General features: G+C 36.5%; 1 protein-coding gene, 2 long non-coding RNA genes and 1 pseudogene across 3 annotated transcripts; 1 reads left to right on the forward strand and 3 right to left on the reverse strand.

Annotated features, from left to right (window-relative positions):
• Positions 1-3,138: 3,138 nt before the first annotated feature.
• On the reverse strand, positions 3,139-5,275 carry LOC128217539 (uncharacterized; annotated as a pseudogene).
• Positions 5,276-33,137: 27,862 nt separating this feature from the next.
• On the forward strand, positions 33,138-33,908 carry LOC128217540 (uncharacterized). Its single transcript, XM_052924737.1, has one exon. It carries the CDS (start codon positions 33,138-33,140, stop codon positions 33,906-33,908), a length of 771 nt encoding a protein of 256 aa, XP_052780697.1.
• A 1,908-nt stretch (positions 33,909-35,816) lies between these two features.
• LOC128216695 (uncharacterized) lies at positions 35,817-40,954 on the reverse strand. The gene is made up of 3 exons (XR_008258113.1): positions 40,884-40,954; positions 40,179-40,335; positions 35,817-39,429 (listed from the first exon to the last, which is right to left on the reverse strand). It is a non-coding gene; the product is annotated as an uncharacterized LOC128216695 (long non-coding RNA).
• A 2,910-nt stretch (positions 40,955-43,864) lies between these two features.
• Positions 43,865-45,845, reverse strand: LOC128216735 (uncharacterized). Its single transcript, XR_008258119.1, has 3 exons — positions 45,745-45,845; positions 45,158-45,229; positions 43,865-44,496 (listed from the first exon to the last, which is right to left on the reverse strand). It is a non-coding gene; the product is annotated as an uncharacterized LOC128216735 (long non-coding RNA).
• Between the last annotated feature and the right edge of the window lie 16,587 nt (positions 45,846-62,432).

Here is a 62,432-nt window from a genome sequence, read left to right on the forward strand (position 1 = left end):
ACAGTTTCACCTGTATACATAAATTAAATAACATTTTACCATATATATAAACTTACCTGATCACAATTATCAACTATACATCAATTAAAAATTCAAAGTTATTGATACTGGTGTTTATTTCATTCTGAACGATAGTTCCTTTTCTGTAAGATAATACTTGTTTCATTGTAAATGAACTGTATCTGGTGATGTTTAATTTATCCAAAGTATTTGTTTTTGTCATCGCTGATTTAGATAGGGTCATCGACTTCAGGAATGTTAAAATGATTAAGCCTAGAGAACAACACTATCTGTATAAACACAATTGAGTTCCATCTTGTTTGTCATCCAATATATCGCTTCAGTCTAGTTCCATGTCGATCATTCGTACAAACGCCATCATCATCGCCTCGGAAACATCAACAACGTTTTCACATTTGCTCAGTGCACAAACATTATCACTTATATTGACATCAGAAACAGCAACAACGTTTTGTTCATTTAGAAATATGTCGATATTGTGGATTTCATCTAAGTTTGGAAACAATGATAAATAAAAGTTACAAATACCGTTCTAAAATTTTGCATGGTCAACACTTTGTCTAAGTCATCTAAATCAGCCTGGATGTCAAATGAGGAATCGTCTTCACTGATGTCATCATAGTATGTACTCGTATGTCTCGGACAATTGCCACATGGACCTTTCATAGCCCTTTCCATATCTTCTTTGCTTGAAATATGATGCTTTGTAATCAAATGATGAGACAAATAATTTTGTCTAATGCGCTTCTACTGAGTTTCTTTGGAGAACGCTTGTTAATGAACTGTTAGGCCAGAGTTTTTTATTTTTCGTTTTATGGGAAATTTTTCAAAAATAAGCGCCAGGAGGAGGGAATAAAATTATGAAAAAGATGTCCAAAAATGAGCGTCGAGAAAAATAAATAAAAATAAGATGGATTTTCCGTATTTATTTTTCTTTTTTTCGGGAAAAATTATAGAATGTATGTTTTGAAGTTGTGCACACTTGTTTTGTACTCCATACTGCCTGTTATATAATAGATCTGTATGATAAAGTCAAAACAAGATGTCATTTTCACAAGTAGCCACAATAATGCACCAGTCAATTGTAACCACGCCCCCTCGTCCCAGGTCCGGAGAATAGCGGGGATTTTGACTTTCAGTCCAGCCAATCCTTGGTAAAATCCCCGCCCTGCGGAGAGAAAGTACTGGTCAAATCCCTGCCAAATTCCCCGGCACCTCGAGGTAAGGCCCTTTCCCCACTATTTGCGGCGCAAAAACAAAAGCAACGCAGTCATTAGGCACGCGGGGCCACCTGGAAGGTAAAAACATGGCCCATTTCTCTCATTATCCCCTATATACCCAAGGACCTCGGGAGCCATGGTTACAATTGACTGGTGCATAATCTAGTGCATAATGCCGTTTAAGGAACTATTTTTAACATTTGGATATTCATTTTACTCCCTAAACGCCACAAGTCAACTAATTCACACCAATGAAAATATATTCTTTACTGTAAATCCACAGTATTTAACACTGCACGGTTATATAGAAATAACACATAAAATATTATATATGCATGATTTTAATATGAGCATCTATACTTTTTAGTCTAAAATAATAGACGTGTTATACGGGATTCTTCCAATCCCTAACGTCTAAACGGGAATGTGCAAAAAACGGGGGTGTTTTAAAAATATTGAAATTGTTTTAAGTGAAGTATTTTATTGTTGAAATTGATCATAAAGAGTAATATTCATATTTTACCATGTAAGTGAAATGTTATTTTGCACTAAACAAGCATTCAATGCATAAAAACAAGCTGTATACCTTTCCAATAAAACGAAAGTTGACTGACACAAACAACAATTATGCGAAGGGGAACAACTCGATACAATCGTAACTTGGCCTCCTTCGACAAAGCTTCGATATAGACCTCGTTATACAATCGTAACAACTCCGCCATGGCCGAAATGTTCCGAGCGATTTAAAACTGTGCCCTGAAGCCTTGCAGGTGCCCTTCATGTATATATCGTTATGTTTTGACAGAATGAAATGAAGAAAAGCCGTTAAACTCATAATTAGAAGTTGGATATTTATTTTTTGTGTACGGAACTAATATAAAATAACATTATCTGGTAATATTTCTTGTTTTTATAACACGGAATCCTGATCGGAACAACTACCCACTTTTGATACTAAACAATTTGTACGTGAAGGATTTGCCATATCAAAAATCTAAAAAAAATCCGTCAACGTACAATTATTTGGACTACTATACTTTTGTAGTGCTTTTAATAGTCACTGAAACTCGCACTAGCAAAATATAAGGCATCTGGCATATTGTTTGTGTCTAAAATGTTGACTAATATCATTTTGGGTTCATATATTGAGATAAACAACACATATGAAGAAATTTAATGTCTTTGAGATACAAGAAAAGAAACAAGGTATGTAACTCAACTTACCAGATTTCACAGTTGAGTCCATTTTTTATAGTTTCTTAATCAACATATAAACAATCCATTTTAAAATGGGTGACATGAAAAGAGGAGCCAATGCCCATTAAAATGGTATGCGATATGTTGGTATAACTTTATTGTCTTTAGACAAACAAGCCAAATCCAATGTCACATTCTCGTCTTTTTCTGTTGTCACTGTCAGAAACTGTACAGCAAATTCCAATTATCAGTGTATCCCCGTGTAAACCGGTCTACACACAGAAATATTTATGAAATATTATGCTTTGGTATAAAGAAAATACAATTCCGTTCCGAAATATCACAAAATGACAAACGCACTGATTTTATGAACAACAGTGTAGCCTGTGTGTTTCATCTATCGGTGTACTAAGACTTCCTTTGCTTATTGTAAAAACGAAGTTGATATAAATGTATAATTTTTAATACATATATGTTGAGAATTTAATTACCTTTAAAATTATGTGGCCATAAAAGTATTTCTATAGTATATGTCCGACACCTGACCTATTTGTTGACATAGGGGTCGGCCATTTTGTTTTGTGACGTATGTACAGTCAACCGGTGTATATGACATTTTGACCCATGTCACATGATCAGGTACTGAACCGAACTTCTTGCTAAACTCTGACACAAACAAATAAATAACAACTACTTTATAAGGTTTGGGTGTATATTTGAGTGAGTTTTTTTTTAATTGCAACTTAATAAAGCATGCAGTAAAATATATTAAAATATAACAACAGTATAACAAGATAACAACTGCAAACACCAAAACTGTTGGTTAAATATGGAACAAATAAACATTTCTATCACAATAACAATGGTAATCATATGTTTATGGGGAGCAATGAGGGCACAGGAACTCACTATCCCTTCTCAAACACCTTACTGGCGTGCAGTACTTTAAATGTGTCCAATGGCTACATTTGTCACATTGGCCCCAGTTAACAATGTCCAGCTGATAGGCACTGGTGGCAGGGCTGAACCTTTTACAAATGCAGCAAAGGTCCTCTGCAGGCACCTCCTCTGAATCTTCAGAATCAGATGATGATTGTGGACACTGACAGTTTAGACCAGACGTACTAGGGACAGGTTCAAAGATAATCCTCTTTGCTGTTTTTTGGTGCTTGGGCCTCAGACAGCAGTGCCTGTTTTGTGGGAGACAAAAGGTTTCCTTGAATTGTAGGAGATTTTCTTTTTTTTGTTGAAGCTTGACTAATGGATGTTATCTTTCTTTTATCCAAGAAACTTTCTGATTTGGGAGGTGTGTTTTCTTAGTAAATTTCTGATGGTGCTGTTGCTGTTACGGGTATCTGAGACCGATTCATGGGATAAATTCCAGCCCTTTTGAATGAAGATATTAAATTCTGTGGTGAAACACCCTTGTTGTACGCCTTCCCCGATATGGCTGCAACATTGTACCGGTTCAGCTGCATCCCAGGATTCTTCCTCATGAATATTTGGCATTCCGAATAGTAAAAGCTTTTCAGAGGGCCAAAACAGCCAACATCCAGGGGTTGTGTTACATGTGACGTGTGGGGAGGCAGTACAAAAAATACAACATTATGCTGCTTTCCCCAATTTGCAAGGGTTAAATTGACATGTGATTTATGACCATCAAATAAAACAAGCACTGGACGATCTCTGGTGTTGACATGGTGAAGGAAGTGATTCTCAAGGTACTTGAGGAAGACTGAAGAGTTTGACCATCCAGAATCGGACATTGTGCCAGCAGATCCTGGGGTGGCCCCATCCATCAGGTTTTCGTTCCATCTTTTGCCTGGGAAGACATAGTATGAGGGGACATGCACACCTGCAGCACTTCCACATCCTATTAAGGTAACTATCTGGCCTCTGTTGGAAGTAACTGTATTTGCCTTTTCTCCCTGCATGCAGAGGATCTTCCTTGGGGTATGCTCAGTCTGCAACCCAGTTTCATCAATATTCCAAATAGATTCAGGGCTTTCATGAAGGTTGTGGGCTTTCAACACCTTGTCCAGCACTTTGAAATAGTTATTAAGAACTTCTTCCGATGTGCACTTTGCTCGAATTACTGTCAATTTTTGTGGCTTTGTCATTCTCACTTCTGGGTTTCTTTTTCTGAAACCATTAAACCAGGAAGGAGCAAGTGGTGAGTCCATCTCCATCTTTTTTTTTTAAACTGATGGCATAATCTGTTGCCAGACTCATGAATTCTTGCCGTGAATAGCCGTACACAATCCTAGTCATATATGCTACATGTTCCACAAGCTGGCTTTCTTCATTCTTAGAAAACAAGGGCCCAGGACCAACATATGGCAAGTCCCCAGTAGGCTGCAGTCCAAGTGTCCTGTCTCTTAGTGTAGATTCTGGAACCCCATACACCCTACTGGCCTTGTACACTGACATTCCCTTTTCTTAGTGTAACATCATACTGTCGCCTCTTTACTTTGTAAATAGTTGGAAACTGAAATGAACAATTCATGTCAAATTTAAAACAAACTTACCTATGAATAAAAAAATATTAAAAAACATCAGAAGTTTAGTTTAGTAGATAACAATACCAAACATGGAGGTAACGTGACCGCGAATATGCACGTTGTTAAGAAGCACCTGTCAGTGACGTCATCAGCATATATAAATAGATGGAATCGGAAAATCCGATCTGGGTTTTGCGAGATTCTAGCAATAGCAATGGCTTACACTTAGAAAGTTGAATTAGAATATAGAAAAAAATGTAATCACGTCTATATTTTAATTTTTGGGGAATACTTACGCGTAGAAACGACATGATCTTTCCGCCATCTTGGAAATTGTGCGCGATAATTTTTGTTGTTGTGAAATTAGCATTAGGTTAAATAACACTAAATTTTATTTTCTATCAGAAATCGAAAAAACGGGCGGCGGAAAAAATAAAAATAAAGTTAGGAATTTGAATCTTTTTTTTATTTGGGTTTTGCAATATTTAGGTACGGCGCTCCCGTAAAACGAAATCTAAAAAACTCTGGCCTTACTTTCCCACGGATGTGTGACATTGTGTCGATCCGCTCAGAACGTATTATTGTAATGGCCTTGGATAGCTGTGAATTTGAGTCTCGACCTCGACAAATAATTCGTCTACAAACTCCGCTACAATATCGTGCGTTTTGATAGTTTAAAATATTTAACAAATTCACTATTTGATCGATGCATTTCACGATATATACTGTTAGCGTTATCTTTAACATTTCTGTTAAAGAGTGGTCTGATTGTCTTGCAAAAGAACTTAATTGGTTTAAAAGTTTCTCTCAAAAAAGTTCAGTAATAACGAACTGTTATAGAAAGCCCAGAAACTTGGCACAAGGTCTGTGGTATCAATGTCAAAAACATACAAACAAAGCATTCAGCCAAAAGCTGTAAAAAATAAATTATATAACAATTTCCATAACATTTTATTGCCAAATCGTCACCAGTGATGAAAAAATAGTTGATTTTTCCTTTTCAGACCGTAAGTGTAGGGGCTGTTTCGGCTTTCGATTTGAGCAAGACATCTATATTTTCTTGTGTCTACTTCACACAATACATATTCATGTATAACATGGTCAGAATTAAGACCCCCCCCCCTCCCCCAATATCTTCTTGAACTCATACAGCACACAACATTTAGACGACTACTTTGATCATTTTGATCATGACATTTTAAACTGCTATTAATAAATTTTGCAGGTTGTCTTTAGCAACAATTATTCATTTCAATTATTAGAAGTCTATTTGTTTTATGGCAAAAGCATTTTCACAACCAAGCAAAAGAAAATACAAGAGTGTTACAATTCCTGATGTCTTTTGTAAAATAAATAATATAGTAATCTGACTACAATCATGTTCAGCAGAACAGAGATAATGTCACAAAATATTTACTGCGAACGGAGCGAGTCCTCGTTTTGTTATGTTCACTGCCACCGACCGTTTACCCAGTTTTGGCTCCTGAGTGTAGTAAAATGTTTCTTGCTAACCACCTTTATTTATGCTAGTGTGTTTATATCACATTCGGCTACCAAAGTTTCTACAAATTCTTGAAACCTCTATTGACATCCGTTGCTCTGCAATCCTTGGGTCATTTTGTGATAAAGAACCGTGTGATTTTGAAATGACAGAAATGTATCAGCAACATAACAGCAAATGCTCAGTGTTATTTAAAAAGTTATATCAACGTCCAGAATTATCATGCTAATGACACAAAAAGCGTACATGCGAACGGAGCAGTAATGTTCACTGCCACCTACCCCTTTAACCAGTTACGACTTCTAGATGTAGTACTTTTTGGCAATCATCCGGTGTTTAAGCTATGGTGTTTAGATCACATTCTAGCTATCATAGTGTCTACAATGTCTAAAAGCTTCAATTGACATCTGTTTTTCTGCAATCATACAGCGTTTATTAGAATTCTTCACCGAAACATCTAAAAATTAGAAATAAGAAGACCGTAAATCAAATAGACTTACATGCGAACGGAGCGAGTCCTCGTTTAGTAATATTGACTGCCACCGACCCCTTTAGCCAGTTGCGGCTTCTTGGTGTAGAGGAAAGTTTTATATAATCCTCCATTGTTTAAGATATGGTTTTACCTCAAAGATTTAAGATTACATTCTGGCTACCACAGTGTCAACAATGTCTTAAATTTTCTATTTACATCCGTTTTTCGGCAATTTTTCAGCGTTTGTTAGAATTCGTCACCGAAACATCTGAAACTTAAAGAAATAATGCACCAGTCAATTGTAACTACGGCCCCCCAGGTCCGGGGGTATACCGGGGATAGCCGGGGAAATAGGCCGTGTTTTTACCTTTCAGGTGGCCCCGCCGTGCCGGACGAATGCGGAGGTTTTGTCTTCGCGCAAAATATAGCGGGGAATTCGCCTTACCTGGGGTGCGGGGGCATTTGGCGGGGATTTGACCATCAGTTCGTCCCCGCAGGGCGGAGATTTTACCCCGGGTTGGCTGGACCGAAAGTCAACGTCCCCGCTATTCCCCGGACCTGGGGGGGGGGGCGTGGTTACAATTGACTGGTGCATAAGAAGAGCCTAAATTAAAATGCGAACGGAGCGAGTCTTCGTTTTGTAATGTTGACTGTCCCGACCCTTATAATTAGCCAGTTACGGCTTCTTGGTGTAGAGAAATGTTTCTTAAAATCCTCCATTGTTAAAGCTATTGTGTTAAGATCACAATCTGGCGAAAACAGTGTCCACACTTTTTTAAATCTTCTATTGGCATCCGTTTATTTGTATTTGACACCAAAACATCAGAAAATTAAAGAAATAAAAAAACTAAATTTGAATAACTTACATGCGAACGGAGAAAGTCCTCGTTTTGTTATTTCATTGCCAACGACCCCTTTAGCCAGTTACGGCTTCTGGATGAAGTGAACTTGTTTTTATAATCCTTCATTGTTTAAGCTATGGTGTCTAGATCACATTCTGGCGACCACAGTGTCTACAATTCCTATAATATTCTATTGGCATTCGTTTTTCGGCAATCCTTCAGCGTTAATAAGTATTCGTCACCCAAACATCTGAATATTAGATAAGAAGACTCTAAGTAAATTAAATTACATGCGGTCGGAGCGAGTCCTCGTTTAGTGATGTTAAGAGCCACCAACCCCTTTAACCAGTTACGGCGTCTCGGTGAAATTAATTGGGGTTTTTGTGAAATCCTCCATTGTTTAAGTTATGGTGTTTAGATCACATTCTGACTACCACAGTGTCTACAATTCCTATTATCTTTTATTGACGTCCGTTTTTCAGCAATCCTTCAGCGGTTAAAAGTATTCGTCACCGAAACATCTGAAAATTAAAGAAATAAAAAGACGCTAAATTAAATTAAATAACATTCGATCGATGCGAGTCCTCGTTTAGTTATATTGACTGCCATCGACCCCTTTAGCCAGTTACGGCTTCTTGGTGTAATATAATGTTTCTAAAAATCCTCCATTGTTAAGAACATATTCTGCCTACCACAGTGCCCATACTTTCGTTAATCTTCTCCTTTTTTCGACAACCCTTCAGCGTATTTTAGTATACGTCACCGAAACATCCTAAATTAAAATAACATACATGCGAACGGAGCAAGTCCTCGTTTTGTTATTTTCACTGCCATCGCCCCTTTAGCCAGTTACGGCTTCTGGATGTAGTGAAATGTTTTTGTAATCCTCCATTGTTTAAGCCGTGTTTATAAAATCGCATTTTGGCTACCACAGTGTCTAAAATTCCTATCATCTTCTATTTACATCCGTTTTTTTGCAATCCTTCGGCGTTTGTTAGAATTCGTCACCGAAACATCTGAAAATTAAAGAAATAAGAAGATCCTAAATAAAATTAGCCTACATGCGAACAGAGCAAGTCCTCGTTTTGTAATATTGACTGCCACCGACCCCTTTAGCCATTTACGGCTTCTTGGTGTAGAGAAACGTTTCTTAAAACACTCCATTGCTAAGGCTATGGTGTTAAGATCACATTCTGGCGATAACAGTGTCCACATTTTCTTAAATCTTTTATTGACATCCGTTTTGACATCGGCAATCCCTCAACGGTTAAAAGTATTCGTCACCGAAACATCTGAAAATTAAAGACATAAGAAGACGCTAAATTCAATTAAATAACATGCGATCGGTGCGAGTCCTCGTTTAGTTATATTGACTGCCATCGACCCCTTTAGCCAGTTACGGCTTCTTGATGTAATATAATGTTTCTTAAAATCCTCCATTGTTAAACCTATATGGTGTTACGAACATATTCTGCTACCATAATGCCCATACTTTCGTTAATCTTCTCCGTTTTTCGACAATCCTTCAGCGTATTTTAGTATACGTCACCGAAACATCTAAACATTAAACAAATAAAAACATAAATTAAAATAACATACATGCGAACGGAGTAAGTCCTCGTTTTGATATTTTCACTGCCATGACCCCTTTAGCCAGTTACGGCTTCTGGATGTAGTGAAATGTTTTTGTAATCCTCCATTGTTTAAGCCGTGTTTATAAGATCGCATTTTGGCAATCACAGTGTCTTCAGTTCCTATAATCTTCTATTGACATCCTTTTTTGGCAATCTTTCAGCGTTTGTTAGAATTCGTCACCGAAACATCAGAAAATTAAAAAGAAAAAGATCCTAATTAAATTAACTAACATGCGAACAGAGCAAGTCCTCGTCTTGTTATATTGACTGCCACCGACCCCTTTAGCCATTTACGGCTTCTTGTTGTAGAAACTTGTTTCTTAAAACACTCCATTGTTAAAGCTAAATTCTGGCTACCACAGTATCCACACTTTCTTAAATCTTCAAATGACATCCGTTTTTCGGCAATCCCTCAGCAGTTAAAAATATTCGTCACTGAAAATTAAAGATATAAGAAGATCCTAAATAAAATTATCTTAAATGTGAACGGAGCGAGTCCTCGTTTTGTAATATTGACTGCCACCGACCCCTTAAGCAAGTTACGGCTTCTTGGTGTAGAAAACTAAACTGTTTTTTATTATCCTCCAGTGTTAAAGCTATGATGTTAAGATCACATTCTGGCTACCACAGTGTCCACAATTTCTTAAAAACTTCTATTGGCCTTCGGTTTTCGACAATTCTTCAGCGTATTTTAATATTCGTCACCATAACATCTGAAAATTAAAGAAATAAATGAGTAAATTAAAATAGCATACACGCGAAAGGTGCAAGTCCTCGTTTTGTTATTTTCACTGACATCGCCCCTTTAGCCAGTTACAGCTTCTGGATGTAGTGAAATGTTTTTTGTAATCCTCCATTGTTTAAGTTATGGTTATTAGATCACATTCTGGTTACTACAGTGTCTACAATTTCTTAAATTTTCCATTGGCATCCGTTTTTCGGCAATCCTTTAGCGTTTGTTAGAATTCGTCACCGAAACATCTGAAAATTAAAGAAAGATCCTAAATTAAATTAGCCTACATGCGAACAGAGCAAGTCCTCGTTTTGCTATGTTGACTGCCATCGCCCATTAGCCATTTACGGCTTCTTGGTGTTGAGAAATGTTTCTTAAAATATTCCATTGTTTAAGCTATGGTGTTCGGATCACATTCTGGCAATAACAGTGTCCACACTTTCTTAAATACTTTATTGATATCCGTTTTTTCGGCAATACTTCAGAGGTTAAAAGTATTCGTCACCGAAGATACAAGATACAAGATAAAAGAATATTTAAAGTCGGGTATGTGTTAACAAGAAACATTAGCTCAATGAGCTATTTTCCGATATAAATAACCGACATACATAACATATCAAATAAAAATAACAATGAGTGACCTGGAAATAAAAGTATATATGTTAAAATCATCACATATTAGAGCATGCATACAAATAGGAAAATTGGATTAGAGCATCGAGAACAGTGATAACATCATCAAGTTTTCCCGGCTGCACGGCCAGTCCACACGCGCACGGTTCCACTAGTTGATATACCACTGTAAAATGGTTTGTTTTTTCAAAAGTATAACTTAAAGGGTAATCATATACATTAAAGTAGCAAAATTGTAAGTAGCAAAATATACAAGGGAATAACAGCTTTGTACATGGATGTGCAGTTTGTAAAAAAAAACTTAATAGTGAAACACATAGTGAAACCTGGTTATTAGAATGGCGAACGTCGTTGTTCGGGCGGGCGGGCCGGCGGGCGACTTGGCGGTGTCAAACTCACCTATGAAACTGAATAACTTTAGTAAGAGTTGACATATCTTGACCAAACTTGGTCTATAGAAAGAGTTTATGGGTACCTTTCATGTGATTGCGTTTTGGGTCCCTAGGGTCAAGGTCAAGGTCACTGTTACTAAAAATAGAAAAACGGTTGAAACTGAATAACTTTAGTAAGGGATGACATATCTTGACTAAACTTGGTCTAAAGGAAGAGTTTATGGATACCTTTCATGGGATTGCGTTTGGGGTCCCTAGAGCCAAGGTCAAGGTCACTGTTACTAAAAATAGAAAAAACGGTTGAAACTGAATAACTCTAGTTAGGGATGACATATCTTGACTAAACTTGGTCAATAGGAAGAGTTTATGGAGACCTTTTATGGGATTGCGTTGGGGGTCCCTAGGGTCAAGGTCACTGTTACGAAAAATAGAAAAACAGTTGAAACTGAATAACTTTAGTTAGGGTTGACATATCTTGACTAAACTTGGTATAAAGAAAGAGTTTATGGATACCTGTAATGGGATTGTGTTTGGGGTCCCTAGGGTCAAGGTCAAGGTCACTGTTACTAAAAATAGAAAAACGGTTGAAACTGAATAATTTTAGTTAAGGATGACATATCTTGACTAATCTTGGTCTATAGGAAGGGTTTATGGAAACCTTTCATGGGATTGCGTTTGGGGTCCCTAGGGTCAAGGTCACTGTTACTAAAAATAGAAAAACGGTTGAAACTGAATAATTTTAGTTAAGGATGACATATCTTGACTTAACTTGGTCTATAGAAAGATTTCATGGGTACCTTTCATGGGATTGCGATTGGGGTCCCTAGGTTTAAGGTCAAGGTCACTGTTACTAAAAATAGAAAAACAGTTGAAACTGAATAATTTTAGTTAGGGTTGACATATCTTGACTAAACTTGGTCAATAGGAAGAGTTCATGGAGACCTTTTGTGGGATTGCGTTTGGGGTCCCTAGGGTCAAGGTCACTGTTACTTAAAATAGAAAAACAGTTGGAACTGAATAACTTTAGTTAGGGTTGTCATATCTTGACTAAACTTGGTCTATAGGAAAAGTTTATGGATACCTTTCACGGGATTGCATTTGGGGTCCCTAGGGTCAAGGTCACTGGTACTAAAAATAGAAAAATGGTTCAAACTGAATATCTTAAGTTAGGGTTGACATATCTTGACTAAACTTGGTCTATATTAAAAGTTTATGGATACTTTCATGGGATTGCGTTTTGGGGTCCCTAGATTCAAGGTCAAGGTCACTGTTACTAAAAATAGAAAAACAGTTGAAACTGAATAATTTTAGACAGGGTCTACATATCTTGACCAAACCAGGTATAAAGGAAGAGTTTATGGATACCTTTCATGGGATTGCGTTTGGGGTCCATAGATTCAAGGTCAAGGTCACTGTTACTAAAATTAGAAAAATGGTTGAAACTGAATAACTTAAGTTAGGGTTGACATATCCTGACACAACTTGGTATAAAGGAAGAGTTTATTGATACCTTTCAATGGATTGCATTTGGGGTCCCTAGGGTCAAGGTCACTGTTACTAAAAATAGAAAATCAGACACAGGCTGAAGTTCTTCTGTCAATCATTAAAAACCTGGTTTCGTCGCATTGCGGCGTTTCTTGTTTACATATATATTGGACATTTATAAGAGGGACCTGTCCAGATGCAGATCAGCCTTCTAAATTCCAGGTAGGTTTGAGAGCACCGAAACATCTGAAAATAAGAAGACTCTAAATTAAATTAACTAACATGCGATCGATGCGAGTCCTCGTTTGGTTATGTTCACAGCCATCGACCCCTTTAGCCAGTTACGGCTTCTTGGTGTAGAGATATTCTGGGAAACACAGTGTCCATACTTTCTTTAATCTTCTATTGACATCCGTTTTTCGGCAATCCTTCCGCGTTTATTGGTATCCGTAACCGAAACAGCTGAACATTAAAGAAATAAAAAACTAAATTAAAATAGCATGCATGCGAACAGAGCAAGTCCTCGTTTTGTTATGTTTACTGCCATCGCCCCTCAAGCCAGTTACGTCTTTTCGATGAAGTGAAATGTGGCTACCACAGTGTCCACAATTTCTTTAATCTTATATTGGCATTCGTTTTTCGGCAATCCTTTAACGTTTATTAGTATTCGTCACCGAAACGTCTTAAAATTAAAGAGATAAAAAAAACTACAAAAAAATGTTACATTTTTTATTACAAAAGATTATTATTGGTGGAAAAATAAGATGTCATACTCCCTAGTTTATTCATGCACTCTTTCACACATTTTCCAAAACGAAAATATTACCTTTCACTTACTTTTGTAGTTTCTCCTAATCCTAACGGGGTGAGTCTTGCTACTTGTTCACCTGGTTCTCCTCTTATTTCATGCATTGGCTGGTGCAAATCTACATAGTATACTCCAATTAACAGGTTAGGTGTCTGATGATGTGAAGACTTGTGCATCATAATTCAATATTATTTATATTGTCTTGTTTTGAATTTCAATATCTGTATGAAGTAGCCGGTGATGCAACTTAGAACAGTTGTTAACACCACAGACCTTTCCCCGGAAACATATTTTTCCTAGTGTCTAGTTCCAAGACATCTAAAGAACAGATTCAACTATTTGGCCTTTTCCCATCTCTGTTGAGCAGTTAGCTGTTCAAGTTTGGTACATGACCAAATGCCATGATCACCAAGCAAAAACTGCAAAATCTCTGTTTTTGTGTTCCCCGTTGTTCTCCATTAAAAAGGATTCTCTTTGTTTCCCACTACTTTTCAAGCTACATGATGTACTTGTACTGTCAATACCAAGTTTTGTTTCTGCCACAACTGTAAGGTTCAGATCAATTCATGTGGTACAGTGACAAATTTCAGTTGGAGCTTTTCATTGTTTCTTGGATTTTTTACTGTCAATGTTGATTCACCTTACGATGTGGCAGTGTATTTGTTCCATATTCTCAGTTGCGGTACCCTTTTCACTCTTTGTGACTTTCTTACAAATATCTGTTGAATTGTGTTTATCACAGCACCTGTATCGATCTGAAAGTCGACATTACATTCATTGACAACCATTTTGGCCTTTGCTCTTGAGTTGATACTTCCCTCTACAATTTGAGTCAAAATTCATCCTCTTGAGTTCGAATCATATTTTCATGAACTGCATGTACTTTCTTGCAGCATGACTTTAAGTGATTTCTTCCACTACAAGCATTGCACTTTTTGTCCCAAGCTGGACATTTCTCATTTACTCTTTGATGAATAAAGCCACATAAGTTGTATTTCCCTTTGTGTTTGTTAAACTTAAGATTGTACTGCCTTTTCGTTTATGCACATTGCCACGCTTTTTTGTCGATCGGTTTTGACCTATAAATCTTGTTCACTGGGTTTGTTCACATGTTGATTTTCTTATTTCAATTCGTTGACATTTTTGTTAGTTTGTTCATAAGCTCAGCAAATCTGTTAACATTTGTTTAGCTCTAGCTTATCTTCTCGAAGTAATCGCTTTTGTAATTTCCCCAATGAACTGAATACTATTTTAATCACGATTCATATACATGTTTCCGTCCGCTTCCTTAATTATGTCAAGAAATGTTCAAATGAGAGAAACTCATCAAATTTAACTGTGCAAAACCTTTGAGATTCCAACACCACATTCTTGCGTGGATTGCAATGGTCTTCTAATTGCTTTAGTCTTTGTCAGGGTCGAATTCTCAGCATCTTCAGACCATACAAATTGGTCATAAACGCCAATGACTTTGGCTCTAGCACAGTGTACAATTATGCTCGTTTTAACAGACTTTGATTTCTCCAATGAGCCACTCGCTGATAAATAAATTTGCATTTGACGTTTCCATTTCTTAAAAGTTTTCAGAAATATAACCATCAGTAGTGTCAAGATAACTCGGGGGCTTCATAGCTTCTGCCATGGTTTTCTATTTTGGCTGGAACGAATCACTTTTGGTACGAAACAATGGCAAGTACAACGTTTACCATCTGTTTCGAACTTGTTATGTTTAGGTATTTTCTAACTTGTCCGGATGCAGATATACACGGAGAATGCACCACCGCTGCCAACATGTTGAATACTTGGGGGAATTAAGACTTGTGGTTAATATAATTTTTATTATACGATGTGTTTTTTTTTCAGTAATATCAGTAAGCTAAATATATGAAAAGACAAGTATCACAGTTACAAATGCTTAAAAATGGCACAAGTATCTACCCATCAACACTCTAAATCTCATTAAAGTCCGCACAAGTCATGTAACATAACAGGACCACTTTACAAGCACTCATTCAAGCTATTATACTCCGACCTACTTTTAGACAATGCGTCATATACTACCCACAGGTTCGTAGTCGTTTTCTGGGGTGTTAAAACTGCATAGTGATGTATATAATGGATTTTGCCATCTGTCATGGTTTCATCAATAAATCCTTTAGTTAACTGACCGTGTATGACAGAATTGTACTTTTCAAGAAGTACGGGATTGGTGCTCAACACATGATTTGAGGAGTCCATACGCAAGTTGGTAGGTAAGTATCTTCTTTCCACGGCCAGGTGACTTGGTAACGTCCTTCTTCGAACTTTACTGTCTGTTTGAAATTTTCCATGACACATTCGTCCTCTGATGTTACTTGTTTGTCAATAATATCAATGGCTTCAATATTCCAATAGTCTTCAAGGTCGGGCTTAGTTGGGACACAACTGTCAACACTTTTGTTTTAGTAACGTTTGTGCCATATGTCAGCATGATCACTGTTAAGAACGCTGAAGCAATGGTTTGAAAATTGGGAACTCGAGTGGAAAACTTTAATATATTTTACGATAATATAAGGCTTATTTGTGTATCCAAATGTACATATATAGGAGTCACGCTATCGTCAAATGACAAACTTTATCAGTCGCAAAAAGCTTTAGCCGACCAGACTGTAAAGGCTATTTATTCTCTGAATTCACTTTTTGACGTTGTGTCGATGGGGATAAAAGAAAAACTTAAACTTTTTGACAACATGATCATGCCTTTATTTAATTATGGAGCAGAAATATGGGGTTTTAATAAAGCCCCTGATATAGAAGAATATATTTAAGATTCCTTAAACACGTATTAAAGGTGATAATTCAAATCACAAACACTTCTGTTTATGGTGAACTTGTGAGGTTTCCCTTAGATATTGCACGTAAAGAGCGAATTCTGAAGTATTGGTACAAAATCGTAACTAAACACTACGGTTCTTTGGTGCATGAGGTGTATTGGGATCAAGTGAATGATAATTTTCGTGGGTCATGGGCATTAGAGGTAAAGCAATTGCTTAATAGTTTGGGTTTTAGTTATTTATGGAATAATACTGACATTTCATGCTAAACAGTGTCATACAATGATTACCTGATCATTATTGCCAACACTGTTTTTCTCTATAAGACACGTCAGCCAAATTAAAAACTTATTGTAGTATAAAGCGTAGGTTTGGTTTCGATAATTATCTAAATTGTATTGAAAATGACAAGCATCGTATTTCACTCACCAGATTAAGATGCTCAGCTCACAAACTTGCAATCGAGGAAGGCCGTTATAGAAATGTAGATCAATCTGATTGTAAATGCATATTTTGTCAAACGAATGTTGTTGAAGATGAGTTTCACTTTGTTCTAGTTTGTCCTTTTCACAGAGTCATACGGATTGAATGTTTGTCTAGATATGTTTGTCATTGGCCCACAATGCGAAAGTTTAAATTGTTATTATCTGCTGAGCAGAATAGTACCCAAATTAAACTTGCTAAAAATATGTATTTTTTATGCCCTCAAAGGTGGGCATATTAAAATCGCACCGTCCGTCCGTCCGTCCGTCCGTCCGTGTGTCCGGCTCAATCACTCGTGTCCGGGCTGTAACTTTCCCTTGTATCGACAGATTTTAAAATAACTTTCCAAATGTGTTTGACATACCAAGACCATGTGTCGCATGCAATACCCGTGTCCCTACCTTTAAGGTCAAGGTCACACTTAGTGTTTATTCACAATGGAGTGCTGCATACACGGACATAGGGTATAGGTTGTCGTGTCCGGGCTGTAATTTCCCCTTGTATGGACAGATTTTAAAATAACTTGCCACATGTGTTCCACATACCAAGACGACGTGTCGCGTGCAAGACCCGTGTCCCTACCTCTAAGGTTAAGGTCACACTTAGGTGTTTATTCACAATGGATTGCTGCGTATAAGGACATAGAGTATAGGTTGTCCTGTCCGGGCTGTAACTTTCCCTTGTATGGACAGATTTTAAAATAACTTGCCACATGTGTTCCACATACCAAGACGACGTGTCGTGTGCAAGACCCGTGTCCCTACCTCTAAGGTCAAGGTCACACTTAGGTGTTTATTCACAATGGAGTGCTGCTTATAAGGACATAGAGTATAGGTTGTCGTGTCCGGGCTGTATCTTTCCCTTGTATGGACAGATTTTAAAATAACTTGCCACATGTGTTCCACATACCAAGACGACGTGTCGCGTGCAAGACCCGTGTCCCTACCTCTAAGGTCAAGGTCACACTTAGGTGTTTATTCACAATGGAGTGCTGCATATAAGGACATAGAGTATAGGTTTTTGTGTCCGGGCTGTTACTTTCCCTTGTATGGACAGATTTTAAAATAACTTGCCACATGTGTTCGACATACCAAGACGATGTGTCGCGTGCAAGACCCATGTGCTTACCTCTAAGGTCAAAGTCACACTTTGATGTTTATTCACAATTTAATGCTTATAAGGACATAGAGTATAGTGATAACGAAATGCTTATCCTTGTAGGTACAGTGGATGTTACCATCCTTTGTGAAGACCTTTGTTGTGTCCGGATTTGTTTTTACCTGCTCACGCAACGCATTCTCAATGGGGTAATATCATCGGTACTCAAAACCTCATTACGGCCTTCTGCATTTATATAGACATTTCTTTAACTAGAACACCTTCATTGTGTAAGCTGTTGAGACGAAACGGACAATGATATGAGGTTTTTTATTAGATGGATTTTTTGCTTGTTCCTTTTTTGGTCGGTTTTGTGAATGATCTAATTATGCTTCTAAGAATAACATCACAGGTAGACGTGAGGATATCTGCAATTAACAAAGTTGCATCCGTTTTTTCGTTGATTTTTTCGCATATTGTGCTGACGGGTTGTGGATCGTATTTGCTTCTTCCAACGGGAGATTTCGGCGTAATTTTAGCAGCGGGATCCAAGATGTTCCGGTTGTGGCTGCCGGTTGCGAAAATGCTTTTGCATCAAGTATTTGTCGTCTTTACCCCAGATTCTGTTCTTGTCTTGCTGGAGTTGTCAAAATTCCGCGTCATACGGCAAAACCGAGTTACACATAAACCTTTGAGCAGAACTTTCTATTTTCACGAGATATTCCACGTGCTGGACACTATCCGGCATTGTCAATCCGTCGTTTTCAATGAGTTCCAGTAGAATGCACATACTGCCCTCAAGATACTGGACTCGAGTGAAGGTTCCAAGCTTAACTTTTGAACCCTCCCGTTTTTCAGCCCAAAGTCCCCTAATTTAAATTCCGGAAAATGCGGAATCCTGCCTGGGGTGCTTCAGAGTAACATAGACGCAGATATGTCAAACTTTCCGTTTGTTGCCGGTAGGGAATTAAATACCTGCTAAGTAGAAGCTGTACCTTGTGTCTGCGATTAGTGTTGTATGTCGTCGGCCATTAATCCCGGCTCACTTCCGGTGACAACCGAACCGCAAAACTGAGCATCCTTCTTCGTTTTTAAAACTGCACCAGTCAGCAATAGCAACTGTCCAAAACTACTGTCAATTATTCTTTGACATATTAATTTTCGGAACTCCTCTGATTATATCGATTATTTGGTTGTCTCAATTTCTCATAACTTAGTCGACATAAATCATTGATATCTTTAAATATGAGATTTATGTTTAAAGTAATGTTCTCCACTATTTGTTTCATATTTGCATGTAATTTACTAGAAGATGAATTCATTTTATTCTTGAATGTCAACTGTATAATGATCTAAGAGAGCAATACCTGAAAACGTATTATTCCGCACTGACTATACTTTTTTAAGGCAATGGAAATGAGAGAGAGAGAGAGAGAGAGAGAGAGAGAGAGAGAGAGAGAGAGAAACTACTTCACGCTTAATTGTTACTATATTGATGCAATATGGTCGCATGCTTTGATATATTTATAATTTCGATCAGTTGCTAATATGAATGTATTTACATTGACTGTGTTCAGAAAAATGTTTCGTAATTATATAATGTATACGCATGGTATTTTTGTTTAGATTTATTTGTTTGGAATAACCTGAAAGACTGTTTAAATACTTGACACAAATGAGGATAACATGTCACAGTCTAAGAATTAAAACTGGTCGATATGGAAGACATCGCATTGATAGAAACTTCAGATACTGTGAACATATAAGATAAGTATCACCTTCTGTGCATTTGTAATAAATATTAAGTTGTACGCAAGCGATATTAACCTAAATATTGAAAGAATTAACCTTTCTTTTTTAGAGTTGATAAACACAAGTTATGAGTGAGAAATTTATAATGAATTTAGTGACTTGTATCAATACGTACTAATTTGTTAACTGAAGTATAATAATTGCTTTGATAGTTTGTTTTGATGCATGTTCTTCATAGTGATAGTATATATTTGGTATGTTATACTAAATAGAATATTTACTATTGATTATATAACATTTTGAGGTATGATGAACTGTATGTTTCAATCCAAATAAACTATTCTATTATATTATGTTCTATTCTAATCATAAACCTGTCTTGCAATTCTTTTGCTGTCCAGACTGTTAGGATGGGATTGAAAATCTGACATAGGTAGATCTGACAAAACACATAAGCGAAAAAAAAATCGCAGGCGCCATTTTGATAATTTATCGATTATATTATTGAAGCTGAACAAAAGAACGAGTTTTAAAATGTATCCATGAACAAACTTATTTGTACACGTTAAAGTCTCGAGAAGGCTTCTTACCACTTCCGCAAGACCTATGTTAAACAGTGAAGGTAGACCTGTTTGTTTTCTGGCAAACAAACCATGACCATTGCCTCTGTCCCACTGTCCCATTGTATCTCCATCCAATGCAAGGCCAGCACTTAATGCGATTGTACCAGGGGCGGAACCCTCTCGAGCCACTCCACCTGTATATGCAAATGGTAGGCCAGTTCCTACCTAACCAACATCCACCACACTCTGATGTCAAAGCAGAATCTCCAATCTCCAAAATTTATCAGAAGCCACACAAGTTTTAGCTGAACTTTTCGAAGAATAAGGAGGATTTACAACTCACTCAAGCGTAGGCATTATCGTTGACTTCTGGACTGTAACAAATTGAATTATAAATTTCTTTTATAGATCACTTGTATATGATTTGTAATATATGCATATACATGTTGAAATAATTCAGTAAAGCACAAAAATGATGATGAAGGTTTGAGGTCGCTGAATAAATAGTGGTATATGGTACCTATGTACGCGCTTATAGTTCACTTACCTCCGGTTCTTCTTTCATGCCCGTTCGCTATTTTCGCGCCCACAAATAGTGAGTCACTGGTGACAAGGCGCTGCTGAAGCAGGTGCGGGCTTTCCACGTGACCAATGGACGAGCCTACTCAAGCGGTCTCATCAATAATATGCTCTTTGGAAATATAATGTCGTAACATCAAGGTGACTAAATGCCGTAAGATCAAGAAGACTAAATGCCGTAAGATCATGAATATTAAATATAGAAAGATCAACAAGATTGAATGCCGTAAGATCAAGAATACTAAATGCCGTAAGATCAAGGAGATTAACTGTCGAAAGATCAAGAAGACTATATGACGAAAGATCAAAAAGACTAAATGTCGAAAGATCAAAAAGACTTCGTGTAAAAGATAAAGAATACTAAATACCGTAAGATCAAGAAGAAAAGATGTCGAAAGATCAAGAAGTCTAAATGACAAGAGATCAAGAAGACAAAATGCCGTAAGATCATGAATACTAAATGTCGTAAGATCAAGAAGACTAAATGTCGGAAGATCATGAAGACTATATGACGAAAGATCAAGAAGACTAAATGTCGAAAGACCAAGAATACTAGATGCCGTAAGATCAAGAAGACCAGATGACGACAGATCAAGAAGCCTAAATGTCGAAAGATCAAGAATACTAAATGCTGTAAGATCAAGAATACTAAATGCCGTAAGATCATAAAGACTTAATGTAGAAAGAACAAGATGACTAAATGTCGAAAAATCAAGAAGACTAGATGTCGAAAGATCATGAATATTAAATGACGAAATATCAAGAAGACTAAATGCCGTAAGATCAAGAATACTAAATGCCGTAAGAGCAAGAAGACTGAATGTCGAAAGATCAAGAAGACTAGATGACGAAGGAACAAGAAGACTTAATGTCGAAAGACAAAGACTACTATATGCCGTAAGATCAAGAAGACTAAATGTTGAAAGATCAAGAATACTAAATGCCATAAGATCAAGAACACTTAATGTCGAAAGATCAAGACGACTAAAGGGTGAAAAAACAGACGTTGGACGGTGAAAAAATCAGAGACAGCTAGTGTTCTCTTCGGCGTACCAAAGGGGACACTTCTTGGCTCATTGCTATTTTAGCCAACATAAATAACATGTAGAGGACCTTTCTGCATTTGAAAATTGGAAGGAAACTTTTCAAGTGAGTTTCAATCCCTTAAAATAAAATCAGGATAGCACCTCGACGCATATATATTCTAGACACTCAGTGCCAATAAATCTTAGATAAGTTGACCCCAGCAAGAACCTAGAAGTCACAATGACAAAGAACCTCATTAAGACCAACAAATAGGCGATAATTATAACAGGCAATGCCAATCAAACACTCAAATTCATACGTAAGGAAATCAAGGAATGCATTCCACCAGTTAAGACAGCTTCATACAAAACGATGGTCCGTCATACCCTAAAATGTCTCATCTATCTGAGCCCTTACAGACAGGCCCCCATTAAACCTTTTGGAAAGGTACAGCACGGAGCAGCTCGCTCCGGCTATTTGAGCCTTGGCAGCGTCAATGACTTCTCTTGTTAATAGACGTCACATAAGGTTTACATGATGGAACGTCATTTGACCCATCACAAACGTCGTTTTTGAAGTATCAGAGGTATGTCGAAGATGTTGCGTCATGGATGCATTATAATAGTATAATAATTATAAGAATATGAATGCATTTGAGGAGATATGCGTCCAAATAAGTGAACACAATCCTGTTCGCCCATAACAACACTGCATTCGATAAACACCCTTTAAGTCCTCGTGATCTTAGAAACCAGACCGCACTTGTCGGGAAGTAACTAGTTTGATTTGCATCACAGGCCATAATTTAATTTATTCTCACTGCACTACTTCCGTCAGCTTAAGTAATGTCCTTTAGATCAAACTGATAGAAGAATTATTAACTTAAACTTTTATCAAACGCATTAATATAATAAAACAGCGATTTCTGAAAATGTAATAGATTTGTTCTGTGGTAAGGAAATGCGTTATTTGTTCTTGAACTGCAGCCGGAACTCAGTAGATACGCCATAAACCTCCTGGTAACGAGTCCGTGAAAATGTTCCAAAAAATGTAAAATTTTAGTGTTAAAACCAGTCTGGCATGAGGAAAGTGTCCTATTAAATGAAAAACTCATTTTTATCATCAACTGTCAAATTCAAACTCTACAAAACTGTCACATTCTTCATGTTTTGGCAAAGGTTCTTTCTTATTTTTTGTTAATGAAATCCCCCACCCACCCCCAACCATTAGTTTTCTTTTCTTTTTACGATTTTGGAGTTGCTTGATTGTTAAGTATACTTTTTGGCGACGACGCAGTCTCGAGAACATAAACTATTGAGTAATTGGCTGGTGTTAAAGCATGGGGCTCATTTTATGTGCATTGTTAAGTATGTGGTTGATATGTATGGTGACATATAACAGCCGTAAGATAACCTGTAAACGTTCGCGAATTGATGTACGTGAAGTTAGCGGCCTAGCGGCCTAGCGGCGTGAAGTTAGCGGCCTAGCGGCCTAGCGGCGTGAAGTTAGCGGCCTGGCGGCCTAGCGGCCTAGCGGCGTGAAGTTGGCGGCCTAGCGGCCTAGCGGCCTGGCGGCCTAATTATTTTTTCTATTTCCAAGCAATTGTTAATGCGTTTTTTTTTTTAAACAATGATAAATCAAGGTTTTTTATTCATATAGTTACATAGCGGCCTTAAATTGTTATATATTCAGAATATTTTTCTTTACCTTTTATTCTAAAACAATTTTAAATTAACTGTTTTATGCACAAATTATCACTCTGAAGCGTTTGTCAAACTTTTTTCAAAAAGTCGATCAAGCACTTCAGCGACCTAGCGGCATAGAAGCCTGAAATTAGCGGCCTAGCGGCCTAAATTGAATCCTATTTCAAAGCATGTATACATGCATTTTCTTCTAAAACAATAACATTTTAACTGTTTTTATGCACAAATTAACACATTGAAGCGATTATCAACAGTTTTTTTCCAAAAACGTCGATAAAGCAGTCAGCTATTTCAAAGCATTAAACATGCCTGTTCTTCTTAATCAATGATATATTAACTGTTTATATGCACAAATTATCACTCTGAAGCGTTTTTCAACTTTTTTTCAAAAAAGTCGATCGAGCACTTCAGCGGCCTAGCGGCCTAGCGGCGTGAAGTTAGCGGCCTGGCGGCCTAGCGGCCTAGCGGCCTAAAATGGTATCCTATTTTAAAGCATGTATACATGCATTTTCTTCTAAAACAATGACATATTAACTGTTTTTATGCACAAATTAACACTTTGAAGCTATTAGCGATTATCAATATTATTATTTTTTTTAAAGCGTCGATAAAGCAGTCAGCTATTTCAAAGCATTAAACATGCCTGATCTTCTAAAACAATGATATATTTACTGTTTTATGCACAAATTATCACTCTAAAGCTTTTTTTTATTTTTTTTCAAAAAAGTTGATCGAGCACTTCAGCGGCCTAGCGGCCTAGCGGCGTGAAGTTAGCGGCCTGGCGGCCTAGCGGCCTAGCGGCCTAAAATGGTTTCCTATTTCAAAGCATGTATACATGCATTTTCTTCTAAAACAATGACATATTAACTGTTTTCATGCACAAATTAACACTTTGAAGCAATTAGCGATTATCAACATTTTTTTTTAAAAGCGTCGATAAAGCAGTCAGCTATTTCAAAGCATTAAACATGCCTGATCTTCTAAAACAATGATATATTTACTGTTTACATGCACAAATTATCACTCTGAAGCGTTTTTCAACTTTTTTTCAAAAAAGTCGATCGAGCACTTCAGCGGCCTAGCGGCCTAGCGGCCTAGCGGCGTGAAGTTAGCGGCCTGGCGGCCTAGCGGCCTAGCGGCCTAGCGGCCTAAAATGGTATCCTATTTCAAAGCATGTATACATGCATTTTCTTCTTAAACAATGGCATATTAACTGTTTTTATGCACAAATTAACACTTTGAAGCTATTAGCGATTATCAACAGTTTTTTTAAAAGCGTCGATAAAGCAGTCAGCTATTTCAAAGCATTAAACATGCCTGTTCTTCTAAAACAATGATGTATTTATTGTTTTTATGCACAAGTTATCACTCTGAAGCGTTTTTCAATTATTTTTCAAAAAAGTTGATCGAGCACTTCAGCGGCCTAGCGGCCTAGCGGCGTGAAGTTAGCGGCCTGGCGGCCTAGCGGCCTAGCGGCCTAAAATGGTTTCCTATTTCAAAGCATGTATACATGCATTTTCTTCTAAAACAATGACATATTAACTGTTTGAATGCACAAATTAACACTTTGAAGCTATTAGCGATAATCAACATCTTTTTTTTTCAAAAAAGTCGATTAAGCAGTCAGCATACATGCCAATCCTTCTCAAAAATATGTTCATAATCGCCTCAGAGTGATAGTCTGTGCATAAAAACAGTTAACATATCATTTTTTTAGAAGAAAATGCATGTAGTCATGCTTTGAAATAGGATAGCATTTTAGGCCGCCAGGCCGCTAGGCCGCTAGGCCGCTAACTTCACGCCGCTAGGCCGCTAGGCCGCTGAAGTGCTTGATCGACTTTTTTTTAAAAAGTTGAAAAACGGTTCAGAGTGATAATTTGTGCATAAAAACAATAAATATATCATTGTTTTAGAAGAACATGCATGTTTAATGCTTTGAAATAGATGACTGCTTTATCGACGCTTTTGAAAAAAAAAACTGTTGATAATCGCTAATAGCTTCAAAGTGTTAATTTGTGCATAAAAACAGTTAATATGTCATTGTTTAAGAAGAAAATGCATGTATACATGCTTTGAAATAGGATACCATTTTAGGCCGCTAGGCCGCCAGGCCGCTAACTTCACGCCGCTAGGCCGCTAGGCCGCTAGGCCGCTGAAGTGCTCGATCGACTTTTTTGAAAAAAAAGTTGAAAAACGCTTCAGAGTTATAATTTGTGCATATAAACAGTAAATATATCATTGTTTTAGAAGATCAGGCATGTTTAATGCTTTGAAATAGCTGACTGCTTTATCGACGCTTTTAAAAAAAAATGTTGATAATCGCTAATTGCTTCAAAGTGTTAATTTGTGCATAAAAACAGTTAATATGTCATTGTTTTAGAAGAAAATGCATGTAAACATGCTTTGAAATAGGATACCATTTTAGGCCGCTAGGCCGCTAGGCCGCCAGGCCGCTAACTTCACGCCGCTAGGCCGCTAGGCCGCTAGGCCGCTGAAGTGCTCGATCAACTTTTTTGAAAAAAAATAAAAAACGCTTTAGAGTGATAATTTGTGCATAAAACAGTAAATATATCATTGTTTTAGAAGATCAGGCATGTTTAATGCTTTGAAATAGCTGACTGCTTTATCGACGCTTTTAAAAAAAAATGTTGATAATCGCTAATTGCTTCAAAGTGTTAATTTGTGCATAAAAACAGTTAATATGTCATTGTTTTAGAAGAAAATGCATGTAAACATGCTTTGAAATAGGATACCATTTTAGGCCGCTAGGCCGCTAGGCCGCCAGGCCGCTAACTTCACGCCGCTAGGCCGCTAGGCCGCTAGGCCGCTGAAGTGCTCGATCAACTTTTTTGAAAAAAAATAAAAAACGCTTTAGAGTGATAATTTGTGCATAAAACAGTAAATATATCATTGTTTTAGAAGATCAGGCATGTTTAATGCTTTGAAATAGCTGACTGCTTTATCGACGCTTTAAAAAAAAAAATATTGATAATCGCTAATAGCTTCAAAGTGTTAATTTGTGCATAAAAACAGTTAATATGTCATTGTTTTAGAAGAAAATGCATGTATACATGCTTTGAAATAGGATACCATTTTAGGCCGCTAGGCCGCCAGGCCGCTAACTTCACGCCGCTAGGCCGCTAGGCCGCTAGGCCGCTGAAGTGCTCGATCGACTTTTTTGAAAAAAAAGTTGAAAAACGCTTCAGAGTTATAATTTGTGCATATAAACAGTAAATATATCATTGTTTTAGAAGATCAGGCATGTTTAATGCTTTGAAATAGCTGACTGCTTTATCGACGCTTTTAAAAAAAAATGTCGATAATCGCTAATTGCTTCAAAGTGTTAATTTGTGCATAAAAACAGTTAATATGTCATTGTTTTAGAAGAAAATGCATGTATACATGCTTTGAAATAGGATACCATTTTAGGCCGCTAGGCCGCTAGGCCGCCAGGCCGCTAACTTCACGCCGCTAGGCCGCTAGGCCGCTAGGCCGCTAGGCCGCTGAAGTGCTCGATCAACTTTTTTGAAAAAAAAATAAAAAACGCTTTAGAGTGATAATTTGTGCATAAAACAGTAAATATATCATTGTTTTAGAAGATCAGGCATGTTTAATGCTTTGAAATAGCTGACTGCTTTATCGACGCTTTTAAAAAAAAAATATTGATAATCGCTAATAGCTTCAAAGTGTTAATTTGTGCATAAAAACAGTTAATATGTCATTGTTTTAGAAGAAAATGCATGTAAACATGCTTTGAAATAGGATACCATTTTAGGCCGCTAGGCCGCTAGGCCGCCAGGCCGCTAACTTCACGCCGCTAGGCCGCTAGGCCGCTAGGCCGCTGAAGTGCTCGATCGACTTTTTGAAAAAAAGTTGAAAAACGCTTCAGAGTGATAATTTGTGCATATAAACAGTTAATATATCATTGATTAAGAAGATCAGGCATGTTTCATGCTTTGAAATAGCTGACTGCTTTATCGACGTTTTTGGAAAAAAACTGTTGATAATCGCTTCAATGTGCTAATTTGAGCATAAAAACAGTTAAAATGTTATTGTTTTAGAATAAATGCATGTATACATGCATTGAAATAGGATTCAATTTAGGCCGCTAGGCCGCTAGGCCGCTAATTTCAGGCTTCTATGCCGCTAGGTCGCTGAAGTGCTTGATCGACTTTTTTGAAAAAAAGTTTGAAAAACGCTTCAGAGTGATAATTTGTGCATAAAACATTTATTTTAAAATTGTTTTAGAATAAAAGGTAAAGAAAAATATTCTGAATATATAACAATTTAAGGCCGCTATGTAACTATATGAATAAAAAACCTTGATTTATCATTGTTTTAAAAGAAACGCATTAACAATTGCTTGGAAATAGAAAAACTAATTAGGCCGCCAGGCCGCTAGGCCGCTTGGCCGCCAACTTCACGCCGCTAGGCCGCTAGGCCGCCAGGCCGCTAACTTCACGCCGCTAGGCCGCTAGGCCGCTAGGCCGCTAACTTCACGCCGCTAGGCCGCTAGGCCGCTAGGCCGCTAACTTCACGTACATCGCGAATTGTTTTCTGTTAACCACTTCATTTTCGCGATAATTATCTAGCTACCTAGTTTATGTTCGCGAAACCTTTTCGGTAAGATAAATATCATAATACTTAAAACTGGCTTCAAAGTGCCCAGAACTGCCACCTGTTACCTTTTTTAGCTGTATAAACATTAACAGTCTTACTAGTTAGGTTTTGCGAATTGCGCTTAATAAGTAACATATTAACTGGTTAACTAGACATCTTACGGCATTTACGTATATGCCACCATAGATATGAAAGTACACTGAAACCACAATTATTAATCCCATTGTCTCTCTTTAACGTATCCATAACTCTTTGAACAATACGCATTAGCTATTTATTTTATTTTGTTTAACATCACCATTTTACAACATTCTTCCGCCTTTTAATTTGTTAAAAGGCATCTTTTGACAACTTGTTCTAAATTTCACGAACTGATGTAGTTTTTATTTGGCATGTTGAAAAGTGCATACCTCTAACTTATCAAAGTTTGCCCGGTGTTGATACGCCGTGAAATAAAACGGTCGAACCAACGAATACCATTCGGTGGTATGCAAGGATATTTATTCTCACACTCGGGCCTTGCCCATTCAGCGAGTGCTCCGATAAGATTGTTAATCATTTTATGTTTTAGAGCAAAATGCACAGACAGAATGCAACCCTGGTGAGAGCTACCCGAGTTCTTTAACATGCAGTGTATAGCACTGCCACATTGGACCCCCATTTTACGTCCCTCCCGGAAGACGATTAATATTTGTTTAGTAGTGCTGCGGGGATTCAAATCTGCGACCCCGGGATTGACGGTCAAGTGTTTAACCACTAGACCACGGATCCGCCACCATACGGGCTTCCATTCTACCTTAAAGTGGTGTTGAAGTATCACGTGGTGGTGGGTGCACACACTAACAGTATTTGTTTTACGTGAGTTCACGTTAGTGTTCAGTTTACAATCGTGAAAGTACTGTTTTCTTTATAAACTATATGACAATTTGTCTATAGAGATTAGCAAAACAACGAAGATAACATGGTAAATACAAACAAACATTTTATTTCACTGGGGTCTGTTGTTCATATTTCAGTACAGATGGATTGATGGTGAACAGAGCTAAGGTGCTGAAGGGGCACAAACTGGCCTCTTACGGCGCTTCCAACGAAATCGACACCGTCCTTTTCCCCGTTAACGAGCTTTCCACCTAACACTGAAGTCGGGCCCGTCGTAAAGCATGAACTACAAATCCTCTGACATCGCGTTCGTCTAATATAGCGATAATGATACGCCCACAGTGTCACGTGACCTCTTAGTAAGGGCCATCCGGCAATTTCACAGAAGCATACGATACTAAAGCACCAGTCAAATGTAACCACGCCCCCCCCCCCAGGTCCGGGGAATAGCCGGGACCTTGACTTTCGGTCCAGCCAACCCCGGGGACGAACAAATGGTTAAACCCCGGCCAAATACCCCCGCACCCTAGAGACTCTATATAAGGCCCAATCTCCGCTAAATTTGGCGCTATGACAAAACCACCGGGGTCACCCGGCCTTGCGGGGCCACCTGGAAAGTAAAAACACGGCCCTTTCCCCCGGCTATCCCTGGTATACCCCCCGGACCTGGGGGGGGGGGGGCATGGTTACAATTGACTGGTGCATAATACAGAAGATATACTTGACAATCAGATATAAAATTTATTAAAGGCGGTAAAACATAACAATAAATGCAATTATTAATCAACTTTTACGTATTTGACGCGATACGGGGACACTCGCGGTACTAATATAATGTTATTAATTAGGTGATTTCATATTGGCCTAGTTATTTGTCCGAGGTTAGCTGTATTTGCCTGAGCCCGAAAGGGCGAAGACAAATACAGCTGACCGAGGACAAATAATTGGGCCAATGTGAAATCACCTAATTAATAAGTATTTTATTAATTAACTTTTACCATTTTAACCAAAAACATTCTTATAACTTACCTTTAGTTCACAGTGAAGCCGTATTTATCCCTTATTAATTCATGGTGTCTGCTTTTCTAGACTTGACTTTGCTGATTTACGAAATTAAGACGAAAAGACATGCTTCCTTACTCTGCACAGTGCTTTATTCATAAGTATTTGCAATGTCACTTTGAAAGGATTCATGTCAAAATCAGCAAAGACAAGTCTAGAAAATTAGACACCATGAATGAATAAGGGATAAATACGGCTTCACCAGTTCAATGTGAACGTCAGCCTTCAGGTAAGTAATTGGAATGTTTTGACCAAAATGTAGTACCATACGTAATAGTTAACTAATAAAATACTTATTAATAAGGTGATTTCAAAGTGGCCGAGCTAACAGCTAAGCTCGGACAAATAACTGGGCTACTATGAAATCATCTAATTAATAACATTATAGTATAACGTTAAAGTAGTTCATTATTATTAACTGAATGCAATATATGATTCTGGTAGAAATAATTTATTATACAAATATCATATGGCAGCATATGTGACATTGATATTGTCAACCCGAGAGCAGAATGTCTTACGCCTCGGGTGACATTCTGTTTCGAGGGTTGACAATATCCATGTCACATATGCTACCATATGATATTTATTTTATTATACCGAACAAAATTAAGTACATAAAATGTTTTTAATTCATTTAATTAAACAGGTTTCACAAGGTTAACAAAATATAACACAATTAAATAATTATATCTGGAACAAAATTCCACCGTGAATTATGCTAAAATTTCTTAACAAACTGACAGATCCTGTCCTCTGACGTTTTTATGTACACATTGATTAGTGTATGTGTATAAGGGAGGCAATAACGTCATGATTTAGCTATATAGTGGCAGTTATTTGCGGTCACATGACATGACAGTGAATTTTAGCCTGGTCACGTGTCAAAAAAGTTGAAAATGTTTCTGATAGTCAAAATATCTTCTTTTTCTGGTAATGGGATTTCACCATTGTAGACAAAAGTGAGGTATAATAATTACAAATAACATTGGAAATTTGTAACCGTAGAAAGGCAGTCTCTATTTTAATACTCAAATTTAGGGAACAAAACATGCATTAAATTCCTTTACGAAAGTAACAAAACGACTTTTGTTTAGATCAAATGTCAAAACACAATTGCTTTTGCTGTTTTTCTTCCTTTCGTTTCAGTTTCAAGAATTATCATTATTGATATTACTACCGTAATGTTTCTCTCAATGAATTAAATAAAACTGTTCTCACAAGCAACATAGAAGTAAGAAATGATAATAGTCATTGTAAATACACATACTTTTACTTAACATGTTAAATTTGTGTTATTTACAAAGATAAAATTGTGTTACCTATACGTGTATACTGTTTGTGACCTTAATTTATGTGATATTAAATCTTTTATCTAGATTTAATAAAAATAAGTGTAACTCAAATTAACTGAGTTGTCATTTTTACTAACAGTAAATGTGTATTTTCAAAAAAAACTGAGAGGCAAATGTATATGCTTCGGATTTAAAACTTTACGAACAAGAACGAAACAAAATGAAAATAAATCGCAAGATATCGTCAATATTATACACAAATTATCATAATATTAGTTCTTGTTTAAAGACTTTTGACAAGTGCAGATTGTCGGAAGGCATGGCGGATAGCAAAGGGCAACTGATAAGCCCCACCTAATCTGTATGCTGATTTGTCAGTCGGGTATCGACCGGCTAGTTTGACTGACAGGCTGCGTCATGTCAAGTGCAGATATTGCAGTTAAGAAAATATGCATACATTATGCCTTGTCGTGTTATTTCATTTAAATATTTTTGCACTAGAACTTAAAATTGTGGTGTGTCTATTCTGCATATGGAGAATTAATTGTATTACATGTATTTGATATTCTAAAAAATGAAACTATATCTATTTGTATACATGGCTGCCTGTCTAATCATTTAAAACGTTATACATCATGTGTTTTATTTAAGTATAAAGCGTACTTTTGATGTTATGTCATACTCAATCGATGTAATGTCATATTTAAAAATGAGATGCTATTGAAATATTTATGTACGAGCATTAAGTACTTCTCCTTTATGAACTTAATGTTCTTTTAAAAGCTTAATTCCTGTAATAAGACGTATAAGGATTTAAATAAACTATTCCATAAAGGATAACTTTACTATAAAATATGGACATTTACTGTTTGTGTTTACTTCTAGCAAATATTGTTATCTCAAACCCGGATACGTCATAAATTTGACTCATAGCCCAGAGTAAGTATAGATTCAATCACCGCGAATGAAATTAATATATATAATGTATGGTTAACTTGAAAACAATGGTTTATCAACCTTTAAAACTCTCCCCATATATGAACAGCGTTCATCTCTCACAGCGTTATCAGTATGTACCAGTTTATTGAACAACAAGGTTGGACTAAACTCACAAGATAACATGAAGTTGTGGTTAAGGACAGCGGTTATACTTGTCGTGATTGCGTGTGTTTCTATAATTTCCTCGTTTATAAAAATAAAAGCCCCATGGAGTTTGAGCAGCAATGTCGTGCATGAGGATATTCGTCAAAACAGCACATTCTTCCAAACGCACTCAGCTCGGAAACTTCGCCCAAGACGAAAGTTTATGCGGAGGCAATCTGAATTAGCAGAAAAATACAAGATTAGTGTGTCACCCGAGAATGTTTCAATTCATGTGCAAAATGTTACTAATGCCGGCCTAAATGTGCATGGCATCGGTGAGTGGACATGGCCAAATCTAGATGCAAACCAGATACAAGCGGCCATTGGAAAAGTCGAGGAAATGTGTACCGGAAGCTTTATCGGATACGACCATAGTTTTGCCTTACTCAATAACGTCACTGTTGATCCGAAATTTGGGCATGGCAGAAAAGGTGGTGAAAACATATCTGATGTCATAAATCAGAGAGAAGATTTGGAATATCATACTTTAGAAAAGGGGTACTTCAAGCTGCGCTGTCAGGAAGGTAAACCATACCATTTCAAACAGAAGAGCCATTTAAATAACTGGTTTAATGCACTAGACTTTTACAACCAGTCCACTAAAATAATATCTACTCAACAACGGTTTCGTATGACAGCAATCGCGATTAAGAGGTTTGAATACGCAAATCTATATCACACAATGACGGACTTTTACAACGCATTTCTGGTCGCTAAAGTTCTTAAGCTGGCACCTGACCACGTGACCGTATTTATAGTGGACGGACACCCTGCAGGTGCGCTGGACGACACTTGGTCACGACTCTTCGGTGGAATGATTCGTGCAGGTGAGATAACTGAAGCAGTAACAATCCAGCGTATGGTCTGGTCCACCATAGGCTACGACAGCATGCTTAACAGCCACCATCTACATCAAGTGCCATTTCTGGAGGAATTTAGGAGCTTCTTTCTCTCAAGACACTCTTTACATTTCAACGACGCACTCGACTGTGATAACCTGACGGTAGTACTCCTTTTACGAAAAGACTATTTAGCTCATCCTAGAAACCCATCAGGATCAGTGAGCAGAAAAATAGCAAATGATAAAGAACTTGTTCAAAGTCTTAAGGAATTTTTGCCTCAACATAATGTGATAAGTTCTCAAATCGATCTTTTTTCAATGAAAGATCAGTTGAGTCTGATTTCCAGGACGGACATACTGATTGGCATGCACGGTGCCGGCCTTACCCACACGTTGTTCCTACCAAAGCATGCCGGCTTGATCGAGCTTTACCCGAACTACTGGCCCACTGCAAATGTACACTTTCAGGCCATGGCACGCTGGAGAAACCTCAAATACTTACAATGGCAAAATACTGATCCGTCTAATGAACATGCAAATGAATATACTGTCATTAATAAAAGTGCGCTTTTGGGAATGGTGAAAAATATGCATTCTTCAATATGCAGCTAGGGAAATAGCTTAATAGATGACACAGCTGTGACTGTTCAGAGTCTACATTCGGTAATATTAACTTTATTTTGAAAGAGTTATCAAATGTCGAAACGAGCAAGAATAAATTTTATTTCTTTTCAATTCAAATCCGTGTTCTTTAACGAAATAATATTTAAACTTATCCGTTATGGAATTTCTCTCAACATTAGTAAAAAATATTGAAAACATTCCAAAAAATGTTATCCTGGTTTCGTTTACCTTAGACGTGTAGAAATACATAAAAAACTAAGAATGTGAAATTGCATATCGACGCCATGCTTTTCACTCACCAGAAGCTGTTGATAATGTTAGCAGATCATTTTTTCTGAAGGGTTTATACATTAAACAAGTACAAAAGTTGCTGCAGGATGCAGCAATTGGATGTTAGCGCGGGCCAACTATTGGTTATGCAAGTCTTTATGTAGGGTCAGAACGAAGTAAATGAAGTAAGGACTAACATTGATTGTAGATGTCAGTAAACTAAAGTTGATTAAAAGATGACAGAAGTGGGCTGTTGTTTTGAAATGAAAATAAGACTTGACACAATAACAATTGTACAACTGATGGTATATCTATGACAGAAACCATAATTGTATCAAATAACTTTATTCATGAACTGTATCAATATACACACATTTATAAAAGAAAACATGGCCACAGTGGTGGTTTTCTTTTGGAGTGGCTGATATGATAGCTGAAATGTTAAATATGCCAACATGATTTGGTAAATTCTGGGCAAAGTTCGAAACGTTGAGAATTTGAAGTACTTTGGTGAAATATTGACTTTAAACAGGAGTAGCACCAAAGGTTTATCCAAAAAACTAATTAAGGACATCTGCTTAAAACAATGTTTACTGTTGGCTAATAATCCGCGAAACAAGTTGACCGTTATAATTAAGTGTTACAAAGCCATTGTTTCTAACTGAAAAACACATAAAACTGTTTGCTGATGTAACAGATTTTAACACAATTAAAAAATACATTTAACATAAACTAAAAGAAGTTGGTTATACATGAGCTGAAAGAAAGAAGTCTGTCATCATTATTAATGTCATTTTCCTTGTTCTGTGGCGTAGATGATTTATAGGCATGCAGGATGTTTTAAACAAAGGAAACAAGTTTACACTTATAGGTAATAAACATTATGTAATCATCATGCATTATGCACTTTTAAGGCATAAGATATAAGAATGATGAGCAGAATGTGATGCAGGTTGATAGTGGTATGACAAGGAAGTTGATCACTTAATGTGTATGGAAATATAATGACACAAAAGATTTATGAAGAAAGTGCTGAAAATCATAGGTTACAATGAAATGAAGTGAGGAATATGTTTTAATACATGAAAAGTGAAGTATTTGTACTAAGTTTGGTGGAAATGTGTTAATGTTATTTTGCCTGTAAAACTTCTCAATTCTTTAAAATATGACATTGAAATATAAGAATAAATACTGCATTGAGTATTACTGAAATGTGAACATATGTACAAACAAGAAAGAACATGAGCAATATGACATTTTATATACATTTTGTATACAACAAAGAGTAATAAGCATGATAACAAAAAATACAGAGTTAGTATGTATGCTGGGAATGGTAGAGTTGTACTGAAATGTAATTAACAATAGAAAGAATATTTGTTATAATTTGGTGTAAGTGCGACCAATACTTGGAATAAGAATGCACACAGACAAATTAATAGAATACTAAAATACATGCTGGTACTATTTCATAAGCAATGAAATAGAACAGGTATGAAAGAAAAGAATATAAATGAAAATGCATGAAAACCTAGTAATATGTACGTAGTATGCAAATGCACAGTATTTATATGAAACTATTTATAGGGTGATAAATATCTTTTTCATGGGGGGGGGGGGCTTAAAAAGACTCAGTTTCAGTGGTTACGTTGGAATGAATTGGGTTGAAAGTAGGTGTATTTGTTAAATGATTTACTAACTTAAAAGTTGAAAGTTTTCAAACCCAAAACTATAAATGATATGCCTGGAGTTTTATATTATCAGTATAAGCATTGCTGATATGGTTGATAGCCAAAAGGCCATTATTTTTTAAAGTTTGAAAAGTCATAAATCACGAAAATGAAAAACAACAACACACAATAGAATGGTTAAGGGTCATGCAAAAAAAGCAGGGTAAGTTGAGAAGTTGTAACAGGCATACTTATTTAAGCATTATGAATTCTAATGTTTGTAAATGGAGAGTCAGTGCCTATAAAAGAGACATTGAATGATATATTCATCAGAGTTAAAGCTGCACTCTCACAGATTGAATGTTTTGACAACTTTTTCATTTTTTGACCTAGAACGAGCCATATTTTGCGAAAATCCATTGAAACCAGTTATATAAGACAGCTGACAAAAAAGATTGCAGATTTTTATACTTAAGTTCAAAAATTGATGTTTTATGCAATTTTCTTTAACTGTTAGTAACAGCTTAAGCCATAAGACATTATTTTTCAAATGGAAATATGAAAATGTGTGATTTGATCTTTTGTCTGTAATCTTAAATCATTTGTTTGCGGATATTAAAACAAAATTTGCGCTTTCCAAGACAAACAATAAAAAAGTTGTACATATGGTAAATCTGTGAGAGTGCAGCTTTAAGCATAACAGGTAGTAAAGAAGGGTGACATGGCAAAACGACATAGTGATAAAAATACAAGTATTTCTTGTAAATTAACATTTTGTAACTGTTTAAGTGAGATGTTGAAAAACAGAACATTGTTAAATATATATGTACATATGAGAAATTAATTTAAACATTAATGGGAATTAAACTTAGCAAAAGCATAGTGATATCTACAGAGCATTATGCAAACATCAGTGTTCAGATAGACAAAACAATGAATGAGAATTCTTATAATACTGTCAAATGTCTCTGATTTTAGGAACATGTTTTGTAAATAATTATTGAAATTGCAGAACATTTAAGAAAACAATAGGAAGATAAGTAATCATTATGATGAGGTTATTAAATAATGTTACGATTCTGTAAAGTCATATATTGTGACTGTAAGATATTGGCACAACTGTCACTTAACATATTGACAGAATGGTAAAACACAACAATGGCAAAAATGGAAGTACACTATTTTATAAATATCAAATTTCAAATCCCCCGCCACGGAGTGGGGAGGGGATTACAGAAACACTTCATCAGTCTGTCTGTCCGTCTGGCTGTAACATTTCGTGTCCGTGCTATAATTTACTTATGCATTGATGGATTACCATATTGCTTGGTACAAATGTTGTCCTCATTGAGACGATGAGCAGTGAAATTGACCAGGGTCCATAACTCAAAGATCAAAGTCACACGAGATATTTAAATGTCAGAGTACACATACTCGTGTCCGCGCTATAAACTCTTCCTACACATATCAAGTTTGGTCACAGTATGTCAGCCTTAACTGAAACAGTAATCTATTTTTAGTAACAGTGACAATGACCCTAGGGGGCCAAAAAGCATCCATTAAAGCTCTGCATAAACTTGTCCTATATACCAAGTTTGGTCACACTATGTCAACCCTTACTTGAGTTATTCAGTACTTACCATATTTCTATTTTGACCTTGACCTAGACCATAACTCTCGGGCCAAAAACACAATCTCAGGAAAGGTCTCTATAAACTCTTCCTATATACCAAATTTGGTACCAATTAGAAGACCCTTACTTAAGTTATTCAAAACCAACCCTTTTTCTATTAATTGTAACCTTGACCTTGATCATAGGGGCCTCAAACGCATTCCCATAAAAGGTCTCCATAAACTCTTTGCATATACCAAGTTTGGTCTCTGTATGTCAAACCTAACTAAAATTATTTGATACATAAGGTGACTTTGACGCTGCTCTAACACCAGCCCGCCCGAACAATGACACAGGTCATTCAAATATCTTGTTTTCCCTTTATGAAAATGTGGTTAGGAATATAAAAATGTGCCTTTCAAAAGAAATTAAAAGAAGAGAAGAAAAACATTCAAGGGCAATAATTTGTATTTAGGGTTAACATGAAGTTATGTTCCTTAGTGTAAGATGGTCGTCAATAATTCTGCGAAGTATTAAGTGCATTGAATGAAGGTATAGAAGTCTTTTTTATTAAAATCCCAACTTTCCCTAATACTTTAACTTGCCCTAAAACTTTAACCTAAGTCAATCAGGGGCCATAACTTGTATTAAGGATAATGCCATAACTTGTATTAAGGATAATGTGAATGAAGGGTATAGAAGTTATCAATAAATATATCAACCTGCCCTAAAATTTTAACCTAAGTTCCATAGTCAATCAGGGGCCATTGTGTGAATAAAATATGATATGGAGTTATCTTACCTAATTATGTGATGGCACTGAACAACTGTGTAAAGTATTAAGTCAATTGAATGAAGGGTATTGGACTTATTAGTGAAAATCCCAACTTGTTCTAAAACTTTAACCTGCCCTAAACCTTTAACCTAAGTCAATCAGCGGCTATAACTTGTATTGAGGATAATACAGAGTTATGCAACCTCATTGTGTGATGGTTCTGAACAAATGTGTCAAGTATTAAGTTAAATGAACGAATGGTAGAGAAGTTATTAATAAATATCCCAACCTGCCCTAAAACTTTAACCTAAGTTTGATAGTCAATCAGGGGCCATAACTTGTATAAAGGAGTTATCTATTCCCATTATATGATGGCCCTGAACAACTGTGTGAGGTATTAAGTCAACTGAATGAAAAGTATTGGACTTATAAGTGAAAATCCCAACTTGCCCTAAAACTTGAACCGGACACCGACACCAGAGCGAATAGTATAGCCCACCTTATTCTTAAAATAGTCGAGCTAAAAAAAACACAAATGTGATAATATATTTATAACATGTGTTTTCTCTACAAAAACAGTGAAACAAGGTTATGACATCACCACAAAATATATGTATCACTTTATCGAAAATACTTAAGGCTTGCTATTTCATCGATGTTATGAATCAAGAATCATTTTCCTTTTTTATAGCCAAAATAACCTTGACATTGATCTTACCTACACTACACACAATATGTATAACTTTAACGAATACCAGTGGTTGTGTACAATTTTGATCAGATTAAACATATCGGTCAGGTTGCGAGAAAAACAAATTGCCTTGTGTTGACTTGATGTAGTGTCAGCTAAAGCAGTGAGGCAGGTTGTTTCGTTAAGAATCAATTGGTCCTTTCACACTTGCAATGACAAGTTTTTCATTTTCAAACTTTCCTCTAGCGTTTATAGGGAAGAGCACTGTGAGGTAGAAGTGAAGTGCAATATCGTCACCGATTGTTTTCAGTTCAAATATTGTGAAGAGGAGTAACTTAACTGTTGAAGATCAAGTTGGAACAGTTTCCGCATTTCATACCTACTGCTGCGTTTGATAACAACCTCAGCTGTGCAAAAGTAGGCCACTTGTGTAAGGGACTGGCTCTAACAAAGAAGACATTTGTCAAGGTCCATTTACTTGTTGCCACACTCTAAAAAGATATGAAAGGAGTTTGTTATGATACCATGATAAGTGAATGTAGCACTGAAGACCTGATAACATGAAACATGAGAAATAAAATAACTCTAAACATTAAACTGAGGTGAATTTGTTAGGTTTCAAGGTTGATTTCATAAGCTTTATTCGAAATGTGAATTGACAGGTAATTGCAATTTGATGTCAATTCTGAATCAGGTTATACAAATCAAACATTGATGCATGAATTGCAGAATAATAATTAAGATTAAGTATTTATATACAAGTAATGATTTCATTCCTTTATTCAGCTATTATTCAGCTATTGAGTTAAGCAATTTTGTTAGAAAAAGTGAAAAAATGTTATTAATTTTTAGGAAGGCTTGTTTATAGGTCATGTATTTTGTGCGAAATAAATATCAAAATGATGTCTAAAAAAAGATTATATTGTGAAATAATGTAAGCTTGTAGAGTTATTTTTTTTAAACATTATAAGAAATTGTTAATAATTGTAAATACATTCAATTATTTATTGAAATGCATTGAAACATCCATATGTTTTTGTTTTATTAAAGGTTGAATGTTAATACCAAAAGCAATGCTATTTAAAGTTGCAGTTAAAAACTTAGCAAAATATTTGCCCAACTTTAGTTGTGTTACATAACAACACAAAATGCAGAAGGTTTGGGATTTCATTTTTAATATGAATGCTGGCTATTGTTCTGAAACCATAAAGTTAACAGGAAATTAAGAAAGAGAACAAACCTGGTTTTGGGCAGCGGGGCAGCACTGATATTTGTGGGCTGAAGAATACTCATTTCTTGGAACTCCTCAGTCCTGGCCCATTATTGTTGGTGCTGTCTTTTGTCATCTTGAAGATGAAGCCCTATCTGTTCAATATTTACAACTCTTGTGGTAGAAACTGGAATGTAGGATGATAAATATAAATATACATTTTATTGAGACAGAATCCCGTAAAACATGTTTATTATTTTAAACTAATGTACCAGTCAATTGTAACCACGACCCCCAAGGTCCGGGGGTATACCGGGGGTATACCGGGGATAGCCAAGGAAATGGACCATGTTTTTAACTTTCAGGTGGCCCTGCATTGCCGGGTGAATGGAATGGTTGTGTCTCGCTTTAATTATAGCGGGGAATGGGCCATGCCTAGGGCCCCTGGGGTGCAGGGCATTTGGCGAGATTAAACCATCTGTTCATCCCCGCAGGACGTGATTTTAACCAAGATTGGCTGGACCTATGGTCAGGGTCCTCGCTATTCCCCTGACCGGGGGGGCGTGGTTTCAATTGACTGATGCATTAGTCTAAAATAATAACTGGAGCATAATGAAAACGATGCAAAAATTTAATTAATGACTACGAACAAATCACCTTAAACTCGTTACATACAGACTGACATGCAAACTTTGCGCATGCATTACAAAGAAGGGCTTGAAATATCATCCCTACCATTGTGACTCATTCAGTTAGACGCGTTAATGTCCAAATCGAACGTTTTTGTTGCGGTATTTCACTTCGAATCAGCCTCTCGCAATTTTGACCTTGACCGCACACTCGCCTATATCTGAAATGCAAGAAGCGTTTTCATTGGACGGCTATCATTCCTGGGTTTTAATGACGCAATTTGGAAAAGCCTTCAAATATTGTCCAAAATGAAAGTAGAAATACCGCAAAAAAAACCGTGCTACTGTTTAAATCGAAAGACACGAAACCTGCTTTTAAAATGATAAATATAAAATAACAATAGTTTTTCAGTTCACTACGTAAAAAGAAAATGAAAATATCTTTCCCCAACCGCCAGCGTGTTGACCTCGATATCCCTATACTGGACGCTTGCATCTGATCCGTACATGTCATAACCGGGTAATCAGATAATAGACTGGTTCACCAATTTTCTAAGATTATTGTAAGATACATTCTGCGCATTCGTGGTTTATTCTTTTATGTAAAAATATTTAAATAAAAAAGAGAAGTTTTCTCAACAACTGTGCATTTATGATATTTTTTCTCTAAAAGAGTTATTTAAAAAAAAATCTCTGGTTTTAATTTGCCTTATATTTTCAAAGCTTCACATATTAGATGATTACCAATCTTCTATTGCAAAATCGAACAGGAACCAGTCTAATGGCGAACTGCGTCCGAGAGCGGACGGTAAGAAACGGCGCATGCGCGATCAAAACAATGAAAACGCCGCATGCGCAAGCCCATTGCACCAGGGACACTTCTAAAACAATCAATATATGCGCCGGGCGCCGATGCGCCCGCGCAATAATGAGTTTGAATGTACTTTCTTCCTACGTTGTATACCTATATACATCAGGTAAGTGTTGAAAGTTATGCCTATACTATGTATAAATGATTTGGCAAGCGCCGTGTTTAATTGTTAGTATTGTTCAGCATGCTCTGCTTTTTTTGGAAAGTGTCAAATGAGTATCTTCTAATGTCATCACCCCATTGTATGTCAAAGGAACACTCGCATCAATTTTAATGATATGATAGGTTTCATCAATGACTTTCTGATAACTATGTACTGTTTTATTCTATGCTCTAGTTAATATATAATAAATATTCTGTTCTGTTATGTTCCGATATCGCCTTTGTAGTTAAAACATGCAACAAATTGAATTCCTATTATTGATATCCTATGTGGAAGATTGCCATGCAGGTCAAAATATTTATGACCTACTAGAAGTCCAACAATGTCCCGTACAAAAATAAAAAAAATCTTTTTATTTTTAACAGATGTCGAACTGATCAGAATATAAGGATTAGAGTATATTGCATTTCGAAAGTATGTTTAATTATACGTTATAGACTGGTTATCGTTGGCTTGAAATTGAAAAGCACAAACACACCAACTATACAAAAAAATGCTATCTATTTTATGTACCAGGAATACATGCCCCTTATTGTAAAATATGCACATTTTTGGTCAATGTAAATGAATAACTTCGTATATGTTGGAAAACTCGTCGCTGCGTGGTGTTCTTCTTTCAAGGACAAGACACCTTCAGATGGTCCAAATATCGGCAAATACAATCGTAACAACTCGGCCATCTCCGGCAAGCTTCGAGATAGACCTCGTAAATAGTAGTAAGGATATATGAAAGTGCGATGCGGCTACCGGCGATTAACATCCTTTTCAATCCGCGTAAAGAAGGCCCATTGTAACAACAAGGAAATGGATTGTGTTAAATTAAAAGTTCTTGTTTAAGAGAAAATATTTATTGTAACCTCAAACAATGTTCGTTTTATGAATATTTAGATGTTTCCTTATACATGAAGCACTCTAGAAAAATCATGAGCACACAGAAAATGTACTTGACAGTAATTGAAATGATCATACGGTTCATGGCATGCACGAATCATTACATCGGATTAAATGCATGCATGGACTAAATGTCAGCATTTTCTCAACAGCCATAGGATTACCCTATGAAATGTAAGTTTTAAGTCATACGTTGCTTGTGTTATTGTTCACACCATGCTTTGCCATTCTAACAACATTACTATTCTGTAAAATCATTGATTGCATTGTGCAGAGTTTTGTGGGTTATGGGTGGGTGTGAACTTGGCACCCAGTCAGCTTTACCAGCTGATAGCCATGCATGCCTTTACTTCGGCATTATTGGGTTTGGGCTGTTTTTGTCTAAACAGTTCTGTGGCCAGTGTGCTCAATTGGTAGTACCATACAACGGCCATGTGGCTATACACCAGTCAATTGTAACCACGCCTCCCCCCCCCCCCGGGCGGGGAATAGCGGGGACTTTGACATTCAGTACAGCCAACACCGGCTAAAATCCCCGCCATGCGCGGATGATAAAATGGTAAAATCCCTGCAAAATGCCCCCACACCTCTAGTGAAGGCCCATTCCCTCTATATTTTAAGTGAAGACAAAACCGCCGCATTCACCTAGCACTGCCACCTGATAGGTAAAAACACGGCCCATTTCCTCGTTTAACCCCAGTATACCCCCGGACCTTGGGTCAGGGGGGGTACAATTGACTGGTGCACTAAGTTGACAGAACTTGTCTTCAAATAGTATTTGTTCACGGCGGGTCATGCTTCACTTTACCTCCTAGGCTTTGGTGAAACCCACTCATTAAAAGTTTCTTTACACATTCTATTTGTCTTGTCTTTCTATACATTTTATTTGTCTAAATATATTACCGGTCTCTTTAGCAATATCCTTGTGCCTCTTTGAGTACTTGGCTTGACGGTTTGGTTTTAAATACATTGTTTTGAATGTTTTATTTGCACACAACAATGATGATGATGATGATGGCACTATGCTATGCCAAAGCCTCAAACATTTTCTTCAAACAAAAAAAAGGACATTCAGAATAACTTTTATTACATCATTTGAGAAAATAAACTCATACAATCAACAAAATAAGCATGCATCTGTATAATCACAAGTCATGTTATGTGTTTGTTAAATTCAACTTAAAAAAGAAAATAAATATTGGTTGCGGTAAGCAATGCTCATCACTTCAAATAAACATTCCAACAGACTGAAAAACAAATCAACACCAATGGAAAAACTGTTTGCAATTCAGCTAGTATCTTATTTTATGCCTAATCAGATTGCTATGCAAGCTGAAAGCACTCTTTCAGTCTGTTGCCAAAGTAGAAACACGTACAGACATCCTTTGCAAGGATGTGCCCTATTAAAGGCTTTTCTAAAGTCTTAAAAAATTAACTGAACAAAATAGTTCTTTATTTGGTCTGCCAATGCCATCTGTTTCTGTTTTTGTAGTTATCTTCCCTCCTTAATATAGGAAAACTACTTTCAGCGTAGATAAATCCTTTACCATATAACCCTTTTATGTGTCTGGGTGTATCTAATAATCACAGGCCAACAAATGACTTTTATCTGCAACTTCCCATCAGTATTGAGTCATCAAATATTTGAGATGACAAGATGTTTCACTGAACGCTTTGTTTCCATCTTGCACTCATTTCCCCAAGGTAGGCGTTGTAGTTGTGTTAGATGATTTCCATGCATTGCAGGTCAATCCTCATACAATGGCATTTTTGATTTCATTCGGATTCAAGTGCCTGAAATAGAAAACATAAAATACAACAGAAATAATAGGAATTATATTTTCAGATCAATTATTTTAAAAGCCTGTACAACAACAGAAAAGTATTCACAAAATATTAAGTGCAACATCAATTTAAAGCTGCATCCTCACAGTTTTACTGTTCTGCCAACTTTTGATTTTTGTCTTTTAACGGGCCAATTGGCAATTATTGTGCAAATGTATGGAAACCAGTGATATAAGACTGCTGAATTAATATCAGATCACAGTCTTTCATATTCAAGATTGAAAATTTGGTATAAATGTCTTCTACTTAGTCATATAAGGTCACACATAATAGAACATATTTCAATTGTTTGGAAAATAATTTGTTGCTATTTAAGCCATATAGTTGTGTACATTTAATTTTATTACTCCTTTGATATCAATTGAGGGCTTTTGAAGAATGACCAAGAACAACTGTCAATCTGTGGGAGAGCAGCTTTTAGCTCTGGACTACTGGTAAATTTAAAAATATGAAATGAAATTGTTATCATGTTTAAATTCCACTACAATGTTGATATTTTAATAATAATACTATCAATCCTTGTTGATTAATTGTACAAACATGCAGGTATATTTGGGCTTAAACCAATAGGATGCTTGATTGGTAATTTCGAAAATAGCACAACCATTACCTCATCCGCCTTTTTTCATTAGAACAAGCCAGGAATTCAGAGTCGGCTGCACCACTGGTACCATACTGCTCTCTGAAAATGACAATAAGATTAAAATTTAAATGTCTGCATTTCATTTGCACAGTAAAAATGTAAGCATTTTTCAATGTTTCTGCATCACCACCACAGGTGGATATCATGGAATTTAACCATGAAGTTGAAACTGAGATCAATAATAGTAATCTTACTCCCAGCTTGAAAGAAATGTGTGCTGGTTTATGCGTTCAAACTCATTTGGCTAAACCACTTGAATGAATATCTTATTTATTTAGAGAGCTATATTAGTGAACAGGCATCAATTGTGCCATTACATTAGGCTGTTCGATACCAACACTCACGGACATATAAACCATACTTCCTTGGTTAAAAGAATGTAAATTTTAATTTAAAAAAAATCAAGTTAATGAAATGAATATCTGTCAAATAGAAGAAGACTTTACCCCACCCACTAAGAATTAATGACATTTCCATTTAGTTTCTCATTAGGGCTCTTTTAAAACCATTTTTACATTTTAATAAAATACAATAAGTATAAAAATATCACTTACACACAAATAAGTGGTAAAAGTTACGCTCCTCATTCTGTCTTTGGTCTAACATATCTCTTGGTTGTTTGAACATCTTCTTGGTCGGCCATGATGGACTATTTTATATTATATTATATTATATCCGAGGCCATATCTTGATACTAGCCGAGGAGTTCCGATTGCGGCAAATACTGTATTTTCTCACAACAAGTCTAGGATTGTCAATGCGAGCGAGTAGGAGGCCGATGAAACATCATTTTACATGATTAGACGAATAAACGCAACAATCATGTTTGCTACCTCATCTGAGTTTTCCAGTTTAGAAAAGCGCACGTTTAAATCATATCTGTTTATGAGAACAGATAAATATACCGACGCTATGTTTAAACTTACTGGCATTTACGCGGTAGACACCGTCAGTAACTTTCGAATTGGAAAAATGTGCAAAAACTGCGAATGATGCATATATACTTGATTTAAAGATTTAAATAATAATATTTAATGATGAAAGTAAAGTAAGCAGGGAAATAAAAACGTGCATCGTTCGATCATTCCAAATGTGAACGTGTTTGGGCCAATTATAATTATACTTAAAATCTTAAAAACAACCAAGCAACACTTGATATTGTTGATGTTGTCTTCCTGGATATTACAATCTAACACCGCTACCACAAGCAGCTACTTAAAAGATATGAATGACCACTAATGTTTTTCAATGCATTGCGCCAATTAGAAATATGTTGTACTGGCATGGTTTTTCATGTTCACCATGTTATATGATAATAGTACTGTCAGCTTAAATAATGTCCTCGAGAGCGAACCGATTGAATGTTGGTTTATTGTGCTTTGTATCAAATACATTAAGACACAATGAAATGGTAAATATCCTAGAGTTTTGTAAAGTGATTGATTTCATTTGAAATACATTGCTCTTGTTGAACTGAAGCCGGCATCTAACAGATTCGTCATGAAACTCCTGGTAAACACTTGCCACTGTGTTTCGAATTATGCAGGGGACAGCTCCATCCATTTGGAGGCAGGGGGCGTGTCCAGGGAAAATTTAGACTTAGCTCGTCTGATGACATTCAATTTATTGTTCCCAGAATCAGAATCGCTGACACATAAATAGCTGTGATTGGGCCAAAATGGTGGAATGCTCTTCAAAGAGACAATAAACATCAGTGAAAATTCTCTTTTAAAAGGAACTAAAAACTTATTTGTTGAGTCTGTCCTATAATTGCAGTGGTTACACGTTAAAGTGATTCGTTCATGCTTTGTAAAATGCACTTTTTTAATTATGAAATAAAGTGTGGCAAATCATCAGGAGTGTTAAAAAAATACCAAAAGTTGAAACCTTCAGCCCTTGTTGATATTTGCTCAAATATCGTCTTTGAAGATCACAATTTTCATTAGCGTTTATGACGCAATTGAAAATTAATTTCGGCTGTGCTGTTGCGTGATTGGTTGATTGACATTATCACGTGATGTTATCTATGTATCCATAAGAGGTCAACAAATCTTTATATGCGACATTCAAAATAACGATAAAAAGACAGTACATCGCTTTGTTTGAAATCCGACTGAATATATTTAAACAACTTGTTAAAACGTTATATTCATTATTATATTTTCTCACTTATTGTAAAATAAATTGGGTGTTTGTCGGTAAGTGCTTGAAATTCAATGAAATGACTCATGTGTTTACCGCGGTTTATTATTCATTACTGCTCCATATGATGATTTATTTTTATCCTTCTGGCTATTTGAATGATAGTATACATGTGTAAATTGTTTACTTGTGTTTAACATAATTAGGATGTTTAATTATTCATTAATGTTTTATATGACCTGTTGTTTATCGTTGCTGATGCTATTTGAATAATTGTACGTATACATGTGTAAATTGTGTAAAGCTGTATGACATTATGTTTTGTTTTTAGAAGGCCATATTGAAAATATGATGTTTTATAGTAGACGTGTTATACGGGATTCTTCAAGTCCCTAACGTGCTAACGGGTTTGTGCAAAAACGGGGTGGGGGGGGGGGTTAATAAATATTGAAATGGTATTTAGAAAAGTTTTTCGCGGTTGATATAGATAATAAAGGTTTATTTACATATTTTATCATATAAGTGCAAAGATATTTTGCGCAAAACAAGCATTCAATGCAATAATTAAAACACAGGATTTACCTTTCCGATAAAACGAAACTGACACAGACAACATTTATGCCAAGCGTATATTCTTATATTCACACGAGAACATACATACACGCACGTAAAAGTAATACTATAGATATATATGTTTATATACAGTCATTGAACATTCCCCTATAAAACATGTTGAAAAAAAAATCTGAATTTATTATAACAAACATGACATATATTGCAACTTTTGAGTTTAGATTATTGACTGTTTGTTGGTAGTAGGCGCGTAACTATTCTATATTGAACGATGTGTAAGGAAACGTCAATTGTTGATTGACATTAAAAATTATTTCGTTTTCCATTCATTCATTCTATTTTTTTGCAGTAGTCAATCCATTTTTCTTCGATTTTAAATATCTTGAAAAGCCTGCATTTGACCCTTTTATATTTTCTGGAAGGTGTTTAAAAAAAAATATAAATATATGAAAGCTACATAAATATTTGTTTAGATTTTCACTGAGTAGCGTAAAATCGATTTTGTTTACGTCTGTCAAAACCCAATTAGTTACATAACATATTAATTAAAGTACAAGGCCTTCAGTCCAAGATTCAATTATCTGATACTATCGCAATATTGATGACACTATTTTAATGTAAAATTCATACAAAACATGGACATGCACATATCTAATATACATTTTAATAGGCAACTTTTAAACCGATCCCAATTTTCGCTAAAAAGGATATTAGTATATGCCAGTACATTGAGCAATAGTGTTAGACTAACCTACAAAATAACATGAAATTGTATTTAAGGTTAACGGTTATAACGTTCGTGATTTCGTGTATTGTTATAATAACCTTGTTTATCAACATCAACGCCACATGTAGTTTGAGCAGCAATGTCGTGCATGGGGACATTCGTCATAATAACACATTCTTTCAAACGCACTCAGCTCGGAAGTTTGGCCCAAGAAGGAAGTTTCTGCAAAGGCAATCTGACATAGCAGAAAAATACAAGAAAGGTCTTGCACCCAAGAATATATCAATTCCAGTGCAAGAAATTACCAATGCCGGCCGAAATGTGCATGGAAGGGATAAATGGACTTGGTCAAATCTAGACGAAGATCAGATACATGTGTTCATTGGAAAGGTCGAAGATGTGTGTAACGGAAACTTCATTGGATACGACAATAGTTTTGCATTGCTAAAAAACGTCACTGTTGATCCGAAATTTGGGCATGGCAGAAAAGGTGGTGAAAACATATCTGATGTCATAAATCAGAGAGAAGATTTGGAATATCATACTTTAGAAAAGGGGTACTTCAAGCTGCGCTGTCAGGAAGGTAAACCATACCATTTCAAACAGACAAGCCATTTAAATGACTGGTTTAATGCACTAGAATTTTACAACCAGTCCACTAAAATAATATCTACTCAACAACGGTTTCATATGACAGCAATCGCGATAAAGAGGTTTGAATACGCAAATCTATATCACACAATGACGGATTTTTACAACGCATTTCTGGTCGCTAAAGTTCTTAAGCTGGCACCTGACCACGTGACCGTATTTATAGTGGACGGACACCCTGCAGGTGCGCTGGACGACACTTGGTCACGAATTTTCGGTGGAATAATTCGTGCAGGTGAGATAACTGAAGCAGTAACATTCCAGCGTATGGTCTGGTCCACCATAGGCTACGACAGCATGCTTAACAGCCACCATCTACATCAAGTGCCATTTCTGGAGGAATTTAGGAGCTTCTTTCTCTCAAGGCACTCTTTACATTTCAACGACGCACTCAACTGTGATAATCTGACGGTAGTACTCCTTTTACGAAAAGACTATTTAGCTCATCCTAGAAACCCATCAGGATCAGTAAGCAGAAAAATAGCAAATGATAAAGAACTTGTTCAAAGTCTTATGGAATTTTTGCCTCAACATAATGTGATAAGTTCTCAAATCGATCTTCTTTCAATGAAAGACCAGTTGAGTCTTATTTCACGGACGGACATACTGATTGGCATGCATGGTGCCGGCCTAACCCACACATTGTTCCTACCAAAGCATGCCGGCTTGATCGAGCTGTACCCGAACTACTGGCCTACTTCAAATGTACACTTTCAGGCTATGGCACGCTGGAGAAACCTCAAATACTTACAGTGGCAGAATACTGATCCTTCTAATGAACATGCAAATAAATATACAGTCATTAGCAAAACTGCCCTTTTAGACATGGTGAAAAGTATGCATTCTTCCATATGCAGCTGAGGGAATAACTCACTAGATGACACAGATATGACAAATTGGGTTTCCACATCCAGAAATATTAACTTTCTTATGAAAACTGTTATCAACCCCGAAACGAGCAAATACAATTTATTTAATTTTTTTGTGTAATTTAATGTCACTTTTATGAAAGGAATTTCACCAGTAATTGCATCGCTCTCAACGTTTGTTGCATTCGCTTGATATTATATTAAGTTAATCACTAATACTTTCGAGTTTCGAGCGTTAACTAAATTATATAAACGAACCGACGAACTGTCTTTTTATCATTGTGGTAAATGTCGCTACATATCGTGCGCGTCTAAGACACAACTATAGTGATTTAAATTCCTGCTTGTTTTGCAACTACTCTGGAGACTCGCCGCTATGTGCACATTGTGAAGAAATAAATGTAATAATGTCTTCTTCCGTTGTACACTATTCACAGAAGAACCTAAATAAACCTATATTAAATATTTTTATAAACACAAGACAATTCCTGCCGTTGAGCACAGCTAAATTTCTTTTCGGTCTTGACTGCATTTCCGAAGATCAAAATGTCTTTTTCCTCAGAAAGTTCATTGTTCTATCAAAACTACCGATCGTTTTAAGTAACAATTCGTAGCAAGAGCCCACTGTTATCTTTTCAATATTTCTTTTTCTGAAATATTTCCCTTAACTTTTCTGATAATATTTTCTAGTTTAATACTTATGTGAAAAAGTACAGAAACCAGCTCAGTAACAAAAAGGTTTAACCATAAACCCGGTTTACTGGCACTGGGTAAACGCCAAAGACACAGAACACAAAAAAATCACAAACAAGAAACATGGAACAACAGCACAAAACTCCACAAACAGCACCGTGCATACATACTATATATATATATAACTAGGTATGTTTATCAAGGAATGTTAGAAAGAAGCAGACGAATTGTAAATGAGTGGCAATAAAAGAATGCACGCGTTTTAGCATTCCGACTGGCAGAGTCACGGAAACAGATGAGCTAGATAGAAGTGTCATTTCGTGATATTTGTTTAATTTCAGAAAATGGAGACTCCGTATGTATGCAAAGGGTGCTGATATTCCAAAACAAACACATAATTTAAAAGAACACTTGCAGCAACGTTTTACCTTGATAACCATGATTCTGTTTGACTGTTTATTTAAATCCATAAACATCACAGGTCAGCTTCAATTGGCCGCATCCGTGTCTTTTAAAGTAGGAAAGAAGAGAAAATGATTTGCAACAAGTTGCACAAACATGCGATTCGTCATGCCGTGTTTGATACACCTGTTTAAAAGAAATGTCATGTCACAAGTAATGAGGTATGCCCGCAACCCGTTACTTGGAAAGAATTAAAAAAAGAAAACTCGAAAATTTAAATGACGCTTAGTCTACATAACTGTCATACAGTGAGTCTCTGAGCGTGTAAAACGTTCCTATTATACATCATAAAACTAAATACTCAAAATTACAGAAATGATATTTCCACTGCAACACGAACCACATTCTTATGTGTGTAACGCACCCCCCCCCCCCCCCCCGCACACGCATACACAAAAACGGCGAAAACACAGTTTAAACATACTATTAAATTTAAACCCCGAAATGAATAGTCATAATAACAATCTTTCAATAACCTTCAGTATATTTTCTTTACTCAGCGAATAAAATATCTAACATGTTACCTGAGCACGGGAAGTAAACAACAAAGGACTGAAGGGCCATATTTTAGTGATCAAGCATGTGACGGACAACTGTGAGCTGAAACATGTATGTCACGCATAATGCATGCTAAAGTGTTTATGGCATATACAAACGAAAGGCACGCGGAACACACATCACAACAAAATACAAGCCTTTTATATAGGAAGAAGAAAAAGGTTTATTTACAAATGATATTGTACACAGTATCTGTATGATTTGAACATATCAATACATACATGATATGCAATTATTAACAAGTAATGGACGAACAAAATAACATACTTATATCTTCAAATATATGATATGTTCAACATAATAATAGTATGCAGTTTGTCAGATCTTGTGAAGAATTATCAATAAGTTATACAGGTTATGTAAGGTTGTTTTCATACATGTATTTTATCATCTGGTTATCTTACATTTGATCTAACATTCAAACCTAATAATGTTCCAATAATGTTCAGACATGTACAGTAACAAGTGATTACATTTATACTGTTTACTACATTATACAATACGTTATTTGTAAACATGACAGAATACCCCCTTTCTAATAATGCTGCGTCGAATGGAAGGGGGATAACCCTTCCATTTAATCAATCCGTTTTCCAACATAATTATTTCGATTTATGTCCCATTTACTATAGTCTAAATTTGAAATTGTCATAATATTGTTGAAATACACGATTGGATTTTACTGTTAAAACACAGTTTTCATTTGTTCATGAAAAAACTCATCATTGTCCGTGATTTTTAGCGCCCGTCAGTGAAATAATAAGGATATGCACCGAAGGTTGTAAAATGGCCGTGTACTTTATCAGATCTAAAATTTCCGTGCACTTTTTAAATTTTATTTTACTCATTGTTCCCTTTGAAATAACTATTAGAAAAAACATAGCCTCTGAAACCTTCAAAATGCATAAAACTTACAGAAAATATGGTTATCGTATGACTTACTTATATTTGTCACGAGCCGTGTAGTTTACCGACATTTTCAACTCAGAGAAATCAGTTGGTCAAGATTTTTAATATATTTGAAGTGTCAAAAATGGACTGAAGTGTCCATACTTTCAGAAAAAAATATCTCAAGTTAAGTACTATCTTAGTTCAGTATTTTTTATTAAGAATATATGTCAAAATGTTACAATTTCGTAGAAAATAAAATGACAGCCACAAAATAACGTTTGTTTGTTTCTTTAATTCAAATCTTTGTATACATAAAATAATCAACATTCTCACTCAGGACCTCAATATTCGCAAATTCGTTCAATCAAGTAAGAAGGCAGCTGTTAAACATCTTTCTAAAATTGGAACTGTGCAATAATCCGTACTCAAAATTACGCGAGTACAAGTGTTGGGGGAAGTCAAGGGTTGTTACTTGGCAATTATACTGGCCTTCAAGTGATTTTAATTATCATACGGATTAATTTACCATAAATCGTGAGTACATGGATAAACGCCATAATCTGTTACATGCTGTTATCATCCCGTGAGAATGTCACGTGATCCCGAGATGTGATGGCGCTACAAGCCGTGCCCTGATTGTTTGGAGGAAAATCGGCGCCGGACAGCATCAGAGGTCCCCTCTTCAGAGACCTACCAGAACCCAGACAACGCAGACCGAAAACCTTATCCAAGACAACCAATCATCATGGATGGTAATTTTGGCTCTCTCGGTTAAAATACTCGTTGTATTTAACGCGAAATTAAATATTGGTAACGAGATATTGCCGCGCTTTCTAAGTGCGTTTCACTTTTTGGGTGATTTCAAATATTTGTTTCATTTTCGTGGGTGATTTTCACGACTTACATGTCTTTTTACTATTTCTGATCCTTGACCCTCGGGATGTTATTTTATTTTACCTTCATCAATTAACATATAAGAGGGGAGAGGTATTGAAATAATAAATATTGAAATTTGCTCTTGATTATTCTTTTTTTCAGGGTCAATTCTCGGGGATTCTCCATTTTAAAAATGGAAGCGCGAGAGAATTTAAGCACTAGTCTCGATTTACCGGATGTTTACACAAGCTTCCGGTTCAACTATTCGGGCGGCTGTTTAGATAGTTTCATGTTTTATTCGTAATATCTTTGTTTGTATCCATAATTACTAATTGTTTTTTATTGAAACCGTTGTCAGACCGATGTCTCGTCAATTCAGGATTATATTTTGCATATCGGGTGAGTTCAGGGGTCTATACGAAGCTTCCGAAGTGGAAGCAAAGTCTTCTTTTGAAGTAAGGGACCTTGGAAATGGAAATGTTACGGAACAAAATATGAGGTTGTTCCCTGTGAGGAGTGAGGTCTTCAATTCCTATCATATGAACCCGACACCAAACATACATTTCTCGAAATGAGCGAGTCCATTGATATGCTGGTATGGAACAAAAACTTGGCACAGACAAGTAGTACTGTTCCATTGGGTGGTGGGTGAAGGAGGTCCCTAGTGCTAGAATAGTGAGTTGTAGGTTTTTGGCAAGAATAAAACAGGAGGGGGGTGTCCTGATCAACAGGGTCTACCAGTTACGTCTGTAGATCAAGTACAGTCCCCCTCTCTTGAACGTAAAGTTGGGGTTTATGCCTTAGAGGAAGCACATGGAAGATTTTAATCTACCATGATTAACCCTGAGTTCTCTATGGTTCCTCTTGAGAGTCCTTATACATCGGATGAAACTTGAAGTTTTAGATTTTGTACTCAATAATTCTTTTCTTAAATTTGGTAAATGTTTATATAAGCAAACAATTGGAATTCCAATGGGTGCCAATTATGCACCTTTACTTGCAGACCTCTTTTTATACTGCTATGAAAGTGAATATATGTTAAAATTATTTAAGTCTGGAGATTTAGCTCTTGTTGATAAATTCAATAGCACGTTTAAATATTGATGATATTCTAAGTTTAGATAATCCTGTGTTTACAGATAATATTCAATCGATATACCCTTCACAATTACAACTTAATAAATCTAATACATTCGTTTTAAAAGCATCCTATTTAGATTTGCAACTAGAAGTAAAAGAAGATATATTGAGCATCACTCTTTATGATAAACGTGATGATTTTCATTTTAAAATAATTAATTACCCTTCTTTAGATGGCGATGTTCCTATTTCACCATCATATGGTGTTTTTATTGCACAGTTAATACGATTTGCTAGAATATGTACAGATGTAAAAAAAAATCAGCTCTCGCAGTAAACTTATGACGCAAAAACTTCTAAAACAGAGTTTCCGAAAACTTTCTCAAATTTGTTAATGGTCATTATAATCTCATATCAAAGTACAATAGTAGTCTTAAATCGCTCATTGCTGATAGTATTCCTCATCCCGATTTTTATGGTGATGTTTTAAAGAAAATTCTTAAAATTAAAATGTTTCCAGTAGGTAGTTGGGCAGATAGACTTAATGAATTACATGGATTTTATTTAAACCGTGAATATAAAGGCAATATTTTGAAGAGCACTTGCCTTCTTGTTTTTGAAGATGAATACCTGAAACAAAATATTTGGTTGAATATAGCATCCTTTCATAACTAAACTTTCAGTGCTTTGATTTTTATGAAAAATTCATGTAAAACCTTTTTTGGCGGACACGTGTTGACTGACTCCGATTGTTTTGGCTGTGACTTAATTTTCTTCAAATATTTTACGTTTTCATAAAAATTTTGAAGGAGAGAACGGCATATACAAGTCGCTTTTATTTTTAATAATGTGTTTCTTTATTTGTTCCCAGTTTTAGTACGATGATGCTTTTTATTATGAAACTCTATGATCACACAGTTTTAAACCTTATTTTATAAGGCGTGTTTTTGGTTTCTAACGATGACTGCATCGTATCTTTGAACAGTATTTGCATTAGGTGCTCTGAATTGTTTTCCTCCGTCTGCAGATAGAGTTGGGATCTCTAATCATTGAAGTACTTGGGGTTTACCTTTTCGTTTATTATTATTATTTGTTTTGTTGATAAGTTTCCTCAAGTTAATGCATACTTTGATAAGATTTACGTTTTGCGTTTTATCTTTATAAAGAATTGTTGGGATAAGAGTGAGGTTTGTGCACATAAACTGGTTTAAACCCCCAGTAAATTTACATTTTACTGACCGTTCCAAGGCGGTACCTAACAATTCTTGATAAACATACCATTTATATATATATATATATATATATATATATATATATATATATATATATATATACTGTGCTGTTTGTAGAGTTTTGTGCTGTTCTATGTTTCTTGTTTGTGAATTTGTGTTCTATGTCTTGGGCGTTTGCCCATTGCCACTAAACCGGGTTTATGTTTAAACTTTTTACTACTGAGCATGTTTCTGTAGCTTTTTGCATATATACTGGTTTCACTGCTGGGTCAGTCGTTGGGGGATTATAGTGTGTGTTCTCGTAAGTAGGACATCAAGTCAGCTGGCTTGGCAGAGGGGTATAGGACTGAAGAACTATACAGGCGTGTGTGTAATGGTGACTAACGGCCTTTTGATTCAGATGACTGATAGCTCTTGGGGGACCCGCGGGCACCTTCAGAGGTAAGAGAGATTCATTTTAATGTTGGGTACATGGGCCCACAGACCGGGGACACCCTAGTAGTAGTGTACCCACATGTCCCTCTAGTAAAACAAAGGGCATCTAGTGGGCATACTCTATATGCATATTTTAATAATAGTCTTGAGGTCCCTACGGTTCTAGACGGTCCACATATTACGTTTTGGGGTCAGGGAAAATCCTCCAAAAGTAGGGACAGGGCGCCAACAGTCCTTTCGTACCCGGGCATGTTCAGGTGGTGAAACGACAGGCACATTCGGAGTCGCGTTATGATTCTCAGTGAAAAGGTTTCTCGCAAAGATATGGTGAGGGTTGTATGGAAGTTGGGCGTAGCGTCCCCAGGTCACAACGTGCCCCAACCGCGACTTATCCAAATACTCACAACGATCGTAATTAACTCTCATCAGAGCCACGCTATGGGAATCACACGGAGTTTATGGCCCCATTTTCACCTTGACACCCAGGATAGGGTATGTTGAAACTTATCAACACCATTCAGAGGATTTAAGGTATTTATCTGAGTATCGTGGGCAAGAGTATCCCTGCTTACATGCACATGATTTCTTGGTTCGTTCTCATCCATCCAACTATCAAATTAGGGGGCATAGGGGCGTACGGGTCGCACAAGCCAGGGTTTTGCCATAAGCAACTAGGGGTTCTTGCGGGGAACATTGGTATCAACCTTTGCTACATGACCAAAGTTATACACCTTTGCCACATGACCAAGGTTATACACCTTTGCCACATGATCAAATTTATGCGCCCTAACTGAATTCGCACGTGTCCTTTAACCATTCTCGAGACTGGTCTCAATCGTACAGGCCGTATGCGCTGAAAAGGAATGATGTATCAGATCATGGACAGGAGGAATCTAGATCAGCCGGGCAGGTAATCGGGTATTAAAATGTTATTAATGGTTCGCCACGTCCAGATACGGAAGTTAACTTTAGGGGTTCCTATCTTGAATATCCCAATAGTCCGCCGGATACGGGACGGCACGGGGACATAGTAAGATATATGACCCCTGTGACAGAGGGACTGCATGGTGCTCGGGTTATTTATAGTGGTGTGGGGAGGTCTATGTGTGGTCAACATGTGGGAAAAGGACCAGAAATAAGCCCAGAGGGTAGATCGGCGGCGGGTTTAACTTGTTTTTAGGAGATTTGTTTGTAGTACAACCCGGATCGGCCCAGGGAATAGGTGGGTGCTCAAGCCTGGGAATTCACAAGGGAAAACAAGAGGGGTTTAGATTTAATCTGGTAAGGGATGATGATGTCATTGAGCATTGAGCATGTAGTCCCGGCAGGGAAGGGAACAAAATGCCCAAGTATGTCAATATGGCGCGAATATATTCATATAATTATAGATAGTCATGCTTTGGAACAATTGTGCTGGACCATTGGTTTGTCTATGGAAACGGTATAGGGGTCCACTTTCCCAGAGACAGCAAATATGGAATTCAAACATGTAGTACAAGATGCGGGGGAATCAGTTGATGATTGGGCAGATAGGGTCCGTAAATCAGTATTTGGGACCTATGATGGTCAATCGGTCGATTTCATTGATAAACAGGCAACCTCTAAACTTTGTGACGGGATGTGATGGTTACCGGATAGCGGTGCAAATAGATATGCTCATCTTCAGAACAGTAAGTGCCGCAGTTGATGTCGTGAAGTTGTATCAACATAAAGTTAAGTCTAATGAGCCCCGGGAAACGTGTGGGAATGGTAGGCGTCCCCAGTCCCCTAGTATAATTAAGTATGAAGCCGCCCCAGAATCTAGGGAGGTATGCACTTCTTAGTATAGGGACCATCATCAATCAAGGCTGAGGAGTCCTGTAGATAATAGACGAGGGCAGGGTGGAGCGGTTAGCCTGGATCGATTGTGCAAGTTCTTATCAAAATTGTAAGATAGGGCAAGGAACAATGCTACTCCCATGAATCGGTCAGATGATAGGGCATCACGTTTAGGATTCCGTTGCCCGAGTCCTTCTCCTGGGGGAGGGATAGATGTTCTGTATGTGGTGATACCCTCCACTTCAAACTGTATTGCCCTTAGTACAAGAATATACCGAAACCTTGGCTGAGACTAACCAGTTCCTAGACCAAGGGTCAAGCTCAGAGAATTCTCCTTAGGTATGATTACACGGGATGATTCTGAGTGTGAGCACTGTCAGTGGGTGTCGAAATTAATGAAGTCGGGGTGTCCCTAATTAAAAAAGGATGGGTTGGGAATGTGGATGTGCCTGTCCCTGAAAAAGACACGGTCATGTCGTTGATGGATCCTCCAGTCTTTGAGGCTGACTTAGCTTCGGAATTCGGGGGCTCCTTGGTGAGTGCTGATCCCAATTTAGGGTAGTCGGAGCCAGTCGTGCTGAGGGTCAGGTCAACTTGCCTTGCATAATTGCGGTCAATTTGGGTAGTTTTGAAGTTTCTGCCTTCGTCGATACGGTAGCAGAAGTGACCAGAATGTCCCCCTGTGTCTTCTGAATGCGGGAAGGGGTTCCTTTATGAAGGGTTATGTAGTAGGTCCCTTGAGGTTTGCATTGGGGGGACCGGTTCCCTGAGACTGTCCATGTGGCTCCTATTGAAGATGAAATGCTATCGGGTTACACGCCCAATCGGTTAATGTTAGGTGGGGAGCTTTCTCTTCCCAGTAATCTTATATTCCCATTGCCACACCAGGTGGGGGGGGGTAAAGAGATGGATACTTATGTATCTGGGATGGCCAAGTTCACTCAAAGGGCATGTGGATTGGCTAGAGAGAAGTTGTCTTAATCCAAACAGATGAAAACAGATTATGATCTGAGGGTGTTCCATGGGTTTTTTCCCGGTTCCCGTCTATCTATCACTCAGCCTTGTGAAAGGAAACGAGTACGAAGTTAGCGAAACCTTGGAAGGGAACGGGGGTGATTGTTAGAATTTTGGACCCGTTTTTGTACCGGCAACAGTAGAAGATTGCAGTGATGACGGCAAACAATGACTGTTAGTGTTGACATTTTGTAACCAAACTTGGAATGTAGGGGCTATTTATGGAAGACTTCCATGGGATTATGTATGAGGCCCGTAGAGTCAAGGTCAAGGTCGCTGGTCAAGGTTTCGCTAAAATAGAAAAAAACACATTTAAAACTGAATCTCACAACAAAGGCTGAAGGTATGTCAATCATTGAGAAACTGTTTTTGTCACATTGCGGCGTATTATTATTTTATGTATTTTTTACCCCTTTTTTGCTTTTCACAGGCACACATTGCATCATTAGTGTTTTTTCTAAGACAAAGCGGCGCAGTTGAACGCTTTGTCCTACGACAGCTCTTTTTTTTAGTTTTAGTTTAGAGCTATACATGACTTAAAATAAAGTCATCCTCCATGCTTCAAGTAGACTCTAGCCAAATCGTCCACGGTACATATCAAAGCATGGTGCAGAAGTGTATCGGGGGTGTCCGACGATGTAATTTCTTGGGGTAAGGTATTATTGTCATATTAGAAGCTTGCAATAATAAATCACTTCTTCAGAATTGTATTAGAGACACATTTCAGTGTACATTATTTTGCATTTTAACAGAAATGTACCAGATTTGAAAATGCTTTTCGATGCAATGCTAATTTGCCCTTTAATAGGTTTGTCCGCTCAACAGCTCCTGTCACTTAAATACTAAAAATGATAATGCAACATAAAATAATGGTTATTATGTTGTATTTGAAATATGACAATGTATTTTCTTAAGAAAAGGTCGAGATATTTTTTGTAATTGTTAGCGGTGTTGTGCAAAACTGGAGCCAAAAATTAGAAATTAACTCGTTAAAATAATTAAATTGAATTAAAGTGCATATCTTGGCAGTCCTTACATCTCTGTTTTGATATTTGTTTTGTAATGATCCTTTTCGACTGATAATGAACAACAGTGTATGCTCTTGTTGTTACACATCACTATTCAATGCAAATTTAAATCTGGGAGTAGGATCTGTTATTCGTCCCAGCTAATTTACACGAATGTTTTGTGCTTTTATTTCGATCAAATTTTGGAATAGTTTCTTGTCTGTTATTTCTCTTTATATATATGCTTACTTATTCAATAAATTGTTTGATATCAGTTATTTCCCAGTAAATTGGTATGATGGATATATTGTACCCCTTTATAAAAAGGGTGATGACAACAATGCTAGTAAATTATAGAGGCAGATTGGAAAATTGTTCAAAAAGAGTCTAAATGAAAGATTTAATGAGTGGATTGAAAATACCATGTATACATAGAAGCACAATCTGGCTTTAGAAAGAATATGGGCACTGTTGATATTTTTGTCCTGCACGGTATTTTTTCACGATTGTTGAGTAATAGCAAAAATATATTTACAACTTTTATTGATTTACGAAAGTCTTTGATTATGTTGCGAGGCACATCATGTGGTATAAAGCCAGGAATAAGAAGAAAAATGTTAGATATAATAAGATCTATGTATACAAGTGTTAAGTCGCGTGTGAAGTGTGAAAATGTTATCAGTGAAGACTTTGATAGTTCACTTGGTGTACGTCAAGAAGAATCATTGTCTCCTTTCTTATTTTCCATTTCTTATTTAAATGATATTGAAGAGTACCTGATTGCAAATGATTTTAATGGCGATATGGGTGTTCATAAGTTGTTCTTGTTATTATATGCAGATGTTATTGTAAAAAAATCTGAGTCAGAGGTAGGACTACTGAAAGGGGTAATATTATTAGAAGCGTATTGCGTATAAAGATTTTTGAAAACTGGTCAATTGTTGGAACTAGTGAATTAATAAACTTATCTGGGTATTGTTTTTACACCTGGAGGGTCATTTTCGACCACGTTTGATACATTATCAGAACAAGCTCTTAGAGGGAGTTTTATACTAAAGAATTGTTTAACTAAGTACCCCATTTTGTCAACTTATCACAGATTTGATCTGTTTAATAAACTAGAAATATTATTTTTTCCAATTCTAAGTATGGGGATTACAGAAAAGTATACAATTAGAAAAAGTACATCTGATCTTTGTGAGGATTAGTATGTGTTTATTATGAGAACAAGGACAATTTTGAATATGGAGAGTCAGGTAGGACAACATTGTTAGCTTAACATTCTTCAAGTGCCTTAAGATATTGGATCAAAATTGTGCAAATGAAGACTATTAGATATGTGAGAATAGTTTATGATGGATTTCTTTGTGATTTAGATGAGAATCCAAATTTCAAATAATGGAATTATTTGGTGAGATATTTACTCCAATCATTTGTGATAGAAAATGTAATTTATTAGAAGATTAATTTCATTTTATTCATGAATGTCAATTGCATAAAGATCTAAGAAAGCATTACTTGAAAACATATAATTATACCGCACCTAATATGCCTAAATTTATTGCATTTTTTAAATCGCAAAATGTTACTGTAAACAGCAACCTTCCCATTTATGTTTATCAGGCAATGTAAATAAGGGAGAAAGAGATGTATTGTATTACGGGTAATATTGTCAATATAAACTACTTCACTCTTAAATGAAACTTTATTGATGCTATATCGTTTGGTCGTATGATTTGCTGTATTTTATTTTGTTTAGCTGCTTATATGAATGTACTGTACCTTGACTATGTTTAGAAACATATTTTGTAATTATATTATGTATACTTATGGGCATTTTTGTCCAGATGTATTTGTTTACTGTATGCTTTACATGTCATATTAATTCGTACCAGTGTCTCCATGTATCGCAGACCTAGTATACATGTTTTATATCCAGAATACACTGGTTTGCATGTAGAGTATGGAACTGTATTATTGTTCCATGTTATGCACCGGCAGCAACAAAATAATGATGATGTGGGGGGGGGGGGTGTAGATAACACATCAAAAGGATAATAAGTTCTTAAGTCAATGTATTCAAATTTAAGCGCCCGTGTAAAAATTGAGGGAAATAGCATTTCCCAATCATTTTATGTAACGTAGGCACCAGACAGGGGGATTTGAATTCTCCAATAATATTTTCTCTTTACATCAATGACTTAGTAGCACATG

Source organism: Mya arenaria, chromosome 14 (genome assembly GCF_026914265.1).
Source record: "Mya arenaria isolate MELC-2E11 chromosome 14, ASM2691426v1".
NCBI classification, from domain to species: domain Eukaryota; kingdom Metazoa; phylum Mollusca; class Bivalvia; order Myida; family Myidae; genus Mya; species Mya arenaria.

Coding starts and splice junctions, on each gene's coding strand:
- LOC128217540 (XM_052924737.1), top strand. CDS start 33,138: ATGACGGACTTTTACAACGCATTTCTGGTCGCTAAAGTTCTTAAGCTG.